Below are 72,089 nucleotides of genomic sequence, written 5' to 3' on the forward strand. Positions count from 1 at the left end.
AAAGCTTGTAAACTTTTGAAAAGATTGAAATAGTTAGTGCTACTACTCTGGCCAGGGTTGGGTGATCGTTTCTGACTGGACAGAGGTCTAAAGGGCCAGAGTGGATACTTTGGACAGTTACCTGGCCACCAGATCATTTTTTAAGGAAAGTTCCAAACTTTACAGGACGAATGACTGCCATGGACATCAATGGAGTTTGATTGACACTAAGGATGCAGGCAAAAGATGTGCAAAGGAAGCTCAGGTTGTGGTGTGGTTGACTGAGGTGCCATTGTAGTTGTACCTCATTCCATGGGTGAAGTGGGGTGACTTTGGCTGCAGTGATTGGGGTCACTTAAAGATCTCTACAATGCTCTAGCAGGGTAGATGATTCTGGACTACTGGTCTTCCTGCACTGCAGTTTGAGCAAAAACCTTAGGTGGGGGCTTGTGTCCCTTGGGTGTCAGAAATCCAGTCTTAGGCAGCAACCAGGGTTGGGCAGATTTGGGTGCAACATTTGGATATCTCGGATTTGTCCTCCTGAGTGCCCGGTGACAGGTAGTGGCAAAACTTCTGCAGCTCTTACCAAATTGTCAGCTTGTGCTCTTTCAACTCTTGGGTCCCTGGAGCTGATTCAAAGGGATCAGCCAAGTGATTCTAGGAGCCATTATTTTTATCTACAGCCGGGAATCAACTTTTCCTCGTGTCAGGAGTCACAGGCATAGTCCAAAGTGAATGAGGTGCAGTCCTTCCAATGGTGTAGCCTCTCTTTGTGCATTGCCAAGGGCAGGTTGGCAGTCCTTATGCAGTCCTCTGACCAAATCCAATGTGATCTGAGAGTCAGGGTGACAGGGATGCCATATATACACTAGGAAAGAGCCTCAAGAGAACCATGCAGTCACTAGCCAATGAACTACTGGGTCCCCTCTTTTCTAGTGATGTTTTTCCTGTGATGTGTGGCACCTGGTTATCCCAGAGTGCAACATTCCTGTCCCATCCAAGTTGGCACAACCCTCCTTTAGTCACCGGGAGCTTAGTAGTCCACCCTTTAGGTGTGGCTATCACACAACTACACACCCACAAAAAAACAGTTTGGGGACAGGTTTTCCCTCTCTGGCTCTGTCTCCACTTTGTCTACAGGAGCGAAAGGCATCCTGCTCAGGGGGGTTATCACTACTTCCCTCACAAAAGTGGCTTCCCCTTTGAAGGTCACCTTTTGGGCTTACACCCTGATTAGCCATCCTGGGAGAGGAGGTAACACCTCAGTCTGTGCTAACTGCTTTTGTTCCTAAACCTTGGAGTTTTTTGCACATCTCCCCAGGTGGGCAGAAAGCTGCTTGTGTGCCAGGGCCTATCTGAGGCCTCTGGGCTAGCTGAAGTACTTTCTAAAAGTTGCTGAACATTGATTGGTGACAGAAGATTTGACCTGGGCATCAGGTTGGGGTTAATGCCATGATTAATTTGATACTTTGCATGACCCAGTCAGGTAGTCCCTTTCAAGGTTTGCCATACTGGGTTCCACCTGGTCACCCTGTGTTAACCAATGGAGCTGCTAACTAATCCACAGCAAAATGACAATTTGGAAGTGTTGCTGATAATACATATGAAAAATATATGTCCTACTTTACAATACACAGATCCCTGCCAAAGGTCTCTATTGGCCTTCTTTAGGGGAGACTTGCATATGCTTTTAAGGGAAGGGGTGGCTTTGCCACTGGTTTGAATAGCAAAGTTGAGCTGTGCAGTGGCAGGCTGGGAGTCATTTTGCACTTTGTCACACACAGGGTGGCACAAACAGTGCTGCAGCACTGAGTAGACACTCTGCCGTACATGCTCTGGGTAGCAGGCCTCTATGCACTCTCAGAGTCGAAAACCAGCGGATTCAGTCAAAAAATGTGGGGATGAACCAGCAAAAAGAGGCATTTCTTTACAAACAAGGTTTTGAGAGAATATGTACACTCTCATGTCACAGTGTTCACACATGGCAGATTTATTTATCCTCAAACAGAAGAACATGTACAAGTGTGTATGCTAAAGTAGAAATGTGCTATTTTCATGTTACTTCTGTCACATTCTGAGGGCTTATCCTGACTCCTACTGGTTTGAACATGGATACAAAGAAGGCAGAAGCAATTTTAAATTGTTCAATACCCTAATGTGTGAAACACATCTGAATGTTTTTTGGAATTTGCAAACTTCTACAGAGGATTTGTCTAAAAATTTCAGATCTGGTTACACCAATATATGAGTTGTTCCGTAAAGGTGTGAGTTTTGAATGGTCAATTGAAGCATGTAAGGCATTTAGAAATCTAAAAGAATCTTTAATTCTGCTCCGGTTTTACAACATCCGAATAGAGAGTTTCCATAGTTAATTGAAGCTGATTTTTCCTTTAATGGCTTGAGGTAATTGTGTCTCAATGGATCCAAGGTCTGGACAATGTCATCATGTGGCCTTATTTTCAAAGAAATTACTTCCAGCAGGAATGAACTATGCAATAGGTGATCATACTTTGTTAGCTATCAAGACAGCTTTCCAAGAAATTAGACATTACCTACTAGAAGCCAAACATACTGTGATCATATTTCCTGATCATAAAAATTATCGATTTCTAAGATTTGTATGTACTCTGCCTCCTAGACAACTCCGTTTGATGACATTCTTTACTGAATATGATTTTGTTATTACATGTCAACTTGGGAAACAGAATGTCAAGGCAGACGCTGTATCTGGGCTTAAGGAACCTGATATTGAAATGATAGATTCATAACTCTTTTTGCAGGATATACAAGATGAAAGTGTAAAACAAGATTCTGAGGAATGGGTAAAAAGAGAGCCTGGATATTCCATTGAAATCCGTTTGTTGTACAAAGATAAGATATACTTACTTACTGAAGAAGTCTTGCAGCAAGTTCAACTTGGTGTCATGAATCAGCTTTAGGGGGACATCCCGGAGAAAGTAAGACTTTGTAGATTTTACAGTGCTGGTTTTGGTGGATACATATGTTGAAAAATATGCATCACTTTCTTCAAGACTCTGCAATTTGTGCCTAAAATAAAAATTCCACTAGCAGTTCACTGTTTCCTTCACCCTTCCCCAATTCCACCTAAACCATGGCACAGTATAACCATGGATTTCATTACAGATTAACCTAAAACTTAAAGCTCAACTACTATTATGGTAGTAGTTGATGTTTAAACAAAGTTGGCTCATTTTGTTCCCATGAAGAAATTTCTTACCATTGAACAAAATTCTTTTAAATCAGTGTGGTTCAAATACATGGTATTTCTTCTGAATTCATTTCAAATCTGGGACTAGGGTTTCCAAATTATGACAAAATGTTTGTACTACCCTGAATATTGATGTTAATCTATCTTCTGCCTTTCATCTACCAACAGATGGTAAAACAGAGGAAGCGAATCAAAAACTTGGACAATTCTTACATTGTTTACTCACCGCTTTACATTCTTATTGAGTGAAAACTTTAAAAATAGCTGACATCTCCTGCAATAATTCAGTACACTCATCTACTGGTAACTCCCATTTTTGTGTGTGACAAGAATTCATCCTTTTATTATATCAATTGACGTTGTAATTACTGATGAAAGAGTACCTTCAGTTCAAGAGCATTTTGCAAATCTAAGGAAAATTTGGCATAATGTTGGCGTACATGCAGAAAAGAAACAAGACAATTATAAACAAAATGGCGATTAGAAGCTGCCATGAGAATCTCCCTACCGGGAAGGTGATAAAGTATGGTTATTCCCTCTTAATTTAATCTTAGGAGGGCCACATAAACTATAACCACGGTTTTGGAACCATTTACTGCTACCAAAATGATTAATCCATGTAGATACGAAGCTTACTCTGACTCCAGAATTATAAATGCACCTGGTATTTCAAGTTTCACTGTTAAAAACAAAAAGTGTGCCAAATAGGAAAGAGCCACCACAATCACCACTGATTTTGGTCAATGAGCAATACAAGTACGAGGTCTAATGAATCTTAGATTTAAAATGTATTAAGAAAAATGTTCATTCTTGTTGACTGGAAAGGTTTTGGGCCCAATCAATGATCATAGTAGTCTGCCGAAAATATTCATGTACCACTACTCCTCAGACAATATGATGCTAGAAATCCCAGAAAACCTTACCACCTAAGAAAACCTTTGTGGAGGGCTACTTTTATGATTGGTTCGAAATTGAAAGAAGAAACATAGTAGTATCTCTCAGAATGTGTTTGTGTCAACCTATTTGAATGTCAGTCATATGAAGTGTGTTCAGTCATGACCTTTTTGCTTGAGATTGTGACTTTCTGTTTTGTGATTGTGTTGATGTGTAGCTCCTAGAAAACTACATACCTTTACCAGTGGGTGGCAAATGGCGTTTCGGCTGGGATCCATTCAGAAATCTGATTCTTGAGTGGTCAGAGATGCTGAGTTTAAAGCCAAAAGTCATTTCCCAAGATAGTTAATGGTTTAGATACATACACATATTTAAGCATTAAAGTAAGAACTTGGAAACTCACAGTTATCAAAGTTAACAAAAGTTTGAAAGGGCATGCACAGTGAGTTAAAGCCAGATTTAAAAAGGAAAACACACCAAACTAAGCAAAGGTTTGAAAGCAAATACAGAAAATGCTTATTATGTAACCTAATCACTCACATTTGGAGACCTGTATCACCTAAAGTAAATAAAGATTCGAAAGCACACAATAATTTCAAAAACAATATTTAAAGATACAATTCATATAATTTAATAAGGATATCAAAGTATGCTAATCACAGAGGAAACGTACTGCAAAAGCAAATCATGGCTTGTTTTGGTGCAAATCTCAAACCAATTCATGATAATCAATGATAATTGTATAAGGAGATAAATTAATGCCAGGAACTCAAAACCAAATACTATTGGGCGTGTAAATAATTCACATTCTTGGTAAACATGTTTATTAAGTTGAGGCAAAAATGCATGTTACTGTCATGTAGGTAAACAATTATTTTCGACATAAAATGATCCAATGGAAAATATTGAGATAGAACTTGCTATAGAGAAAGGCAGTAATAATGATTTTTTGTTGTTTATTTTGTGATAGGAAAAGGTCTCCAATGGAGAATGAAAACTAATGTCTTTAATTATTGTAAAGCAAGAGAAATCCCATTAAATTCATGGCAAGCATCATCTCCAAATGACAGAGAATTATTTAACATCTTCATCATAACATTAATCCATCACAAAAACATTCCACCTCCTTCTTGAGGTTTCAATCTGAATCAATACTCTAGTGAAAGCAGAATAGATACAGTGTACAAGTAGATGGAGCCTTCATCATTTTACAGGGTTACAAAAGTTACTGGTAAGTCCCCCTGGGGGAGTTTAATGTCACATGTTTCTACTGTGAATGAGTCAAGACATCTACCTGCCAAAAGACCTAAGCCATGGTTTCTGTTCTGTGAGCAATATTCAAACCTCATTCAGGGGACACACTGACATGGTCCATCTAATGACAGGCATATTGAAGGCTCATCCAGACATTGTTTGATTTTGGAAAGTCACTTTTCCTAAATATCTATTAAAATCCAATTTCACCTGTGAATTAGATTCTTAAAAATATTAACAACTGTGGTTGAATCGTCTGCGTGATTTGCCCCATAGATTTTCATAGTTTCTATACTTCCTGTATATACAATAGGTTCATAGGTGAAACACTTTTTGGCCCTATTTTTTCATTTTGTTTTCTGCTAGCTTGTTGCAAGGAAATGCATAATATTATAAAAACATTTCTCAAATATAGAACCTGGGCAATTGATGCATGAAGATATGTGTCAATAAAGTTTGCATATTTATTTATTGAGTTCTCCAAGATGTCTCCCGGATGTAAACATTTGTTCTTCTACCGTATATTGGTTTGGCTAGTGCCACGTGTTCAGGAGATGAAGGCAGATGAATGCATGGGCTTACAAATTTAATGCTGGTTCTGAAGCTTAACATGTTTGATGTTCAGTGTCTTTTATATAATTCATTACTGTATGTAAGGTTACTTCTATAATTGCTTAATAATGATTAATTAACACTTGTGCACTAGATAGATGCTAACTACTTTCCAATATATTGGCATCCATTCATTCATTTCTAGATTTGAACATCTGAAATAGCCTTTCTTACATACTTACTTATGTCTACCACGCCTCCTGAGGTATAGCCCATGAACCAGGACTCTCCAACCATCTCTGACTTGGGCTTTTCCATCAGTCTGGCTCTATTTGTAGCCCATTTCTGTGCAGTCAGCCTCAAGGCCTCAGCAACAGATGTTTCTTGGCCTTCCTCTTTTCCTTGAGGGTTTCATGTCAGGGCTTGCATGGTGGTGTCTGACGCAGGCTTACGGAGGGTGTGACCTATCCAGCCCTAGAGTCTTTTCATGAGTCCTACATGGGTAGTGAGTTGTGAAGCCTGCTGCCAGAGCTGATTACTGCTGATGGTATTTGGCCAGTGGTTTTGATGGATTTTGCTCAGACATGTGTTGATGAAAGTGCGGACAACTTTGTTGGTGGTGGTCACTGTTGTCCTCCAAGTTGCTGTGCCATACAGAAGGACTGAATTTACATTGGTGATAAAGAGCCTGATCTTGGTTTGCCACGTTAGGTCCTTGGAGCTTGAGATCTTATTTAGCTGAATGAAGGCTGCCATTGATTTGCCGATTCTTTCCTTGATGTCAGCGCTGGGCCACCCTGCATGTCTGTGAAACTGCCAACGTAGGTGAAGGTCACAGCCACTTCCAGTGCATAACCTGCAAGAGTGACTGCTATTGTGCTGGCAGTGGTAGCCTTATGCTCTTTTGGCTCTTGTATGGCAGCTTTCTTTTCCTTTCCCTCTTCGATTTTATGGAGAGTCTTTGTGGAGACCCACTATTTAAGCTACTGCTTCTTGAGACACTGTACCTCCTGCCAGGTTGATGTCACTTTTTCTTTGAACTTCTCCCACTGAAGTTTTACTGGCTCTCTGTCATTCTCTAGTTATTGAAGGACTTGAAACTGGTGGCTGAGGGTGACTGGGTATTTTCTCCATTTCTGTGCATCTTTGAGGAGGGTGGTGATATATTGCTAGTTTCAGTATGTCAGTTCCACCCATACTTTCTTCAGCTTTAACTTCAGCATGGCCATAAGGACATGATCTGATGCCATGTATGTTCTCATCACTCACATCCTGCAGGGATCTCTTGGCAGTGCAGTTACAATCTGATTCTCTGTTGAATGGTCTGGTGATACCCACCCGCATTCTTTTGTGTGGACATACACTATCACCTATCACCAGACAGTCCATAGTGCAGAGATCTGTGAGCCTTTCACCATTCTCATTCAAGTCACCAAGGCCATGGTGGCCCATGACTTAGTACCCAGTGTTGTTGACTCCTCTCTTGGAATTGAGTCTCTCTCAGGGCATTAATTCAGGATGGACTGGAGCCTATTGTAGAACAGATATTTTTCCTCTTCTTCGTTGTCATTTTAGGTCCATAGCCCTGGATAACATTGATATTGTTCAGAAGGATGCTGTGATGATTCTGGGACTGTGGGTCTCCAATGCAAATAGAACTCTGTTGGATGCTGGCTATATCATCAGTGTGACTCCCTGTGTGAAGTATTAATTTCCTCATGCCCTGAATACATTGGCATTCATCCTCCTGGAGCAAGTCTTTTCTTTCCTGACTGTGTCCATTTGGTTTTGAGGATGCCAATCAGGTCAAGGTTGTCATTTTTCAACTCTGCTGCCAATTGGGTTGTCTTGCCTCTTTCGTGCAAGAGCCTCACATTCTATGTCCCAATGGTGATGATGATGGTCTTGATCGAAAGCAGGTGGATCACTTTGTTGCTTCCTAGATCTCCAGCTTTCACCACACTGTCTCATAGATCTCCATGAAGGAGATTCTTCCATCCTCAAGCCCAGGGTGTCTTTTGATTGATATTTCTGTAATCTTGTTAGGATAAAACAAAAAGTGCAGACTCCCATGCCAGCCAGAAATAGGAATTCAAGTAATGGCCTGTGATACTGCAGCCTTGTGTTGGCTCCAAAGGGCATAAATTAGTGGGCTGTGATACTGCATCTTTACTGATTAGTACTGACGGACACACAGTAAAAGCCTATTTTGCTGATGACTGCAGTAACAAAGGCCAATATGCCTCTGAAGAATTCTAAAAATATGTATGCATTTAAAAAAGGATTATCCTGAAAACATATCCTTAGTGGGGCAAAAATCAATTACATTTTTATACTGGTTTTGGTTTTTAATGTTTGTATATTGATTATTGTATTGTTTTCATGATTGTTCTGTCATATGTGGTGAAATAATACATAAATAAAAAGTATGCTACATATACATGGGAAACAAAAATATTATTGTATGTGGTGCAACGTTAAGGGTTATTACACCACAAAATAACAATTTTATTTTACAGGACAAACTCTGAACTGAATCAATTCTAGGTGTTCTTAAGTTTGTCCATTAAACAAGTTCATGCCATGTGCAGTGGTGTAACCAAACTTCAGGCTGGGGCCTTGAAAAGTACATGGAGGGGTCCCCCTCTGAACTCTTCAGGAGCACTCAGGCCAGGGTGTTGAGCTTAGAAGGCCCCCTAAAATTCAGGGCCTTCCTGCACTGCGTGGGCAGTGGGGGCCTTTGTTATGCCACTGGCTATGTACCAACAGTTTGTTTTTCTTTATGAATTGCTGTACTGTTTGGCTTCTGGGGCCACAGCACAGGTTATGGGTCAGAATCTGAAGTCTTGGCAACTGAGTATGGACCACAGACAAGGCGACACCAGGAATCTGATGGACTTGAATTGCGGCCATGAACTGTGGGCCTGGATATAGGACCAATGAGTCCCCAGTGTGGCCATATTCGTCATATTTTACCCAGACATCACTGGGGAAGTCCACAACCTTTCTTTGCATTCCCTAATAAATATGAGCACAGGATGCAGGGTATGACTAAGGGCTAAATCATGTACCCAGAACCCAAAGGCTATGCATCCTGTGCTGTTGGGAGGAGTGGTGACAGAGCATGGCAATACAGAGAAACAAAACATTAATGGTCATTACACAGACTTCTCTGCATAAAGTCCCATAAGACTGAAAAACTAGTCAGAATAGATAAATAATTTTGACTTTAAGAAAAATAGAGTATTCACAGGTTCATTGTTCAGTCTGGTCAAGTTTAATCTAACACCTGGATTGGTGATGGTCAAATTAACACTCTATTTACTATATTGATTGATGAAAAAAAAACATGCAGACCCTAGAAGTGCTAGACATTTTAATGAAGTGTGGGTTATTTAAGAGCCTGAAATGTAATCAGTTTGGTCTTACATGAATATGCATGTACATTGAGAACAAAATAAATAAAAATGACGTAACCATATGTATGAATAATGGAATAGTCAGCGGAAGGACATTCTCAAGGGACATTATATGGCAAAACAAAATGTGTCATTAATAAATGTTTCAAACCTAAGATACAAATACATAGACCAGTTATGGTGCGATGCACAGCCATAGCTTCTCCAATGCATTGCTCATAAAATTACGCATGATGCCAGAGCTTGGCTGCCAAAGAAGGAACAAGCCTTTTAAATGCCTTAAGCTGATAGTTGAATATTGCTGTGCTCAGAGCTTACTCTCTCTGTGACCAATATCTATGCATTTGAAGGATATGATTGTCTTGCTGACTATAGGTGGTAAATGTAATTTTTTCATGGTTGTTTGTGACCACAATTTTGCTTCGATTTAAAAGTTTCAGGGGAGCTTATTTGCTGTTTAGAAGAAAAACACAAATGTTTTTGAGTAAAACAGACATATTTCTCTTAACCCCTTGGGTACCTGGGGCGAGCTGTTCTCGTCCTTGGTCGCCGTGTGCCGAGAACAAGACCAGCTCGTCGTGCACCCAGTTCATGGCATGGCATGAGCCTGCCACCCACCCCCCTAGGGCAGGAATGGAAGGGAAATAGCTTCCCCTTCCACCCCCACCCCCCAACCCCCTAAGTGACATCTGATGACGTCAGTGGGCAAATCGTGCACTGATGTCATCAGAGGTCACCCATGCTTGCAGCGCGATGCGGAAGAGAAATGCTAATCATTTCTCTTCCAGCCAGGAGGTGGGGGCAGGCAGAGGCATGAAAGGAAAGGAAAGGCCTTTACTTTCCTTTCATGCCTGAAATCATTTCTGCAGCCCCATCGCGATGCGATCGGGCTGGAGAAATGCCCACTAGACACCAGGGAATTTCTATTTTTTTACGCTTATGGATAAGGGGAGAGGCTCCTTGGGCAAGGTCGCTCCCTACTGGGGCAATTTGTTTTAAGGCCTCTTCTGGCCCCCCAGGGGGCAGATAGGCATACATTAATTAAACCATTAGACGCCAGGGATTTTTGTTTTGTTTATTTTTATAATGGGAGCGACTCCTTAGGCAAGGATCTCTCCCCTGAGGGGCAAATTATTTTTAGGCCATTTCTGCCCCTCTTGGGGGCAGATAAGCCTATTTTTATTAGGCCAATCCGCCCTCAAGGAGGACAGAAGCCACTAGACACCAGGGATTTTTTATCCCTCTCTACATATATATATATATACAGTATATATATATACATATATATATATATATATATATGATCAAAGGGAGCGGCCCCTTGGGCATGGGTCGTTCCCTAGGGGGCAATTTGTTTTAAGGCCTTTTCTGCCCCGTCCCCCCTCCCCCAGGGGCAGATCGTCCTACTGTAATTAGGCCGATCTACCCCTGGGAGGGGCAGAAACCATTAGACATCAGGGATTTTTTGTTTTGTTATCTTTATGAGGGGAGCGACCCCTTAGGCAAGGGTCGCACCCCTGGAGGGCAAATTATTTTTAGGCCATTTCTTCCCCCCTTGGGGGCAGATTGGCCTATTTTTATTAGGCCAATCTGCTCCCAAGGGAAGCAGAAACCACTAGACACCAGGGATTTTTTTGTTTTTGTCAAGTTCACGCATGGGGAGTGACACCTTAGGCAAGGGTTGCTCCCCTGGGGGGGTGAAATTTGTTTTAGGCCATTTCTGCCTGGGGGGGGCAGAAGCCTCTAGGCACCAGGGATATTTTTTTTGTTTGTTTTATTTTTTTAGACACTGGGAGTGACCCCTTAGGCAAGGGTCGCTCCAGTGGGGTGGGGGCAGGAAATCTTTTTATGCCATTTTGGCCTATTTTTATTAGGCCAATCTGCCCCCAAGGGGGGCAGTAACCACTAGACACCAGGGATTTTTATTTATTTGCTTCATTTCATACAAGGGGTTATTCCACTGGGGGGACACATTTATTTTAGACCATTTATGCCCCCCTTGGTGGCAGATCTGCTTATTGTTATCTGGCCAATCTGCCACGAAGGGGGGCAGAAACCACTAGGCACCAAATATTTTTTTGGGGGTCAATTTCACACAAGGGGAGTGACCCCTTAGGTAAGGGTGGCTCCCCTGGGGAGCAAATTTATTTTAGGCCAATTCTGCCCCCTTTGCGGGCAGATCGGCCTAAAAGAAATAGGCTGATCTGCCCCCGGGGGGGGCAGAAACCACTTAGGCACCAGGGATTGGTATGTGTGTGTTTTGTTTGGGGGTGCAGCTACATGGGCCAGGGTCGCTCCCCATGGGGGCAAATTACTGTTTGCCATATCTGCCCCCTTGGGGCAGACCGGCCTATTTTTGGAAGGCCCATCTTCCCCCAAGTGGGACAGAAAGCCCACCAGAGACCAGGGAAGATTTTTTTTTTTAAAAAGAGGGTGGAGGTATGGGCAGATCCCCACCCCAGATAAATGGGGCCACAATTGTTCCACCCACCTGTGGGCAAATGGGGCAATTACCCCTGATCAATCCCCCGGTGGGGGGGGGAGCCTACTAGATGTCAGGGAATTAAAAATAAAATAGTGAGCTAGTTGCTACCAGCCAGTATGGGCATAATTATGCCCCCACCCCAACTGAAGGGGGTAACAGTCTTTCAGCTCTCCCCCACATTCTAAAACATCTTATCCCACGGCAAGCAAGAGGACATTTGATTATTTTGGGTTTTGATTTCACATTTGGGTCATGAGAGCTTGTCTAACTCTCAAAATCGTCCCACTTGGAATGGTGAGTGCTCTACTTTTTGGACTTTGGGATGCTGTCATGTAGAAAAATCCACAAGACCAGGACACATCTGAAAACAAAACATCTGGGTGAGTCCAGGGTTGTGTGCTTCACATGCACCCCACACCATTTTCTTACCCACAATGCCCTGCTAACTTCCAACTTTGCTGGAAATCACTCATTTTTCCCACATTTTAGTGATGGAACCTTCCGGAATCTGCAGGAATCCACAAAATTCCTACCACCCAGCATTGTCGGATCTATACCGATAAACATTCTGCCCCACTTCTCAGCCTAAATTTTCTTTTTTTCAAACTGACCTTTTGGTCCCGCTTTGGTTCCCCCTCTATTTCAACATGCTTTTGGCTCTTCCCTGTCACAAGCACTTGGCCCACCTACACAAGTGAGGTTTAATTTTTACCAGGAGACTGAGGGGAACGTTGGGTGGTAGGAAATTTGGCCCGGTCGGTGATCCCACACAGAAATGTGGAAAAATTAGGTTTGCTGAGAATTCTGGGTAAGAAAACACTGGGGGAGCCACAGAAGTCACAACTCCATAGACTCCCTTGGGTGTCTAGTTTTCAGAAATGTTTGGGTTTGGTAGGTTTCCCTATATGGCTGCTGAGCCCAGGACCAAAAACGCAAGTGCCCCCATCCCTGCAAAAACAGGTAGTATTATATTTGATGATTTTATTCTTACAGTTTTGGGGCATTTCCTTCGCGAGCACTAGGCCTATCCACACAAGTGATCAGTAGACTTGGGGGAATACTGGGTGAAAAGAAATCTGTGGCTCTTCTCAGATTCCATAATTTTCTGTCACCGAAATTTGAGGAAAAAGTATTTTTTGGCCAAATTTTGAGGTTTGCAAAGGATTCTGGGTAACAGAACCTGATGGGAGCCCCACGAGTCACCCCATCCTGAATTTCCCTAGTGTCTAGTTTTCAAAAATGCACAGGTTTGGTAGGTTTCCCTATGTGCCAGCTGAGATAGAGGCCAAAATCCACAGCTAGACACTTAGCAAAAAAAATAAAAAAGGTCAGATTTAAATGTAAAAATGTGATGTGTCCATGTTGTGTTTCCTGTAACGGGCTTTAGGCCTACCCACGCAAGTGAGGTACCATTGTTATCGGGAGAATTGGCGGAACACAGAATAGCAGAACAAGTGCTATTGCCCCTTGTATTTCTCTAAATTTTTTGCTTCTAAATGCAACAGTGTGTAAAAAATATGTCTATTTGAGAAATGGCCTGCAATTCACATGCTAGTATGGGGTCCCCGGAACTCAGAGGTGTGCAAATAAACACTGCTTCTCAACACCTTATCTTGTGCCCATTGTGGAAATACAAAGGTTTCCTTGATACCTATTTTGCTGTCTTTATATTTCACCAAATGAATTGCTGTATACCCGGGATAGAATGAAAACCCACTGTAAGGTGCAGCTCATTTACTAGCTCTGTGTACCAGGGGTTCTTGATGAACCTGCAAGCTCTGAATATCCCTACAACCTGAAGAGTCCAGCAGACGTAATGGTATATTGCTTTCAAATATCTGACATTGCAGTCACAGAGTAAAACGTAGATAAAAATGTCTGTTTTCTTCAGCTCAATTTCAATTTTATTTTTTATTCAGCTGTTATTTTCTGTAGGAAAACATTGTAGGATCTACACAAATGACCCTTTGCTGAATTCAGAATTTTGTCTACTTTTCATAAGTGATTAGCTGTCCAGGATCAAGCATTGGTTTCACACCCATTTCTGTAACTAACTGGAAGGAGGCTTAAAGCACAAAAAATAGTAAAAATGGGGTATGTCCCAGTAAAATGCCAAAATTCTGTCAAAAAATGTGGTTTTCTGATTCAAGTCTGCCTGTTCGTGAAAGCTGGGAAGATGGTGATTTTAGTACTGCAAACCCTTTGTTGATGGTATTTTTAGGGAAAAAAACACAAGCCTTCTTCTGCAGACCTTTTTTTCCAATTGTTTTAAAAAAAACAAAAAACGTTTTGCTGTATTTTGGATAATTTCTTGGTCTCCTTCAGGGCAACCCACAAACTCTGGGTACCTGTAGAATCCCTAGGGTTTTGGAAACAAAGTGCACAAATTTGGTGTGGGTAGCTTGTGTGGACAAAAACATATGAGGGCCTAAACGCAAACTGCCCCAAATAGCCCAAAAAAGGCCTGGCACCTGAGAGGGAAAAGGCCTGGCAGGGAAGGGGTTAACAATGTTTTGTTCTTAGTATTTTTGCTTTTTAATAAAATTAGGCTCCAACCCAAAGCCAAAACCAGGGGCCCATTGGCTGAGCTATTTTTGCATTCAAGCATGACCCACATCCTGACTGTGTGGCTCAAAACATTATGGCCCGTATTTATACTTCGTTTGCGCCGAATTTGCGTCGTTTTTTTCGACGCAAATTCGGCGCAAAACTAACGCCATATTTATACTTTGGCGTTAGATGCGTCTAGCGCCAAAGTATGGGCAAATAGCGTCATTTTTTTGCGTGAATGCCTTCCTTGCGTTAATGAGATGCAAGGAAGGCGTTCCCGTCTAAAAAAATGACGGCGACGCAAATGCGTCGTATTTATACTCCCGGGCAAAAATCACGCCCGGGAGTGGTCGGGTCAAAAAACCCCGCATTTGCGCCACTTTTTAACGCCTGGGTCAGGATAGGCGTTAAGGGGCCTGTGGGCTCAAAATGAGCCCACAGGTGCCCTCCCCTGCCCCCAGGGACCCCCCCTGCCACCCTTGCCCACCCCAGGAGGACACCCAAGGATGGAGGGACCCATCCCAGGGACATTCAGGTAAGTTCAGGTAAGTATAAATTATTATTTTTTTTTTTTTTGGGTGGCATAGGGGGCCTTATTTGTTTCCCCCTACATGCCACTATGCCCAATGACCATGCCCAGGGGACATAAGTCCCCTGGCCATAGCCATTGGGCCAGGGGGCATGACTCCTGTCTTTACTAAGACAGGAGTCATTTAAATGGCGTCTGGGCGTCGAAAAAAATGGCGCAAATCGGGTTGAGGCGATTTTTTTGCCTCAACCTGACTTGCCCCATTTTAAGACGCCCTAACGCCATTTTCCCCCTACGCCGGCGCTGCCTGGTCTACGTGGTTTTTTTCCACGCACACCAGGCAGCGCCGGTCTGCTAGCGCCGGCTAACGCCATTCCATAAATACGGCGCCCGCATGGCGCTTCAGAATGGCGTTAGACGGCGCTAAATTTTTTGACGCTAAACTGCGTTAGCGCAGTTTAGCGTCAAAAAGTATAAATATGGGCCTATATGCACTGTATTTTTCATGTTTAATGGGACTTAGATGCCTTGCACGTCCCTTACGTCACACCTTTCACTCATCCCTGTACACCAGTATCCATTTGTACAGTTGTACCTAGGCACAGGGTATGGTGCCTGTACACACACTACACCCTGGTTTGTGGCCCACAAATTATGCTGTGTCCCACGTTTGGTTGTGTGATTTGATCTCTGGGCACAGAACATAAGCTCTTGCTACATCCCACGTTTAACTGATAAACCCACTAAACAAGGCCTTTTCCTATGTGCAATAGGATTTGGATGCATGGAATAGACTGTGGCTGTGGTGCTGCAAGTGTTCCTCCCAAGTGGAGCTGAACACAGCAATGTCATCCAGGTGGGCTGCACCTGAAATCATCCAATCCAGCCAACACCTAGTTAACCAGCCTCTGAAAGGTGGCAGACACATTTTTCATCCCAAATGGCATCACCCTAAACTGGCAGTGTGCTTCTGGAACTGAAAATGCAGACCTCTCATTATCCCCCTTAGTCAGAGCAATCTGCCAATATCCAGAGGCAAACTGTCCCACACCTGGCAAACCTCCACAGACCCATCCTTCTCCTTAGCAGACAGGCGGACAGGTAGAGGCTCACTCTCATCCTCCATCCCATCACCTGTTGCAAGGAGCACAGTCACCTCTGTCCTCTCAAAATGGGGCTTGAGGCGGTTCACATGTAGGACCCTCAGAGAGTTCCTAGGAGTCTGCACGTTCACCAGATACGTGACATCACTCTTGCACTCCACCACCTCAAAATGCCCAGTCCACTTATCCTGGAGAGCCCAAGGCTCAATTGGGGCCATCATCCACACTTTCTGGCCTGTCTGAAACTCAACCAGAGTGGTATTCTGGTCATACCAGTGTTTCATATTTTCATGGCTTGCTTCCAGGTTCTCTTGAGCAAGCTTCCTGAAGAGTGCTCTCTGGTTCCTAAATGCCAGCATACAACTGAGTACATTGTGGGGGGGGGGCTTACGGGAGGCTTTCTCCAAGCGTTTCCTAACCAGACTCATGGGGTGGCCATACAGTAACTCAAAAGGGGTACATCTAAGACCCTTTTGTGGCATCTCCCTGTAGGCGAACAGCAGGTATGACAAGAGGATGTCCCACTTATGCCTCAAGGGCTTTGACAGGCCCATGATCATGCCTTTCAAGGTGCGGTTGAATCTCTCAACCAGACCGTTTCCTTGGGGGTGGTAAGGAGTGGTAAACTTGTAGGTTACCCCACACTCCTTCCATCGAGACTTCATATATGTAGGTATGAAGTTGGTACCCCTATTGCAAACCACTTCCTCATGGAACCACATGCGAGTAAAAACCCCATCAGTGCATGTCCCGCCACAGAGGAGCTGATTGACGTCAAAGGAATGGCTTCTTTGTACCGTGTGGCATGGTCCACCAAAACCATGATAAACCTGTTGCCCATTGCTGTCTTGGGATCCAGAGGCCCTACAATGTCAATACCAACCATTCAAAGGGGGTGCTGACCTCAGGTAAAGGTTGTAGGGGAGCCTTATATTCCCCCTCACTATTGCCACCTGCCTGACAAGTTTGGCGAGACCTACAGTGTGCATCAGAGTGTATAGGAATTTGGGGCCAGTGAAAGTGGGTGTCAAGCCATTCAAAGGTCTGCCTCAAATGTCCAGTCGAAGGCACATCATGATCCAGACCCAGTAGGAAGGCTCTGAAGCACTGGGGTACCACCAGGGCACTGGCTAACCCAGGCTCAGAAACCTTAGGCTCACTATATAGGAGGCCATCCTCCCAGTAGATTAAGTGTGATCCTGATTCATTGCCAGGTGCCTGCTCTGCAGCCTGCCGCCCCAAACCCTCTAGAGTAAGGCATACATTCTGTGTCTCACAGAATGATTCCCTGGGGGGGGGTGGGACCTTCAGGCTGCCTCTGAATCAGCTTGGGTACCTCCCCCAGTTCAGCCACCTGTTCCCCTGTAGGCTCTGGGGTGTCCCCCTCCGGTTCATCCTCCTCCAGGACTGTGGTAACTTCTGGGGCAGGTTTCTCATGCCTCTTGCCCTTCCTCCTTCTGGCAGACACCTGGGCCACTCTTTCAGGCTCTAAGGTCTAATGGTCAGCCTGACGGGGTGCCATTGACCGGGTGGACACACACATCCACCCACGCAGACCCAACATTTCCAAGTGAGAACTGTGTTCCACCTCCTTCCAAGGGAAATCCTCCAGGTCATTGCCAAGCAGACAATCCACAGGCATGGTTGGACTCACAAATACTCTCAAGGCACCTGAGACCCCACCATTCAAAGAGAACCTGCGCCACTCTGCACATGTACTCTGAGTTGTCTACTACAACTACTTGATGAAGTTCATGGGGATCTATCTGCTCTTCAGACACCAGGTGACTTCTCGCATTAGTCACACTGGCTCCTGTGTCTCTCAGAGCCTTTACCCTCTGTCCATTGATGGTCACCCTCTGCCTGCACTTTTTAGTTTTTTCAGGCACAAGGGTCTGTGGACCATCTCACTGTCTCCTAGTGGGACAAGGGTAATCTCAGCTGGTTCCCACCCATGTGGAACCAACTCCTCCCCAAGCCCTACACTGGCAAAATTCTGTGACTAAGCACCAATGGGTGCCAGTGTCCAGTTGGGACATTTGGGATCCCCCTCACGTGACCCACCTGGTCACATACATAACACTTGCGAGGACCCCCCTCTGCAAGGTTCCCTTTAGAAAACCATGGCTTCTGTTCAACTGGGGCTAGGAATCTTTACTCTGGGAACTAGGGGGCATATTTATACTCTGTTTGCGCCGGATTTGCGTCGTTTTTTTTAACGCAAAACTAACTCCATATTTATACTTTGCCGTTAGACCCATCTAGCGCCAAAGATCTTGGAGTTTGCGTCATTTTTTAGCATGGACACCTTCCTTGCGTTAATGATATGCAAGGTAGGCGTTCCCTTCTAAAAAATGACTCCGAGGCATGTGCACCGTATTTAAAAATGACGCCCGGGAGTGGGCGGGTCAAAAAAAATGACATGGTCATCCTCCTTTCTTCCATCTCCCTCTCCATCTTAAGCTTCTCTAATTCAAACAGGAGCACCCTTTATGCCTGTCTGCCCTGCAACTCTTCAGGAGTCAGACCCTTAGAGGAAACACTGCTACCTGCAGTGGAGGCCCTCCCCCAGGCAGTACAGGTACCTCTACTGCGCCCTCATGGCTGTCTTGTACCTCCTCACCCTCATTCGCCTCCTCTGTGTGCCCCCCAACCACCTTGGCTGTCACCCAGGCTCTCAATGCCTTTTGCAGCTCCTCCTTCCTGGCGGAGCTCCAAATTAGAGAAGCATGATCCTTACTAAACTGTTTCAGTTAAGCAACTGTATAACTCTCCAGCTTCTCAACTCAAAAACAGCTCCAGCTGGTGCATCTCCAGATTGAGACATGATGGCAAGTCAAAAAGTGCAAAGCTCCAAGGCAGAACAAAGAGTTCCCAATAAGAAGTTAAAAAATCAAAAAATGGAAGCAGATGAAGTCCATAAAGAGAAAAAATCAAAATCGGAAAAACAAGTGGTATGGGGTTACGTAATGGTCTGCACTTAAAATAGTAGTGTACACTTAATCACCATATGTCAAGTACAAATACAATTCCAATTCTCACTGCAGATCACCAATTTTAGAAATGGGGTCTTTGTTTAGCAGTCAGGTTGCCCTCTGTACAAGCAAGGACCCTCACTCTAGTCAGGGTAAAGGAGAAACACACCCGGTTAACCCCTGATCCCCCCCTTGGTAGCTTGACACGAGTAGAAAGGGTGAACCCAGAGACAATGTGTAAAGTATTTATACCAACACACTCAATAATACAGTAAAAACACCAGAAAGTGACTCAAGACCAGGTTAGAAAAATAGCCAATATTTATCTGAGCAAAACAAGAACAAAATGACCCACCTCCAAAATACACAGGCAAAGTTATACATTTTTGAAGATTAAACTTCAATATAGCGCTTAGAAACACAAATGCTTCGATTTGGTGATATTGCGGCATCGTGATGGAGTCATTCTCAACAATCCGACACTAATGGCGCAGGTCACGGAGTCACATAGACCCCCAGGTATAGTATCTTGTGAACAATGAGGAAACAAGCCAGTGCACTGAGTCGGGTATCACGGCGTCACTGGATCTGAGGCTGCATTTGTTCCGGTGCTGTGGAGCGAAGCTGTCATGAAGAGACGTCAGGACCTTGCTGTGGAGTGGTGGAGGTGAGGTGGCATCAGTGTAAAGCATTGGATTTGCGTACTTCCGTTGGAGTCGATGTATGGAGGTCACGACGTGGTACAGCAACTTCCACGGAGTCGCAGACTTCAGCGGGATGCTGTGGCATCGGACCTACGGAGTCGTCACACTCCAGCAAGGACCAAAGCTTCCGCTGCAGGAGGCATCACTGAATTCAGCAGCGGGGCGGTCCAGAGTCGTCTGAAGTTGGTTCACTTGTTTTTTCTTGGTGTTCCTACCAGCTTCTCCTTTCAAAGTTCCAGGGACTGGATTAGGCACCACTTGGCAGGGCAGGAGTCTCAGCAGAGAAACCAGGTGCTAGCAGAGGAAGTCTTTGATGGCCCTGACACTTCAGAACGGGGGCAAGCTCAGTCCAAGCCCTTGAAGATTCTTCTCAAGCAAGAATATACCACAAAGTCCAGTCTTTGTACCCTTTCACAGGTAGAAGCAACAACTACAGGATAGCCAAACAAATCACATTCACAGGCAGGCACTTCTCCTCTGCCCTTCAGCTCTTCTCCTTGGCCGAGGTTCCTCTTGGTTCCAGAAGAAAATCTTGAAGAAATCTACAGTCTGGGGTTTTGGGTCCACTACTTATACTCCTTTCTGTCTTTGAAGTTGTCCATCTTCAAAGAAAAGTCTCTGATGTTTACAGGATCCTGCCTTGCCCAGGCCAGGCCCGAGACACACACCAGGAGGTTGGAGGTTGCATGGTGTGAGGGAAGGCACATCCCATTCAGGTGTAAATGACCACTCCTCCCTCCACTCTGGACCTGATGGCTCATAAGGACATGCAGACTACACCACACCTCCCTTTGTGCCACTGTCTAGAGGAGATTCACAAACAGCCCAACTGTCAGTCTGAGCCAGACAGGGAATCCACAAACAGGCAGAGTCATGAAATGATTTAAGCAAGAAAAGGCCTACTTTCTAAAAGTGACATTTTCAAACTTACAATCTAAAAAACAACTTCACTAAAAGATGTATTTTTAAATTGTGAGGTCAAATACAGCAAACTCTTTATTTCTATCTGCTCTCAAAGGGAAACTGTACTTTAAGTATATTGAAAGGCAGCCCCCATGTTAACCTAAGAGAGAGATAGCCTCATTTTGCCGTTTTTCATTGTTAGGACATGTAAAACACATCAGTGCATGTCCCACCTTTAGCATACCACGCACCCTACGCATGGAGCTACCTATGGCCTACCTTAGGGGTGCCTTACATGTATAAAAAGGGAAGGTTTGGGCCTGGCAGGGGGTACACTTGCCAGGTCAAATTGGCAGTTTAAAACTGCACACACAAACACTGCAGTGGCAGGTCTGAGCCATGTTTACAGGGCTACTCGTGTGGGTGGCACAATTAGTGCTGCAGGCCCACTACCAGTATTCAGTTTATAGGCCCTAGGTACCTCAAATGCACTTTACTAGGGACTTACTAGTAAATCAAATATGGATTATTATGGAAAAGCCAATTGCACATACAGTTTCACATAGGGAGGACTTGAACCTTAGCACTGGTCAGCAGTGGTAAAGTTCAGAAAGTAACGAAAACAGCAACAACAGAGTCCAGCACACAGCAATAACATGGGAAGTAGAGCCAAAAACTTTGAATATCTTCTAATGCGATATTTAAGAAAATATTTTTAGCACTCTTCCGTCTACCTCATAACTATTCACTGGCCCAGATAAGCCTTGAGTTTGGCCTACTAAATCAAATAATTTCAAAGAAAGGAGGCTATACTGAAGTATGGGACAGAAAGAAATCATCCAGAGGAAACTAACTTTGCCAAGCCCTTTGTCAAGAAGTCCAAACAAATATAAATGTACCTTCCAGGAAGTATCTACACTTGGCAATAGACAGCCTGGTCGTTTGAGTAATATGGGAAAGGCCCTTGTCCCTAGAACCATTTTAAAAAGCTATTAATGGAGTGATTATAAAAACCTCTGGGTTAAAAGATAAAGAGATCCCATGCTGGATGATTTTAAAGGAATATAAAACTCTCAAATTCCAGCCCTACCTAGAGTTTGGGTGGTCCAGGAATCTAAAAGAGTTATTTAAGAAGTACCACTTTGGCATCCTCCCAGGTCTAGCACCCATGGTTCCCTGACACTGGGACACTAAAAGTGATGGTCGCAGACTATGTAAATCTCGGACGGAAAACATTATCCACACAACCTGTTTCTGCCCCGGTCTGCTGAATGAGAGGAAGAGACTGTTAGGAGCACTTTTTAACCACTATGGAATTCATTTCTTCACGCAAGCTCTGATCGCATGGCTCAAGGCAACAGACACACCTTTGAATTGTAATTTTACTACATTTTTAAAGCTTGTGGATAAAAAAACTGGAAATCTGTGTGATCATGCTGCTTTGAATCTTCCGATGTTTTTACTAATTTCTCATTCTAAATCATAAAAAAAAATACTATTACTGTAATGTCTTCAAATTTTTAACAATGTTTTAGTATCTTTTATGGAATTTTGCTGTAGCAGGTTTTTAAAATGTGCTGATGTATGCTATGGCTTTTAATAACTATACATACACATAAAATCAGTTGAGTCAGTTGAATCAACTTAAATAATATTAAAATTTCCTACACTGGCGTTCATTTGTGTGATTCACTACTTCGGTTTTTGCAGTGCCACTGAGTGATTTGTGTGAAACCAAAAATGCCTGAAGATAATCTGACATTAAAATCAATTTATGATTTTGTTTTTAATTTTCCTTTATGTGTAAATAAATGATCTTCCAAAATGTTCCTAAATTCCATTCCTCTCACATTTTTGTAATGTGATATTTGGCAAGCATAGTGATCGACTTCAGTAGCCTTCAACATGTTAGAGCTGAGGAAACTACATAAAGGGGTTGACTCTGAAGATGGGGTCCAGAAATGTAGGCCCTCATTACAACCCTGGTGGTAAATGCATTCTACCGCCGTGCTGACGGCCGCCAACATACCATGACCGCAGCGGTAATCCACCACGGGTATCATGACCCACACATAGAATACCGCCACAATACAGACACACACACAAATCCGCCAGACCAAAGGTCAGTGATAAACTGGCGATAGCAAAACCCACACCGTTACGCCAACAGGAATACGCCTACAGTATCACAACCCACGAATCAACGCAGTGGTCTTTCAACCGCGGTAAACCATTGGCGGTACACACCACTGTGCTCAAAATACACACACACTTACAAAACTGCACCACATTGGACAATTCAAACTACAGACACCTGACACACATACACACACCACACCCACACACCAAATCCAATATAAAACACACACCCACATTACCCACAACCCCTCACAATGAAAAAAAAGATAGCATACTGAGAGTGACAAGCCAGTAGCACCCACTCAATCAGAGGCACAGAACACCATCACCCAATACACCATTCACGCACATCAAAGCATACACAACAACACATCACCCCACACATCACCCCACAAATCCTCACACATATCACTCACACCACATCCATGGCACCCCAAAGACACCCCAGGTTTGCAGATGAGGAGCTAAGGGTCATGGTGTAGGAAATCATCCGGATAGAGCCACAGCTATTCAGATCACAGGTGCAGCAGACCTCCATTGCAAGGAAGATGGAGCTATGGCAGAGAATCGTGGACAGGGTCAACGCTGTGGGACAGCACCCAAGAACCAGGGATGACATCAGGAAGAGGTAGAACAACCTACGGGGAAGGTGCGTTCTGTGGTATCAAGACACCAGATTGCTGTACAGAGGACTGGCGGTGGACCCCCACCTCCTCCCCCAAAACTAACAACATGGGAGGAGCAAGTCTTGGCGATCATGCATCCTGAGGGCCTCGCAGGAGTAGCAGGAGGACTGGATTCTGGTAAGACAAATCTTAACTACTTTATACCCCCACCCTACCTGCATGCCATCACATACTCCTACCCTAACCCCCATCAATCCACCAACTCACATATACCCCACTAGCACAACCCACCCATCCCAATACCAAGCCCTGCATGCAACACCAATGCATGGACATCCATCACAGACCTGCCTGGACACCCATCACCCCAGCTTGCCCAATAGAGAGACTCACACAGCCCACAAAATCACCAGTCATACAAGGCCAAGCCAACAGAGAAATCACAATCATAGGGTGAAACACACCCATGCACAAGATGGCACATGCGGATACATTAACAATGCATTTGCATCCCAACAGGACCCCTACCCAATGTCACAGGAGAGGAGGTGCCAGCTACATCCACCCCCCCCACCCCCCAGAAGAGGCCCAGTGATGACAGCAGCTCTGCAGTCCTGGATCACGATGACCAACCTGGTCCATCAGGGACCTCTGGACAGTTGGTTTCCCTGCCACAGTCCCAAACCACCACAGAGCCTCCCCCCTTAGGAAACATCAGCACAGCACCCACCCAGCAGGCCCAGGCCACTGTCCCTAGGACACATCAATCAGCAGTGTGTCCACCACTACAGGGACCCCAGGCAACCCCACAAACAGAGGACGATCAGGGACCTGGGGTCAGTGGCAGTGGGCACACGGTTCAGGGGACGGAGGCACAGGACACAAGGGAAGCTGGGAGGACTGCTGTGCGACAGGGGGAGGACAGGCCCAGGGAACCGACCCTCCACGAGGCACTCTCAAACATCATGGGAGCATACCACCATTCCCAGGAGACCATGGGCCAGGTACTGGCCAAGTTAGAGGAGACCCAGAAGCTGTAGGAGGGACAGTACCTGGGGATCAGGGAGGACTTAACAAAAATATACACCATCCTGGTCACCATTGCAGGGGTGCTGGCTGACATGGGCACGACCATGAGGGAGGCAGTGGTACAACAAAGGTTGTCTGACACTAGCCAAACCGAGGAACAGCCTTCCACCTCCGCCGGCGCTAGTGGACAGGAGGCCCCCCCACAGGACCAACAGGCCACCAGCACGCCACCCCCTGCAGAAGGAGAACCACCCCACAAATGGTCCCTGCGATCCAGGCAGAAGACAGAGAACAATGCCAAGACCCTGCCAGGAAATAGGACTCTCCTGATTGTCGCCCTTCTGTCCCACTGTGTTACCCTGTCCACCTTGAACTGCCATTGCTCCCCTTCCTATGCCACATTGGACAATGCACCTGCTCCACCACTGCCACAAGACCATCTTTAGGCTCATACTCCAGCAGAAAAGGCACCTGACATCTCAAGGCCAGGTTGTGCAACATGATCTGGCACACCTTCTTGGGTGAGTAGTTCAAGGATCCACCTGTCAGATGGAGGCACCTGAACCTGGCCTTCAGAAGGCCAAAGGTTCTCTCAATAATCCTCCTTGTACACCCATGTGCCTCATTGTAACGTTGTTCTGCCCTTGTCCTGGCATTTCTCACTGGGGTCAGTAGCAATGAGAGGTTGGGGTAACCAGAGTCATCTGTAAATATCGAGGGACAGCTGTCAGACACACACTAACCGTTAGGGACAACCCCATGCCCAGGCACCTACTTATACTGTGTGCGGACTTTGGACTTATCTATCAGCCACAACTGGTGCCTCTGGAGTTGGCCCATCACATATGGGATGCTGCTATTCCTCAAGATATAGGTGCCATGCAAAGGAGCCAGGACATTTGGCATTCACATGGGAGATGTACTGGTCCGCCATACTCACCATCTGCGCATTCATCGAGTGATAGCTTTTTCTATTCCTGTAAACCTGTTCATTTCTCCGGGGGTAGGTGACAAATGCCACATGTGTACCATAAATTGCACCAATGATGTTGGGGATATGTCCCAGGGCATAAAAGTCAGCTTTCACTGTGGCCAAATCATCCACCTGGGGGAACACGATGTAGCTGTGAATGTGTTTCAGCAGAGCAGACAGCACTCTGGAAAATACATTGGAGAACATTGGCTGAGACATCCCTGATGCAATGGCTACTGTAGTTTGAAAGGAACCACTTGCCAGGAAATGGAGCACTGACAGGACCTGCATTAGAGGGGGGATTCCTGTGGGCTGGTGGATAGCTGACATCAGGTCGTGCTCCTATTGGCAACACAGTTCTTGGATTGTGGCACGATTAATTCTGTATGTGGTGATAGTGTGTCTGTCCTCCATTGTCGACAGGTCCACCAAGGGTCTCTATGCCAGAGGATGCTGCCATCTCATCATCTGCCTCAGCGGCTGTAGCCTATGGAGGAGAACGGTGAGCAGAAGGTCATATTTCCATAAAGATTGCACTACTGTTGCTGAATTTACGTCACAGAAGCAGTATGTAAAGTCGAGAGTCAGTTGATGTGCCAATGTCTGCTGTGACGTAGTTAGGTGCCATGCCATGTGCCCCCCTGAAATGGCAGCTGTCAGACCTGTAAGTAGGGACAAGTGGAAATGAGGTAAGTGCGCTGGCGTTGTGCGCCGTCGCAGTAAGCGGTCAATGACCGCTGTGCAACTTCACATTGGTTATCATTGGGCCCTTTGGGTTCCAGTAGCCAATGGTGATGTACGCCGGCGGTGACGGTACGCACCGGCGTGGACATTACCGCCACTTTCTAACTATTCACTCACTTGCTACCTGACCGTCAACAGGAGAGGACCTACACTGCAAGTGCTGCTGTGACCTGAGTCTGGAAGCGACAATGGCTAGAGTGTCTGGGGAGAGGGCCCCTGCCTTCACAGCGGAAGAGCTGAAGAAACTGGTGGATGGGGTCCCACCCAGTACACATTACTCTACGGTCCTCCAGACAAACAGGTTAATACACTGTGAGCATAATGTGTGGGCAATGCATGTTTGGAGTGGTGTGCATGTAGGCCACATGTTGGGGGGTGCTGAGGCATCCTGGCCTCAGTGCTGCATGAGAGGTGGTCAGTGTATGTGCGTAAGGGCATGGGTGAGAAATGGTGGGCAATGAGTATGCCATTCTGGACGGGTGAGTAATTTCTGTTTCTGCTGGTTTTTCCCTCCAGGTCAGCACCCACCAGAAAAAGGGTATTTGGCGTGCCATCGCCAAGGATATGCGGACCATGGGGGTCTATCACAGGCGGATCACCCACTGCCGCAAGAGATGGAAGGACCTGTGCCGCTGGACTAAGAAAATGGCGGAGGCCCAGCTGGGACTGGCCTCCCAACATGGAAGGGGTACTCGTCACACCATGACCCCCCTGATGTTCCGCATCCTGGCGGTGGCCTATCCGGAGTTGGATGGGCGCTTGAGGGCATCACAGCAGCCACAAGGGGGTGAGTACAGATTCAGAGAGCTGACTTTGTGCGCTTTAGGAGCAAGCTGGGTGGGGGATGTGGGCTATGGGTGCCCCTAGGCCAGGGCGATCATGGCAAGTAGGTCCCTTGTGTGCAGGCTCTGAAGCACTCCTACCCCAAAGGTACAGGTGGCCAACTACTACTGGGAAGGGTCCTGTGGGTGTCAGGTGTGCAGATGCTGGTGTTAGGCATTGTACCTCATGGGATGGTGACTACCTTAGTGACTGGTTGGGCATGGCCTAGTGCATAGGGCAGCTCACTGTGTGTTGTGTATACCAATGGTAGTGTTGTTGCTGGCATTGGCCAAGTGTATCCTCTGTCTCTGCCCCCCCTTTTTGTTTTGTCACCCTGTCCTTGTGTGCATTAGCATCATCTGGCAGAGGAGCAGAGGCAACGGCGACGGAGGGAGCTGCATTCCACATGGGACTGGAGGCCGAATCCACCGAGGGTGAAGGCACCAGTGGGATGGAGGGCGAGAGGAGCTCCACGACGGGGACAGGAGGGGAGACCACTGACAGCGACTCCTCCGAAGGAAGGAAGCTTCCTGGTGGTGGCGGACACATCTGTGCCCACCCCAACAACAGGTACAGCCTCCACCCCCGTACCAACACCACCCTCCCAGCAGCCCCTTAGCGTGTTTCCCGTGCCCCCTCACCCAGGAGGGTGGGCATCTCCTTCGCTCCAGGCACCTCAGGCCCTGCCCCAGTCAGCCCTGCTGCCCTCAGTGAGGAGGATATTGAAATCCTGAGATCCCTCTCTGTTGGGCAGTCAACCATTCTGAATGCCATCCAGGATCTAGCAGGGCATTTGCAGCAAACAAATGCATACCTGGAGGGCATTCAGTCTGGCGTGGCGGCCCAACAGGATAATTTCAGGCTCTGGCCTCAGCACTGATGGCAGCCATTGTCCCTGTGTCCAGCCTCCCCCCTCCAATTTTCACTACCCAGACCCAATCCCCTTTACCTCACCCTATCCCAAGCACACCTTCAGACCAGCATGCACCCAAATCAACACACAAAAGTGGCTCAGGCAAACACAAGCACCACACTTCATCTCACTGGCACTCACACAAGCACAATACCCATGCAAACACAGCAACATCTACTGCCTCCACTGTGTCCCCCTCCTCCTCGTCATCCACCTCCCTCCCAGTTGCGTCTCCACTCAAACCTGCATGCACTTCATCTTCATCCACTACCTCCATTACCAGCATGCCCATCACTACACGCCCCTCACTGGCAGTCACCACCCCCACATCCATGCACACATCCCCTGTGTCCTCTCCCAGTGTGTCTGTGACCCCTCCTCCCAAAGAACACAAACGCAAGGAACCCACCCACCCAACAGCCATCCACCTCACAACAGCATCCAGCCCATGCACCTTCACCCAAACTCAGCAGACGTACACCTCCTACAACCACTCCCTCTTCCTCCACTCCCAAACCATCTCCATCTTCCCATCCCAGTGTGTCTAATAACAGTTCCTAGAAAACATTGACCTCTTCCCTACGCCTCCCCCCTGTCCTTCCCCTCAGGCCAGGGTGTCAAGATCCCAGGCCAGCACCTCAGCCGCAATGTCGGCGTCTGCTGTGGTACCCCCAAGTCCCAGAGGATCAAAGGGGGCACCCGTCAAGGCAGCCAGTGTGCCACCGACACCTGCAAAGGACCAACCCATTCCACCACTTGCCAAGGTGAAGAAGGGGCCACCATGCAGCAGGGCCAAGAAGCACGACCCACCCAGCGAGGCCTCCTCCAAAACTCAAGCTGTCAGTGCCAAGGTCCCAGCAGCATCTGCCAAGGTGGGGAAAGGGAAGAAAACCCATGGCAAGGCACTTCAGGCCTTGGAGGCTCCAGGTGAGGGACTGGTGCCCACCATCAGTACCAACAGCCACGCAACCTGTACCACGGAGAGCACTGCTGCAGGCACCGCCACCTGCACAGCCATCTGCCCCGCCACCTGCTCCACCCCCTGCACTGCCACCTGCACTGCCGCTGGCACAACAACTGTCAGCAGCATCATCCCCAGTGGTAGCTGTCTGAAGCTGCAGGAGACAGCCTGGTGTCTCCCTTCACTACTACCAGCACCTGCACTATGGCCTGCACCGGCATCATCCCCGCCGCTGACACTGCTGCAAGCACCGCCACCTGCACTGCCACATGCACAGCCGGGGCCACTCCAATTGTCAGCAGCAGCATCCCCAGTGGGCAGATGTCCGGGGCTGTAGGATGCGGCCTGGACCCTCCCCCACCACTTGAAGCACCCCCACCAGCACCGGCACTACCAGCAGTTTGCAGCCTTAGTCGCCGCAGGATGGAGTCTGCCTCCATGGAGTATCATGCTACCTGTTCCCTGCACATCTTGTGCGTCACACACCCAGGTGAGGGAATGGGAACTACCACACCCCAGGTGCAGCATCACTGGGCGCAAGGCCCCCTCCAGAACCAGTGGTGAAATGCATCCACTATCACTTTCCTTGGCAAGATGAAGCAGACTGGGCACAAGGCCCCCTCCAGAACCAGTGGAGAAATGCATCTACTATCACTTTCCTTGGCAGGATGAAGCAGACTGGGCACAAGGCCCCCTCCAGAACCAGTGGAAGAAGCCACCCACTTGACAGACTGTGGCTTTCAATTCCCCAGGACCAAGCAGTGGGCAAACCACCCACTTGAGAGACTGTGGCATTGCACTCCCCAGGACCAAGCAGTGGGCAAACCACCCACTTGAGAGACTGTAGCTTTCAACTCCCCAGGACCAAGAAATGGGCAAACCACCCACTTGAGAGAGTGGCTTTGCACTCCACAGGACATCGCTGTGGGCATGTTGTCCCCCTCCAGGAGCAGTGGCTTCGTACCATTTTCCGGCTGAGGTGCCCCCCCCCCTTCGCCCTGAGGTGCTTGTTTGTTTTCGACCTGATGCCTCTGTAGTGTTCTCTCTGTTTTGAGGCAGGAGACCTTGAATTTTTTGCCCACTGGGCCATAAACATTTGCAAAGGATAGTGTACGGCCTTCTGTACATATTGTAAATAGTTGTATATACTGTTTTTTCCAATTGTTACCTTTATCTGCATATTTCTAATATATCACTGATTTCACTCTATTCCTTCGGTCCTTGAGTTCTTCCAGGGGGTTGCGGGGTGTAAATGTAATGTTGCTGCATGTGTTTGTGTGTATGGTGTTGTGGGTGAGGGTGGGAGTGGGGGTGTTGCATGTTGTGTGTGTGTTACTCTCTTTTTCCTTCCCCCCTTGCCTGTGCGCTAGGTGCAGTACTCACTGTGGTCATCGCCGCCGCCATCTTTGGTGTTCCTAGTGTATTAGCAGATAGACCAGCATCGGAAGGACCTGCAGTTCGGGCTCCATGGCATCCTGGTTCTTCGTTGAGTGTTTAGAGGTGAGTGGTTTCCTTTCAAAGTCCTGTTTCTGACGAGCTTTTTATGGCGTTAGTACCGCCCCGGAAAAGCTGGCGGATTGCGATAAGGTGGGCGGTACATTGTCTTCCGCCCGTCAGTTTGAGGACATAAAGGCTGAAAGGTCCCTGAAAGTGCAGCTAGCCAAGCTAAGCCTAACTGCAGAAGAAAAGGGGGCTGCAGCTGAGAGAGACTTAGGGGAGTGGAGGGAGAGAAGAAAATACTGCTGGCACATGAGATAAGCTAGAAAGACCTGGCTCTGATGGGATGAGTGCTCCCAGAGTCTCATGATGATGGTGGTAGTGACACAGATGTGCAAAGTAGTGGTAAAATGGTCCACACCCCTAAAGATCTGCTGCATAGCTTTATGGTGGGGACTATGTCAACAAGTAGCTTGAGGCCTATGTGGTACCTTTGTGCTTGCATAGAGTCCCAGAAGAGAATCAGGGGCTAGGTTCTGGAAGCATATGCCAGACACCCTACAGGCCCTAGATAAAATTGACAGAATGTGGTATGCCCCAGTTAAATAAACCCTTGTTGTCAAGCAAGGTCTTACAATAGAGAAATACTGCTTAAAGTTCAGGGATAGCCAAAAACCGTCTCACTAGTCCAGGGTGGATTCTGATTTTTACTCCACCACAACACTAGATAATTGGGTGAAGAGTAGCAAAGTGATTTTATAACAATGTGCTGAACAATGTGTTTAAGAGAGAGCCTATTGTCAGTTACTGCTTTGCAGAGATGAGCCAACACCTTATTCACTCCAAGCTCATTGTTGCCAAAGAGAGTGTGAAGGAGTCTGATCTCTGTATCAGTACAAAGTATCAAAGAAGGTGCCAGGAGGGAGTGCAAGAAGAGTGCACCTGGTCCTCACCAACAGAAAGAGAGAGAGAACAGGGAAAACCAAAAGGAGTTATCTAAAGGCTTTCAAAAGAGTTTTCAAGTGAGGGAATCCCAAGCTAACCCTGACTGCAAGAAAGGGAGTTTAATAGGAAGAAACCCATGGGTTTTTCCTAGCCCAAGTGATGTGAGTGTTAACAGCACAGGAAGGGATATGCCACCTACGAAACAGCAACAGACCCTCTCTACTGGTGGGCCTACCCTAGGTATTACCAGTGTTGTGCTGGGGAAGGAGATTGCTCCAGTTATTTGTGGGTAGAGTGCAATGTTTTTCCAGTGCCCATGTGTGACAAAAAGAATGGTATCAAAAGCTAACATGCCCGATAGTGCTAAAACGTAGAGATGGTGATTCACCATCCATGGGTAGAGGGTTGAGACTCTGAGAGACACAGGAAGCTATATGATAACTGTGAGGTATTATCTGATTTCTCAAGAGAAGGTGGTTATCAATGTAGTCTTCTAGGTTTTGACATCTGACACCAGATAGGTTACTATCTAGTGGCTATGGTTTCCTGTGAGCAGGGGATCAATTAGGTTACTTAAAGGTAGCTTTGAGTCAACCATGCTCAGTGACTGTCTGTATTAGAGCACACCATCTGGAAAGAGGTGGAGCTCAGGTTCCACTTGGAGATGTGCCTGTGGAGGAGTGCTTGACCACACAGGCCGTGGCAGCCTGTCAATGGAGTCAAAAGGACCTGGAGCCTGAAACAGTGACCTAGGTCCCTGCAAGGAAGAGGAAGGGCAAGGAGGTGGGAAATCTGCCCTGGAAACCCACTCAAGAAATTCCCACGGTCTAGGAGGAGAATGATCATGAAGTCATGTAATCTACAGGGGAAGGCATTGCTGTCTAGGATATGTGCCTGACATAGCCGGGTGGCAAGATGAAGATGTATCATTCCAGGAAGCAAGATGGGAAAGGAGCACACTACTCTTTAGTGTCTATGATGACAGGCTGAGACCTAGGCAGCTGGTAACACCTCTGGTGACTACCTCATTTATTCAGGTTTCCTGTATACTCGGCCTAAGGTCCCTGAGCCTGGTTCAATCTGTGTGTTGATGGTTCTGCCGTTCTACTGACCCTTCCTACTGAGCTGGTTCATCATGCTTTCCTGGGTAGGCCATTTGAGGCATGTCAAAACCTTTTCTTGACAAGTCACCCACTTCTATTGGCCCCAGAGGAGGATGTACTTGGATAAATTCTGCGTAACCTACTAGTGTAGTAGTAACACAGGAATGCAGCATTGGGCTCCCCTGCTTCCATACCATGTGGCGGTAATATCCTGTAAAAGGGTGGGCAACAATATTGTTGGGCCCCTGGGCCCCAACAGATTAATCCTGATCTTGGTGGACCATGCCACGTGGTACCCAGTGGCCATACCCTTGAGGTCAGCCTGTAGTCCAGGGCACTGATGGTGTTGTTAACCTTTGTAGGTTTCTCCAAGAAGATTGGGTCTGACAGGGGCACCAACTTGATTTCTAAGTTCATGAAATTCATTTGGGATGAATGTGGGGTAATCTACAAGTTACACGTTCTTTACTGCATACCACCCCAGACCAATGGGATTGTCGAGAGATACAATGAAAGCCAGAAATGCATGATTATGGGTCTATCAAAACCTTTAAAGCATAAGAGAGACATCCTTTTACCATGCTTGCTGTTTGCACACAAGGAGGTGCTTTAGAAAGGAGTGGGATTCAGTCCCTTTGTACTAGTTATTAGCCGTTCTATGTGTGCACCTCTCAGTCTGGTTAAGGAAGGGTATTGGTAGATTGCCCCAACTGACGGGATCAATGAGAGATCGACCTTCTTCAACCTGGAAGGCCACTTTCATTCTAGAGTGATGTCCTTTGACCTAAAGAATGAATGCCCCTGCCACCTTTTAGAGGTTGTTCAACTGGATCCTGGCTGGGCTAGCAAAATTCAGTGCTGCCTACTTAGATGACAGTTTTTTAGTTACAGATCTTTTTAGCTCCAGAAAGGTTTTCAGGCCCTCCAATAGGCAGGCCTGATTACAAAGGTCACAAATTGCCAGAAAGGCCAGGATTCTGTGGTGTACCTGGGGCATGAGGTTCGTGGAGACATGGTTCAGCCTCTTTAACATAAGAAACAAACCACTGTCATCTGGGAGAATCGATGACCCAGACATAGGTGAGAGCTCTTGTATGGCTTACTGGGCACTACAGGAACTTTTTTAAGGGCTACACTCATCCAAGTCCCAGACGCTCTATTTTTTGGACCATCTGGGCATGGACATCATCGGCCATCAGGAGTCTTTGTGTGAGATACTTTGAGTATGATAAATATTATGTAATTAGTGTTGTCTGCTAAAAAAATACAGAAAAGGTCACACTAGCAGAGGGACTGCAACTCCCCTTAGTATGATGTACACTTGGTCATACAATTATGTCTGCCATATTTCAAATTTACTGCTATGTATCCTTTTCAATTGGAAGGATATCAGGAGTTTGACGATAGAACAGTATCTCTTAGCTAATTTGTATATTTCCCTAGGTTTGGCATTTGATTCTCTTATTAGCCCCTATTTTATTTTATCCATTAAATAGTACAAAGTGAGAATATCTAACTATGCCATTAATTTGTTCTCTGAAAGGGTGGGGAAACTGCTCTAAATATCCCAAGACCCATCATCCCATCATCATGTACTGTAGATTAGAGAGGTAAACTTCTCCTAGCAGCATGTAGGGATAACCGCTACCTAATTGTAAATGGAAGGCTGGCAAAATACGTTCTTGCCTGTTATACTTATAAGAGTAGAAAGAGGAAATTGTTAACTGATTAAATCCTTTACCTATGTTTAATTTTTTGTTTGATCTCAAGATACAAGATGCTCCTTGGAGTGATCCACGTGGAACTTTCAAGGGGAAATAGTGGACCTTAATGCTGTGAATGGGAATGTACAGTGGAAGGCCTTGAATTAAGAAAATCTAAAAGGTGTCTTAAAAATACTTTACAATACAGTTTAGAAAGCAAATTCAATTTCATGAGCAACTTTGAATATGATATACAGTCTTTGATGGCAAAGACGTCTACCTAGAAAGTACAATTTTGGGTAGATAATACATCCCTGGCAGACCCTCATAAAGAATCCAGTTAATAATTTGATTAGTAGACTACAAAGGTCAATAATTACTATTTTTTTCACTGCAAAGAAGGCAAATTATAAAGTAATTAAAAAGAAGGAGTTAGCGGTGGATAGCATCTTTAAGAAAACAGCAAGCAGATAAGGTCTGGATAGATTTGCTGGAAGCTTCCCTTCATAAAGACACTAGAAGGTTCTGATGGATAGTCCTGTTGGAGTAGCATTAAACCTAAAGTTAACCCTGTTTCAATTCTGGCTTGGTCTTCTACATTTCCAGTTTATATACCATTAACCCTCCCAAGGGTAGAGAATCCATGTCAAAATAAGCTACTAGGGGTGGGGATGTGGAGGACCCTAGGAAGGTATAAATTAAGGATATGATTCACGAAGACTCTGGATCAAATCCCCATCACAATTATAATGATGCTCTGAAGTCAGGTCATTGAAAAATAGTCACAGTCATCTATGCAGATTACATCATGATTTTTTTTATCAACCCCTTAATAGTTTGCAGAAATGATTGAATTACCTGAATAAGGATGCAGACAGTAAATATTTGAAAATGAATCTTAATAAGAGTACAGTGATGCATTTTTTAAACCAAGGGATGCAGAAAGTCGATAAACTATAAATGTTTTTTAGAAAGCGACATCCTTGAAAGTGTTAATACATATTCATATTTAGAAGAGGTGTTTTCTAGTAATCTCTCCACAGAGGAACACATTTCTCATTTCTCTGGTAAAGTGTTGCCACATGGAAATCCACTCTTAGCATTTTAAAAGGTTTTAGGTCAAAGCCATTTTGTCTATTTAATTTCCATATATAGTACAAAGATCTCCCCAATATTATTTCATGCCATTTAAGTTATTGATGTGAAATATAAGCCTTTTTTAAATACAATTGAGGTGAAAATATTGAGTAAAATGTAAATACACTTGCTACAGTTGAGGTACTCTGCCTTGAAATGGGACTCAAGTGCATATCTTAGAAGGCTGGCTGCTACCATTCATTGGGGTTACAGGCAACTGATTACTAAAGAACATTCCTTTAGAAGCCTAGTCTGTTCAGAAGCATTAGGCCAATGCAGGAAGGACTGTGCTTTTTTTTTATAACTGCAGTCAAGAACTATTTCAGGTGGATACTTCCAAGCATGGCATTGGGTTGTCTTGTCAAAGCAGAACAATGAGGGCTTGGACCAACATGTAGCATTCCTTAGCAAGAGGATACTTCCCAAGGAGCAGAGGTGGAGTGCAATTAAGAAGAAAGGATTTGCAGTGATTTGGGCAGTGACAAAGTTGAGACCATATTTGTTTGGGACTCATTTCTGGGTTCAAACAGATCACAGACCCACTGGATGGTTGATGCACGTGTGGTCTGAGGATCCAAGACTGTTGAGGTGAACCACCTCTCTACAAATAATAGCTTTTATTGTGCCACTTCACCCTGGAACTGACCACATCAATGCTGATGGTGTTTCCAGGTTTTTCCTACTTAACGATGAAACACCCATAAGGATGTAAAGTTATCCCCACCCTTTGCTGGGGGGATACAAGTTGGAAATTACCATCTTTTGTGTGGTATTCCTCAAGATCATTTCCTTCTGTTGCTGAACCCATTTTTTTGGGTCATACACTTCTGTGCACTTTACCGCTGCCAACCAGTGGTAAAATGATTATGGTATCCATTTTAAACATGGGAAAGTTGGCATTCAACCTTTTTGGCACATTTAATTTCCGTGTAAATCCTTGGTATATGTTACTACCTTTACCCAGGGCCAGTAAATCAAATGTTATAGTGGACCCGGCTGTAGTAACCCTGTAAAGCATGTCTCCAACCCTGCTACTGCAGCATCAGTGTTCACTTTTAAATTGCCATTCTGACCTGCAACATAACCCTTTGACAAACCAAAAACTTCCTTTTTAATATCTATAAGGCAGGGTGCATAGCATTTATAAGCTGGACATGCAGAAATTCATCATTTGTATGTCCTGTCAGTAAAACCCCCCCCAAAAAGAATTCCACTGCAGCAAGGCTGCCTCACCCATAGGAAAGCACTGTTGTACTTTATAACAGCTTATGATGCTTAATTTCAGTTTGGAAGCAACTAAAAAAATATTCAAGGACTCGTTTTAATAGTAATTTAAAATCCAACTTAATTGTTATGTCAGATTTTATACTATTAATAAGGAAAATGCTTTTTTAGAAAGTTGTCTCTTCGATGCCTAAAACCAACAGTCCTTTCTCCTAGTGTTCAGCTGTCCACTAACTACTGATGGCTTCCCCATGGTGCGATGTGTATTTCTCCCAGTCAGTGGAAAAAGGGTCTTGGTTGTGGGGAGGGAGTCTACCTCCTTGAAAGTATCGCCTTGAGCCCAGATCCCTCCTGAATTTCAAAGGATGCCTACCCTTTCACTGGCAGATGAAGCTCACACCTAGGCCTGCTCCTCTTTTTGTCTTTCTAGTTTGGCTGGCCCCAAACCTAAGGGGAGGGGGACTGCCCAGGACTGGTTTTGAGGGCTGACAAAGGATTGTCCCCAACCCACAATCATAAATGTAGCATCACCAGAAATCTCCTCAGACTATTTCTTTTCTTGAGAAAAATGAGATTAAGGACTGTCTTGCAAGTTGTCTGAATAACTCAAGAAGTCTGGCCCTACTTGCCTTGTATCCAGGACCAAGAAGTGACTCCAACGGTCAGTCAGCTGACCTCCTGTTTGAAATACAGGGAAAACGGATTCTTGAGGCCTTTCCTTCCTTTCCAGATAACTAGTCCCAACTGAACCTTACCTGGTCCCCTCAACTGGTCTCTGTTGGTGTGAGTACTGCCACAAGGTGCTGAGAGCTTAGTTGTGGTCAATGTGTATTCTCTTTGCCTAACTGTAAGCTTCACCAGATTTGACAGGTATTAATGCTGCCAACCTTTGTTGTTGGCTTCACCAAATTTGATCCTTAGCAGCTCAAGAACTTTACTGGACTTGACACTGTGCAGCACCCAGTTGATGCTGGCAAATTTAATTGGCGACTTCACAGGGCCCTATGCCAAGCACTGACCAGTTAACTCTGAAACCTTTCACAGAAACTATTTGGCATCAGCGAGTCATTATTCACAGTCAGCTGGCAGTTTGACCCGCTAAGGACTTGTTGACAACTACTTTTTCTCCAGAAATGATAAGAGGTTCGAAAAAAGTTTCCACTGGGGTGAACCTAGTTCAAGTATCTGACCAGTGATCCATTTGGGTTTACCTTAACGTTTGACTATAACCCGGTCTAATGTGACCAGATGCCCATAGTTGGCACTCTGTGTTTTTTGGTGCTATTTTTAACACAAGTATTTCTACTTCTTGTATTTTTGTTGTATTGGTGTAATTTAATTTGCTAAACTATTCCCTATTTTTCTAAATTGGTTTACAGTTATGTTTGTGCTGTCTTGTGTTGTGTTATCACTTTATTACTGCCTGATCCTAACTGTGGGTCCTGACCCATTGGTGGGTCAGGAGCTGATTTTTGTGCCTTTAAATTATGTATTAATCTTTTCACAGTTCCTGCTCTTCAAAGACAGAGGTCAAATGTCAGGCTAAATATTCCACATCACTGTTGCTTTAAAAAAAAATAGAATCTTGCAGTCAGAGAAAGAAATGTAAAGTGAATTATGTGACAATCTTGCTGGCATACAGAGTGTGTGAAAGGGACGTCTGTATAATCTATTTTATTGGTAACACACAAGAGAATGTGAATGCCTGTAATGGATTGTACACATTCAGCAGTTTGAAAATCAAAAATCAAGCACATTTATTTTGTAGTTCTGAAGTAGTTTGGAAACAAAGAGTTTAATATGGTCAAAATACCCAAGAAATTGTACTTGGTGATGCACAAATAATAAATATCCACTGATTCCTGATGAGAAAATGTGGTCTCTGTAAATGAGAGTGCGCTACCATACCATGATAAGTTACAATAAATAATCACCCACTTCATGTAAGTTAGAGCCAGGTGGGTTGCAGAAGTTTGTCAGTCTAATAACAGGTTGTGGTTCTAAAACGTTTGGAAAGCACTGCTTTACACAATGTCTCTAATTTAAGCCTGACTGCTCGGGGCCAAGCTACCACAGGATTGAACCTAGGTGTCTTTTAGTGATTTTAGTGGCTTATCATGACAAGAATTGTAATTATTATTTGAGTTGGGTTTTCACCCCTCTCAACCAATACTTCAGTTTATTACAACCACCTGTTCCCTTAGAAACTGAAGTGCATTACTTTCAGTCATGTGCAACTGGATGTCGGTGCAATGCATGGCATGAACCCATGCTCTGTGACCAGCCTTCGTGCTCCCCAAATTCAATCTGTATGTCCTTTGGCCATTTGCAGCATGTCATGACATAGCACAACCCAAAAAAACAATACAACAAAAGCATAACAGAGCAGAACATGAAAACGACAGTACAACATAATAATCAATTATTAGTTAATTAAAACATTTCAATTTTTACATTATAATCAATCTGCTAAAATATCATTCAGCGAAACACAATTTTGTGTTAATTTGGAATTTCTCTTCAGTTAGCACCAATATCATTTGTTTGATAACTAAATGTTAGAAAATGAATTATGGTCAGTGGGCAGCTTCCTTCTCTGAGTGGCCCTACTTGGTAACCTCGGGAGAGACCATATTTAGCCAGAAGAACACTAAGGCCCATATTTATTCTTTTTGGCGCACAACTGCGCCAACGCAGTTGTGCGTCAAAAATGTTACTGACGGCTAACGCCATTCCAACGCGCCATGCGGGCGCCTTATTAATGGAATGACGTTAGCCGGCGCTGCGGACTGGTGTGCGTTAAAAATAATGACTGACACCAGGCAGCACCGGAGTATGGGAAAATGGGGGTTGTGCGTCAAAAAATGGTGCAAGTCAGGCCTGAGGCAAAATTCAGGCCTCAAACCGGATTTGCGCCATTTTTTTTTACACCCAACCTCCATTGACATGACTCCTGTCTTAGCAAAGACAGGAGTCATGCCCCCTTGCCCAATGGCCATGCCCAGGGGACTTATGTCCCCTGGGCATGGTCATTGGGCATAGAGGCATGTAGGGGGGCCCAAATCACAAAAAAAATCGGAAAAAAATACTTACCCGAACTTACCTTTACTTCCCTGGGATGGGTCCCTCCATCCTTGGGTGTCCTCCTGGGGTGGGCAAGGGTGGCAGGGGGTGTCCCTGGGGGCAGGGGAGGGCAGGGGAGGGCACATCAGGCTGTGCGCCGTTTTTTAAGACCCACCCACTCTTGTGCGTCAAAATGACGCCAGAGTATAAATAAGGGGCACAGGCCTTAAAGTCATTTTTTGGAAGGGAACGCCTACCTTGCATATAATTAACGCAAGGCTGGTTCCCCCTTCCAAAAAATGACGCACATGGTGGAATTTTGACGCCCGCGGGGTCGAGCGTCAAAGTATAAATATAGGGCAGGGTTTGCGTCGATTGTGCGTCAAAATTTTTGACGCACATTCGGCGCAAACAGAGTATAAATATGCCCCTAAGTTACCTGCTTACAGCCTCAATTTAGCATCTGCAGATGCTCCAAACGTGCCATCCCCTCTGGGTTACCAACATTTCTGGAATTCAAACTTGTAGAAAAAAAACAAATACGTTTTATCATGTTTATCATTCATTGTGTTTCCATAGTAGAGACTTGTGCCTCAGTCCTCACACAAACTCTGCTAACCAGACTATTTTTTTCAGGAAGTAAATGCTCCTTACAGTGCTATACTACAGTACATACTACAAGATGACCTTCAAGACATCACTCCTGCTCTCCTTTTACATTACTTCACAAATAAATATATTGAATTGTTACAGTATATATCAGTGGTTGAAAAGGTTATAAGTGCATGTGCTTTACTATAACTTCCACTAATATATTTTGAGTTATTCTTTATTTTATTGTCAAAGCTGGCAGATAGAGATAATAAAGGAGGTAAAGGAAAATATTCATGGCCCTTTTGATATTTTTTATTTCAGTTTCATACACACACATATATATATATAAATATATATATATTTATATGGACAACACTCTGGAGACGGCCATCTTTCTTCCATCTGACTGGCCAAAGTTCTTGAACATCATGCCCTATCATGTTTACCGCAACTACTGATGTTACCACTCTGGCCCCTAATCCAACATCTTATTAAATTCAAGATTCTGTGTGTTGTCCACAAGGATCTTCCTCCTCACATTAAAACTGATGATGGCACTGTGACCACTCAGATGATTATTATAGGACAAACATGTGTTTTGCACTATAGAATATTTTTTGGGGCACAAGATGATGCCTACAAGACAAAACACTATGGAACGCAGTCGATCATCACTGTTGTATTTGCACCGACTTACTGAGATACAGGAAGCAAAAAGGCACTTTATATATAATTGTTTTAGTCTTCTCTACAGTTGACTAACCTACAACAAAATAACTGGGCACAGATAACTGTGTATATCAGATTTGTGTTACCTTTGTAATACAAAGTGTTAAGGTTGGATTTACTATGTAAATCTGAATTTTCATTGGATAGCATCCCAAAGTAGCACAAAGTTGTACAATGCACTACCTTATGTCACTTTCAGTCAAGGGAGCATTTAATGGGTGGTGCATGGGCGTTAAAAGACTCTTTGATTGCTGTCAAACATTGTGGCCTTAGTGTGGTCTTCCCAGAAACATTTAGCTTTAGTCCCTCCATTTTTGCTGAAAATTTATTTTTGTTGGTCCTAGGACTCTGTGCACTTTACCACTGCTAACCATTCTTAAAGCGCTTGTGCGCCCTCCCATAAAAATTTCAAAATTGGCTCACACCTAAATGTCATATTTAATTTTTTCTAAGTCCCATGTAGAATGGTTTACCGTATACCTAGGGCCTGTAAATTAAATGCTACTAGTATGCATGCATTACTTATGGTGCAACACCCTTAAGCAGCACCTTAAAACATTCCAGGCCTGTCACTGCAGACTGAATGCATATTTTTAAACTGCCAATTCGACTTGGCAATATAACCCACTTGGCAATCCTTAAATTCAATTTTTATTGCATATATGTCACCCCAAAGGCAGGCTCAGAGGGCTGGGTGCATTGTAATGAAAAAGTTGGACATCTACTTTTCGGTCTGTCTTGGTGGGGAAAAACTCTTAAATTATTTTTTCACTACTGTGAGGCCTACCTGTCCCATATGATAACATTGCTCTGCTTTAATATGTTTAATAAGTGCTAACATTTGATTGTGATCAGGTAAACATTTTATGTTTGATATCTATAAATTTGTAATAAAAAACATCTTTAATTATTAAGTTATATTTTAAATTACTATTTTAAAAATCCCACTTTCAAGAAGTTGGCATTTTCCTGCTCTTTGCTATGTCATGCTTCCAGCCTGTCTAAGGTCACATGACTGGGTGTAGTTGGACATTGTAACTTTCTCCCAGACACTAACACAGTAGAGGGATTGGGTGTGCCTGAATGGGCCATCTGCTGGCAGGATAAAGGGGTGTGTGCTGGACACAGACCCATTTTCAACTGTATAATCTGTTGTAGGAAGTTGGCTCTGTATATACTATTTCAAAGTAAGAAATAGTGTGCACAGAGTCCAAGGGTTCCCCTTAGAGGTAAGATAGTGGCAAAAGAGATAATTCTAATGCTCTATTTTGTGGTAGTGTGGTCGAGCAGTAGGCTTTTCAGAGGGTAGTGTTAAGCATTTGTTGTACACACATAGGCAATAAATGAGGAACCCACACTCAAAGACTTACTCCAGGCCAATAGATTTTTATATAGAAAAATATATTTTCTTAGTTTATTTTAAGAACCACAGGTTCAAGATTTACAAGTAATATTTTAAATGAAAGTTATTTCACTCAGGTATTCTAGGAACGTTGAATAATCACTATAGCATGTACAGTTTTGACAAAAATGGCAATAAGCTATTTTAAAAGGGGACACTGCAAAAATCAACAGTTCCTGGGGGACGTGAGTATATGTTAAGTTGACAGGTAAGTAAAACACTTACAGTGTTCAATGTTTGGTCTGAGGTGGCCCACCGTTGGGGGTTCAAGGCAACCCCAAATTTACCACACCAGGAGCTCAGGGCCGGTCAGGTGCAGAGGTCAAAGAGGTGCTCAAAACACATAGGCTTCAATGGAGAACAGGGATGCCCTGGTTCCAGTCTGCCAGCAGGTAAGTACCCGCGTCCTCGGAGGGCAGACGAGGGGGGTTTTGTAGGGCACCGGGGAGGACATAAGCAGGCACAGAAAGTACACCCTCAGCGGCACAGGGGCAGCCGGGTGCAGAGTGCAAACAGCCGTCGGGTTTTGTAATGGAATCAATGGGGAGACCCGGGGGTCTCTTTAACGATGCAGGCAGGCACAGGAGGGGTTCCTTGGGGTAGCCACCACCTTGGCTAGGCAGAGGGTCACCTGGGGGTCGCTCCTGCACTAGAGTACGGTTCCTTGAGGTCCTGGGGGCTGTGGGTGCAATGTTGGTTCCAGGCGTCGGGTCCCTTGTTACAGGCAGTCACGGTCAGGGGGAGCCTCTCGACTTCCTCTGCAGGCGTCACTGTGGGGGCTCAGGGGGGTCGTCTCTGGTTACTCACGGGCTCGCAGTCGCCGGGGTGTCCTCCCTGAGGTGTTTGTTTTCTGCAGGTCGGGCCAGGGGTGTCGGGTGCAGAGTGGAAAGTCTCACACTGCTGGCGGGAAACGTGGAGTTTTTAAAGTTGCTTCTTTGTTGCAGAAAGTTGCAGATGGTTGAACAGAGCTGCTGTTCACTGGAGCTTCTTGGTCCTTTGGGTGCAGGGCAGTCCTCTGAGGCTTCAGAGGTCGCTGGTCCCTGTTGGATGCGTCGCTGTTGCAGTTTTCATTGAAGTAGGGAGACATGCCGGTGGGGCTGGGGCCAAATCAGTTGTTGTCTCCGTCTTCACTGCAGGGCTTCAGGTCAGCAGTCCTTCTTCTTCTTTAGTTTGCAGGAATCTAGTTTCCTAGGTTCTGGGGGCCCCTAAATACTGAATTGTGGGTGTGTTTAGGTCTGGGAGGGCAGTAGCCAATGGCTACTGTTCTTGAGGGTGGCTACACCCTCTTGGTGCCTCCTCCCTGTGGGGAGGTGGGCACATCCCTAATCCTATTGGGGGAATCCTCCTTCTACAAGATGGAGGGTTTCTAAAAGTAAGAGTCACCTCAGCTCAGGACACCTTAGGGGCTGTCCTGACTGGGGGGTGACTCCTCCTTGTTTTTCTCATTATTTCTTCCAGCCTTGCTACCAAAAATGGTGGCAGTGGCCAGAGGGGCGGGCATCTCCACTAGCTAGGATGCCCTGTGACGCTGTAACAAAGGGGGTGAGCCTTTGAGGCTCACCGCCAGGTGTTACAGTTCCTGCAGGGGGAGGTGAGAAGCACCTCCACCCAGTACAGGCTTTGTTCCTGGCCACAGAGTGAGAAAGGCACTCTCCCCATGTGGCCAGCAACATGTCTGGTGTGTGGCAGGCTGGCAAAAACTAGTCAACCTACACTGGAAGTCGAGTATGTTTTCAGGGGGCATCTCTAAGATGCCCTCTGAGTGTATTTTACAATAAATTGCCCACTAGCATTAGTGTGCATTTATTGTGCTGAGAAGTTTGATACCAAACTTCCCAGTTTTCAGTGTAGCCATTATGGTGCTGTGGAGTTTGTGTCTGACAGACTCCCAGACCATATACTCTTATGGCTACCCTGCACTTACAATGTCTAAGGTTTGGTTTAGACACTGTAGGGGCATAGTGCTCATGGTATAGTGCACCCTGCCTTAGGGCTGTAGAGGGGTGACTTACCTATGCCACAGGCAGTGTGAGGTTGGCATGGCACTCTGAGGGGAGTGCCATGTCGACTTAGTCATTTTCTACACACCAACACACACAAGCTGTGAAGCAGTGTGCATGTGCTGAGTGAGGGGTCCCTAGGGTGGCATAGGGCATGCTGCAGCCCTTAGAGACATTCCCTGGCATCAGGGCCCTTGGTACCACGGGTACCAGTTATAAGGGACTTACCTGAGTGCCAGGCTTGTGCCAATTGTGGAGACAAAGGTACAGTTTAGGGAAAGAACACTGGTGCTGGGGCCTGGTTACCAGGGTCCCAGCACACTTTCAAATCATAACTTAGCATCAGCAAAGGCAAAAAGTCAGGGGGTAACCATGCCAAGGAGGCATTTCCTTACATCTGTGCTCTGCCTTCACACAAAGTACTTGTCATCACTGCAGTGATCCTACAGCCAGCTTTCAGTCAGGGCTAGCGCAGTTGTGCATCATTTTATCTAATGGACTCCATTCCCTAACACCATCCATGCACCATATTTAAGAAATGATGGACGATGGTGCTAAAGAATGGCTAGCGTGACAAAAAAATAAGCTAGCCAGTGATGGATGGCGTTAGAGGAAATGGCGCTAGTGAGTCAAAAATGACAGTAGGACGATTAGCTGCAAAATAGCTGCTGCAAGTAAGCCAAGTGTCATTTTTTTATGCATAAGCAGCCAGAATATGACTCCTGTCTAATAGACAGGAGCCATCACCACTACCCAATGCCCACCACAGGGGACCAGTGTCCCCAGGGCAAGCCCAACATGCTCAGTGCCAGGCAGGGGGGCCCCTGCAAGGGTCCCCCAATGGCACACCACAAGCATAAAGATACACTTACCTGTGATGGGCTACACCCTCCAGTAGTGTCTTGTGGTGTGGGAGGTGGTGATGCTGGGGGTTGGGGTTGGAACCTATGTGCCCATCCTATGGTGTTTCCCCGTGGAAATGGGCCTACCAGCACTTTAACACCTGACCAGCAGTTAAATAATGACATTAATCAGGCTGAGACCATTATTATCTGCCTTCTAGTTGTGCGTTGTTTCAGCGACGGAAGGTAAATATGGTGCTGGGGGGGCTAGTGTCATTTTTAGGAAGGGAACACGTACCTTGCATCTCGCAAGGTGGGTTGGCACTTCCTAAAAATGACGCTAACTCCAATGTTTTGATGCTAGATGGGTCTAGCATCAAAATATAAATATGGAGTTAAATATGGGCCAGAGTTGTGTAACTTCTTCATAAATCTGGCCAAAAGTGCTTTAGCATGTGGGCTATGCATTGCTCAATGGTCCATCCTGCTGGTGCTTTGGTGCAATCCAAAAGTCCTGTAAAACAGCAAATGACTAGTATAAAATACAAAAAAAATCTATGACAAATAAAATACTCTTATTTTTTAGGGTGTGATTGCGTGTGACTTTATGCATTAGAATAATTTTCATCATGGACCCTTAAACTGAAAAAGCGCACTTGAGGGATACAGTATCTGGCACATAGCACGTGGCACACATCACATTTTGAAAACATTCACTAATCCTAGTAATGTACTTCCTCGTACGTCCGTGATAAATAGTGGCCTATTTTAACCACAGCTGGCGATTTGAAACCACATACAGTTATGGATTAAGCAATAGCCTGTAAAAGCATCCCATTGTGAATAATGAGATAGAGAAAAAAAATTCTGGACAAAAGTATTAAATTCGGTGTCAAAGTTCAGGCAAGAAACTTTTTAATGCAGTTCCATTAATATAGCTTTCTTTTAATCACACTATCAAAAAGAGAAAATCCTATCATCACTGCTAAATCCTCTTTTAAAGTTTCATTGATCTTCGCCTCAGAACAAGATTATCAAAAATAGTCCTACATTGAGATAATGTCAAGGGGATTTGCGCTAATCTCAACAATTCATTTTAGATTACATCTAGTGGCCTCCGGTTTTATATCAGAGGCTTCAGATAACATCGTACTTACCTTTGTTACATCCTAATTAAAAGTCATAATTACTTTTATTTTTCATTGTGAAAGGTTTATTTTCCCATGTCCAAACACACGGGGCAATTCAATACTCGGTGAATGGACAACGATGGAGACTTTCTCTGTTTAGTAATTTGCAAACCCATTCCTTGATGGTGAACTATAAATAGCCGTTCAACAATTTATACGCAAGCCTTTCTCGCCACTCACACAGAGCCGCACATAAAGTGCAATGCTAACGTACAGCTCAGAGAAATAAAGTACCCCTACAAAGGTATGGTAAGATGGTCCCCCTTCCAAACACAATATAAAACTTTATTTTATTGCTTTACGTGCGTGTAGCTTTCTTGTCCGTAGCCTCACAGTGATTTTAGGTTTTACAGCATATCTGTTTCTGATTAACATTTTAGTGTTATGAACCTTTATAGAACAGCCCATGGCTTCGTAAAAGCAGTCAAGGAACCATAAAGGCTACTACTCACCCAGCTATTAACACATTATCATCGAAGTCTGTCAATGCAAGCCAGCAACTAAATGTTAGATAAACTTTCAGCAAAGCATTTCCATTCCCTTTCCCATAATCCCCCAACAGCAAGTAGGAGGCGGTTGAGGGGGCTAATGGAGGTGTGAGAAGTCAAACCTGTGTTGTCATCGGGGACCAAGATCGTCTTGTGTCACTTCCCACATCACTGGCATTTTGGTGAATTGACAGTCATGACGCAAAACTAAAGTACATTTGTAGAAGTGTTTTGCTTTAAAAATGCAAATAACTCATCAAGAGTATACAATGATCAAATGCATTCTGCATCATAACAAATTATATAACGTTTTACAAGTATTTAAGAAAAACATGGCGTTTAAATTGCACAGCTGTTCTGTCAAATGTGGCTAACCGTGTGCTAGGGAGAGACGGTATATGGTTTCCGATTTCTTAATTAATTCAGTTTGGGGATGCCTAAGCCAACATAATGGCTTTGGTTTTTGATCATTTCAAAACGCCGAATGCAGTCTCCAAAAAGTGCTGCCGTTGTGGTCAATGAATTACAATTTTAAAGAACATGCTTAATTCATCTCTCAGATGTATCTCAACTTCACCCAAAAAGATGTAACGCCACAAGATGTACACAAGCTGCGCACATGCCTGCACAGGAGTGTTACAAAGGCCACTGCAGGCCCCGCGGTGTGGAGGGGCCCCACAGGCTCCAGGGGCCCCCCACAGCACAGTGCACTGTGCGGGTGCGGTACGCCCCTGACTGGGATCAGGGGGAAGGGGCCCTCCCTATAGGTACTTTGGAGGAGAACCACTTTTTGTTACGCCACTGTGCCTGCCCAAAATTAGGAGAAGCTATTCATCAAATTTCCAAAAAATTGGGAGCTGTAATTCAAGACCAGTGTAAACTAATGTAATGGAATAAGATAATTGTAAAACTGCGGAGATCCTGCAGTCTGGGGGAAAAACACATAAGATAGTACAGGCCTATCATTTTAAGTGTGGATTTCTCCGCCCTGATTGCGCAGTCTCCGCAGTCATAAATTTACTCTTAAACCAGAGTTTGTTAATTGCTAAAAAAATGAGCTTTCACAAAAATGTAAGTTTTCCATAGTGAATCAGGCCCTTTGTGTTCAAACTCATTTGTATGGGCATTAGGCTCCAGGAAGCAATAACATCAAAGTTGTCCAACTGTAGGACTTCCAGTTAGATGTTTGCCAATGCATGATTTAGTAAGTGATTGTACCGTAAAGAAATACTAATGTGTGTTTTGCCTTATTCATTAGAAAGGGGTCATCTGACACCTTTATATTTTTCTTCAAACAGCTTAGGTGGTCTACACATGCTGCCTAAATTCACATTTGTCATTAGAAATAACACTAACAACTTTATTGTAGATTGGTTCCTACTGGAATTGGATTTGAATTCTCAGAAGCTGTAATTAAAAAAAACAAAAAAAACGTTTTATTTTTGTGAAACTACTGGATAGCACATAATGTTTTGACAGTATCTGGCGAACTGCAATAACCATGCTGGCACATTGGGGTGGGAACCTATATGCAGGTTTACAGTTAACAAGACCATAATCTAGGTGTCCATTCTATACTATGAGATACATGCAGTAATAAAAATGGCGAGCAAAATTACATAAATGCAAGTGTCTACATGAAACTTCATACACGGCTAGGTAAACAACATTTATGTTCACCTTCCCACAGGTTGACACAGTCTGCGGTTGTCACCACGCATAAGAACCGACCCACACTCATCTACAGCCATCGTATCTCACTCTCAAAAGCCATACAGGTATCCACACCAGATTGTGTGTTGCAGTACGTCATATTGGTGTGCCAGTCTTGTATCGTGGGGAGGGGACCTTTCATCCAGCCCATGGCTATTCTTCATGGTGCCAGCATTCCTCCACAGGTTCCCAAGTCAGACTCCCAACGTATGTCCATCGGAGTGACAAGATGCATAGAGTAATGTTTAGCCCAGTCAACCATGGAAATCCACAGTGGGTACAGCATTAAGGGTCAGCTGTACAAAGCCCTTTTTGCATTTCTTAACAGTCCGTTAAGAAATGCAAAACAGCCTTTTCTTATGCACAAAGGCCCTTATTGAATCACAAATTGCAATTTCTACCTTGCGATTCCCAGAATAGGAAATCGCAAATAGGGATTCCATATTTACAATTCCTATTCTTATGTAAAAAAAAATTCCTGAATTCGACTTGGGCATTTAGGAGATGCAACTACCACCGACTGGAAGTCGGTGGTAACTAGGTGCAATTAAAAAAACACCCCAAGGTGCTTTTTCTAATTGCAATAGAGCATTCGCTTGCCCCTTAGGCATATGTGTGCTCTACTGGTCACCAAGGGGGCCTTTTCCCCTTTGCCATCCCTGGTTTTGCATTTCCTAAATAGCAAATTCTTAATAAGAAATCGCTATTTAGGAAATGCAAAACTGGCCCATTGACTAAAATGCAATAGGATTTCTTAATACCAATTTCATAATAGCTGTTAGGTATCATGACCACACAAGCTTGCCAAGTCAAATCAAAGAAGTGCATGAGAAAAGCAAAGAGATATCCTCAGTGGAGACAGCAAAGCCCAAACTGGAAGAAGGTTTGCAGAGTAATCTTGCGCTTATTTCAAAGGAAGAATCAAAAAGAGAAGATCTAAGATGGCCGCTGTGAGCCTTGAAGGTTAGTTACAGTTCTAGTCTTGCAATCGGTTGGTTGCTAGGTTACGAGCTCTCCAGCTGGAAGCCTTGCACTTCAACTGTGGTCTGACAGGAATCAGCTGTGTGGAGAGAGAGCGCGCTTCAGAACAGAAACTCCTGTGAGGTAAAATTACATTTGAAGATTATATTACAGAAAACGGATCAATATTGTCAAGGTTTTTTCGAAGAGTTTGATAGTAGACCGTTCCCGTGGAAATCAGCAAGGCTACAGAGTTAATGTATGAATTAACCTTATGTTTACAAGGTTCTTGTTTAAGATATTAAAGTCAAAGAAAAAACAAACTTTAAAAGAGCAAGTATCTACAAATGTCAAGGTTAAACAAAGGCCAAGTTTAAAGGAGAAACGAACTGTTAACAAATAAGCATTTACAAATTCAATGGTAATAAACCAAAACAGAGTTTAAAAGAGAAACAAACTTAAATAAACAAGCATTTACAACTACAAGTTATCGACAGATGTCGAAGTAAGGAAGGAGAAACTAACTGTAATAAACAAGCATTTACAAATACAAGTTATCAGCAAATGTCGAAGTAAGAAAGGAGAAACAAACTTTAATAAACAAGCATTTACAAATACAAGTATTGACAGAAGTCTCAATAAGACAGGAGAAATTAAATAACATCAGCTGATTTGAAGAACGCATTATCACCAACTATATATATATATATCAACATAAAACCAATCTCTAACAAATCAGTAATAAGCTTTTTTTTAAGAAGAGCTATCATTTATAGAGAGAAGCAAGGCTACAGAGAACTCAGGGTGAGGGAAGAAATAATAGAATTAAAGAGAATTAAGTGTTGAGAGTAGAAAGTGAAAAACTGATGTTGTATGTCCCTAGTAATTGCGACTGTGACTCTTGCAGGTGCTGTATCCAATCTTAGATGTGAAGAGGCAGACTGGGTACTGGCGTTCATCATCTCTGTGGCAGTCTCTCTACCATCCCATTCCCCTTTCCCCCTCCGGGGTACTCAGCACGAAGTATTAATATTCGTTGTGAGTAGCTCGGGTCGGGACTGAGGAGTTATCTTCTGCTTCTGAGGAAATCGAATTGAAGTATCCTGACAGATTGAAGTGCCATCACCCTAATTTTAGGGAAAAAACAGATTTCCTCCTAAGCAGAATGGCAGAAGGAATTGATATAAAAGCATTAGCCACCGTTTTGGAAGGGTTACAGAAACAATTAAATAACACCATAGAAGAAACAGTCCAAATAAAACAGCGAATAAATGAGTTGGGGAACACGCTAAATCAAATGAATCTGTGTTTTCACAATTCCCCTAGCCCTTCACAGTCTGCAGGTATATCCACTCAAGTAATTCATGCGATTTCCCCTATTATTTCTTTGGCTCAACCCGAGCGCTTCGGTGGGGATCCAAATAAGGCGCAGATTTTTCTGACCCAATGCTCATTGCATTTTTTATGTAGACCAGTCATTTTTTCCGAAGACCAGTCCAAAGTGGCATTTAAATTGTCTTATCTGACAGGAGATGCGGCCGCATGGTCCATGCCAATAATTTCCAGAAATGATCCTGTTTTATATAATTTCCAAAATTTCAAGGAAGAGTTCTTAAGAATATTTGATCGGCGAACTGCAGCTCAAGCCACTGACAATGAACTACTGGAAATCAGGCAAGGTAATAAAGATCTAGTAGCCTATCTGGCTCATTTCAATAAACTCATTGTAGAGACTGCCTGGCCGGAGTCAAAAAGAGCCGCCATATTTTATTGTGGACTGAGAGATGAATTGAAAGATGCCTTAGCACAAGTTCCAAATAGACCCACCGAAATTTCGGAGTTAATTGATCTTGTGTTACAGATTGACCACCGGTTAACTGAACGAAGAGTAGAAAAGAGAAGAGAGTATCGACCATTTCCCCTGAGAATTGATCGTGTAAGAAATGATCATACGAGAGCCGGAGAAGGGATAACGATAGAAGAACCAATGCAAATTGGTTCCATCCGAGGTCCTTTATCTAAGGAAGAAAAAGAGAAAAGAAGAGTGAATCAACTATGTTTATATTGCGGTGCATCTGGGCATTTTGTTAAAAACTGTCCCAAGAAACCCAAAGCTCTTCAGTCGGGAAAAGGCCAGCTTCATCAGTAGAGGGAGTTGCCCTGATGAAAGCAGAACCCAAGACAACTCCTTTAGATCAACGAGTGGCGAATACCTTACAAACCGCAGCGCCACATTTGGTACAAACAGTATCAGTTAAGACCCTTGAGAAGGAAATTCCAGGGATCTCAGTTATGATAGACTCTTTAATTTGATAGATGCTCCACAATTTCAACTCATTTTGGGTCTGCCCTGGTTTACAGAACATAATCCACAAATTGATTGGAGAAAACGAACAATCAAGATGAATTCCTCTTACTTCAAAGAGAATTGCTTTCATGATGGAGTGGAAGTGTCCACCAAGTCCCAAGCGGCCTGTTTATCATCACACTCTTCAATGATCTGTGCACTAAAGACAGCAGAAATCCCAAAAGAATATGAGGATTTAGTCGCCGTTTTTGATGAAAAGGAGGCTGAGAAATTGCCACCACATCGACCCTACGACTGCAAAATTGAACTGGAGCCAGGTGCGATATTGCCATGTAGCAGAATATACGCATTGACCGAAGCAGAGAATCAACATTTAAAGGAGTATTTGGATCAATATCTTGCTAATGGTTTTATTCGTCCTTCTGAATCTCCAGTGTCATCCCCACTATTTTTCATACCAAAGAAGGTTGGGAGTCTTCGAACTTGCATTGATTATCGAGCCCTCAATCAGGTCACCATCAAGAATCGATATCCACTGCCTTTAGTGTCAGTTTTATTAGATCAAGTAAAGAATACTAGAATCTACACCAAATTGGACCTTCAAGGAGCATATCATTTGATTTGAGTGGCTTCAGGGGATGAATGGAAAACCGCTTTTCGGACTCGATACGGATTATTTGAATACCAAGTGATGCCTTATGAGTTATGCAATGCTCCCGCTGCCTTCCAGCATTTTGTTAATGATATATTACGAGAATTCCTCGACCGGATTGCCGTGGTTTATATAGATGACATTTTAATCTTTTCCCACAATCTACAGGAGCACATTTCCCATGTTCGATCCATCCTCACAAGGTTGCAAGAAAACCATCTCTATGTAAAATTGGAGAAGTGTGCATTTCATGTGGAACGGGTTGAGTTCTTAGGATTCATTTTGTCACCAGAAGGAGTTAGTATGGATCCTGCCAAGATAAAGACAGTGCAACATTGGCCTTCTCCTTGCAATGTCAAAGAGATCCAGAGTTTCTTGGGGTTCGCTAATTTTTATCGAAGATTCATATCCAATTTTTCTCAAACAGCTACACCCATTACTCGATTGTTGAAGAAAGGAGTGAAGTTTGAGAGGACAAAATAAGCTGAAAATGCTTTTAATTTTTTGAAGACTTCCTTCGTCTCAGCTCCAATCTTGCTCCACCCCAATCCAGATGAGCCATATTATGTGGAGGCAGATGCTTCAGATGTTGTCATAGGAGGTATCCTTTCCCAGCGTCATAAAGATACAGGTCAATTACATCCAGTGGCCTATTTCAATTGAAAATTAACACCACCAGAGATAAATTATTCAATTGCGGATAAGGAGCTATTGGCAGTCAAAGAAACTTTTCGTGAGTGGAGGCATTACATTTTGGGAGCTAAGCATAAAGTGACCATTTACACGGACCACCAAAATTTACAGTTTTTAAAATCAGCTCGAACTCTAACAGCTAGACAACTGCGTTGGTCCCTATATTTTGCAGACTTTGATTTTGTTATCACTTTCAGACCAGGAAAAGTAAATGGGAAGGCAGATGCTCTATCTCGAATTGATACCGGTGCAGTTAAAGAGCCTCCAGAAAAAGAATTGATTATTCCACAAGAGAAGTTCATATCTGCCATATTGTATGAAAATGTAACCAAAGAAATTCAAGAAAACTTAACATTCGAAGGAATGCTGAAGTGGTCCAAAGAAGGCCAAGGAAGAGAAATCAAAAAAGGTTTGCCATACTTTAAAGATGCACTGTATGTTCTGACTGTGGAGCTGCAAGAAAAAATTCTTCAGGCTTATTATGACGATCAATTGGCTGGACACAAAGGAATTCAAAAGACTCAAAATCTAATACAACGAGAATTTTGGTGGCCAAAAATGAAAACTCAGATAAGACAATATGTGTCAACTTGTGACAAATGTCAAAGAGGGAAATCAAATAGAACAGCTTCACAAGGTCTGTTAAGACCTTTGCCCACTGCACCCCATGCCTGGCATACTGTTACTATGGATCTTATAGTGGACCTCCCTAGTAGCCAAGGTTTTAACACTATCCTAGTTTTTGTAGACACTTTCACTAAAATGGCGCATTTCATTCCTTTGAAAGAAATCCCTCGAGCCCCACAGGTTGCACAGTTGTTTACACAACACATAGTACGCGCCCATGGTATCCCAAAAATTCTAGTTTCAGACAGGGGGTCCCAATTTGTTTCTCGCTTTTGGAAGGCCTTTAGTAAAAGATTAGGAATTGATTATCGTTACTCTACCAGTTACCATCCTGAAACCGATGGGCAAACAGAGAGAGTGAATCAAGAGTTAGAACAGTATTTAAGACTCAATTTATTCGATAAAGAGAAGGAATGGCCCGAGTTGATGCGGGCAGCTGAATTTGCTTACAATAATGCTGTTCATTCCACCATTGGGTTCACCCCCTTTTATCTGAACCATGGTAGACATCCTAATGTAATGTTGGGTAAAGAAGATGATTCAGTGCCTGCAGTAGAAGAGATGGTGAGGGATTTGCAGACCACGTTAGTTAGGGCTAGAAAAAACATAATTCAAGCAAAAGACTCATATAAGACTCAGGCTGATAGAAAAAGAAGAGAGAGCCCCATTTATTCGAAAGGAGACAAAGTTTGGTTATCCACTCGTCATTTACGTCTCAAAGGAAATTGCAAATTTCAGCCACGATTTATAGGCCCATTCAAAGTTGACAAGATGATCAATCCAGTGGCAGTTAAATTGCAGTTGCCAGCTCATCTAAAGATACATCCTGTTTTCCATGTCTCCTTGTTAAAGAACAGTCCTCCAAATTTACGTCAAAACTCCCCTCCAATTCCTATCCAGATTAGCTCTGCAGAAGAGTATGAGGTCAATCAAATCTTAGATTCCAAAATCCGTAATGGCCAGCTTTATTATCTAATTGATTGGAAAGGTTATGGTCCAGAGGAACGATCCTGGGAGCCGCACGAGTATGTACATGCTTCAAGATTAGTGAGAAACTTTCATAGAACCTACCCAAGCAAACCTAAATTGGAGAACTGTTCCTTGAGGGGGAGTACTGTCATGACCACACTAACTTGCCAAGTCAAATCAAAGAAGTGCATGAGAAAAGCAAAGAGATATCCTCAGTGGAGACAGCAAAGCCCAAACTGGAAGAAGGTTTGCAGAGTAATCTTGCGCTTATTTCAAAGGAAGAATCAAGAAGAGAAGATCCAAGATGGCCGCTGTGAGTCCTGAAGGTTAGTTACAGTTCTAGTCTTGCAATCGGTTGGTTACTAGGTTACGAGCTCTCCAGCTGGAAGCCTTGCACTTCAACTGAGGTCTGACAGGAATCAGCTGTGTGGCGAGAGAGCGCGCTTCAGAACAGAAACTCCTGTGAGGTAAAATTACATTTGAAGATTATATTACAGAAAACTGATAAATATTGTCAAGGTTTATTCGAAGAGTTTGATAGTAGACCGTTCCCGTGGAAGTCGGCAAGGCTACAGAGTTAATGTATGAATTAACCTTATGTTTACAAGGTTCTTGTTTAAGATATTAAAGTCAAAGAAAAAACGAACTTTAAAAGAGCAAGTATCTACAAATGTCAAGGTTAAACAAAGGCCAAGTTTAAAGGAGAAACGAACTGTTAACAAATAAGCATTTACAAATTCAATGGTAATAAACCAAAATAGAGTACAAAAGAGAAACAAACTTAAATAAACAAGCATTTACAACTACAAGTTATCGACAGATGTCGAAGTAAGGAAGGAGAAACTAACTGTAATAAACAAGCATTTACAAATACAAGTATTGACAGAAGTCACAATAAGACAGGAGAAATTAAATAACATCAGCTAATTTGAAGAACGCATTATCACCAACAATATATATACTGTATATATAGCAACATAAAACCAATCTCTAACAAAGGTTGAGAAGTTCTTCCAGAATCAGTAATAAGCATTTTTTTAAGAAGAGCTATCATTTATAGAGAGAAGCAAGGCTACAGAGAACTCAGGGTGAGTGAAGAAATAATAGAATTAAAGAGAATTAAGTGATGAGAGTAGAAAGTGAAAAACTGATGCTGTATGTCCCTAGTAATTGCGACTGTGACTCTTGCAGGTGCTGTATCCAATCTTAGATGTGAAGAGGCAGACTGAGTACTGGCGTTCATCATCTCTGTGGCAGTCTCTCTACCATCCCATTCCCCTTTCCCCCTCCGGGGTACTCAGCACGAAGGATTAATATTCGTTGTGAGTAGCTCGGGTCGGGACTGAGGCGTTATCTTCTGCTTCTGAGGAAATCGAATTGAAGTATCCTGACATTAGGAAATTGGCATCTCTGACTTTGCTTTTTTCATTTCTTAAATCATGAAATCGATGAAGTCGCTATTTAAGAAATGCAAAATTGTATTTTTGTACATCTGGCCTTTAGACACAGGTCCCAAGGGCATCAAATGTGGGTGAGTCACCTGCTGATGGAAAAGTATCCAGTCTACAATGAGTCAGGAGGGGGCGGGGATGGTCTCTGGGACTCCTTCTAGGCCTTGTGCCCCAAGTCTCCCTCCAGCACAGAGGCAACACCCAGCGGGCACCGCAATCAGGTGCTCAGACAGCTTTCCCTCTCAGTGGGTCACTCCCAGGGTTGGGCCTGCAGCTTTGCTGGCTCTGCCACCTCTGTCACCACAAGGCCATGGAATACATTGCAGCATTTCAGAAAAGGGTCATGGCCTCACAAATCCAGTACTTTTGGGGCCCCAGCATCTACGTGGCCCCCCACACACCACTCACCACACAACTCCATGAAGGTGAGGGGGTGCATATCCAACCATAACCACTGATCTGTTCTGTGCTTCAGGCATGCATTATGGTCACTATAGTCTCCAGGCAGCCGCGTTTCTCACGCCCCTTCCACTGCTGTCCCTCAGCAGGGTCCGGCAACCGAGCCAGACATGTCTCCACCTGGACACCAGCACAGGCACCTTGGGATGCAATGTCTTCCTCCCAGGCATGGATGGCAGTGAAGTTACGCAGATGGGCCAGCACACCAGACTGCAGGTCCCACTTTAGGCCTCCCAGCCCATGCTCAATCTCATCCATGAGGCAAGTGGCCCAAGGTGGATACAGGGTCACAGGTGCCACCATGTAGAAACGTTTTGCAGCACCAATAGCGTAGTTGGGCACAGGATTATTTAGGAAAGTGTATGTGGCAGATGGAGCTTGCAAGAATGTGGCCATCTTCAGGCCAGGCAAGCCCCTTGCTCCCCTCAGAAGCTGCAAATTGACACAGACATTAAGGAGTGCAGATATTCCATTGTGTTCCAATACTGTATGTCACCCATACCTGAAGGAGCATCACTTGCATTACGTCACATACACCAGAGCTGTCATCATTGGTTATATGTAGGAATATCCTCTTTAGGTGGATCCAGTCCTAAAAAAATAAGGCAACATCACAGTATGTCTTCTACTGCTGTGTTTTCACCTGTGAAGAACACTGGCACCTGAAAGTAACAGATCATTTCCAAACCAATTCGGCTTGCCTTCAAACCCATCTAAAGGCTGAATTACTGAACATAATGGCATTCTGATTAAATTCTCCTTCACCTCCATACTTTGTTGAGGTAGGCATTCTACTTCTACCAAACAGAATTAGTATGTTGAGATTCTCTTAATGCTTATCAATTTCAATGCTGGCTATAACAGGGACACATTAATTTGGGCCCGGATTAACTAGCATTTTGCTCAGGATATGCAATACATTTGTAATGCAAACTCGAGGTAAAGTGTTATGTTTGGATTTACTATCAAACACAAATAAGCATTTGCTTTGGATAGTTTTTCAAAGTAGTGTAAAGTTGCTCCATGCGCTGCATTGCACTGGTTTGTGTCATGGGAGTATTCGTTGGGTAGTGTGTGGATGTTCCCATACAGCCATCTTTGAGCTTCAGTGCAAATCCCTATCCACAAATATTTGTAGACAAGCATTTGCACTAAAATCATACTTCTACTCAAAGAAGGCACAATGAGGAAAAATGTGTGCCTCATGTTTCCTACTTTGGATCTGTGTTGCATTGTAGAGAACACATACAAAACAATAAATGTGTTGAAGGATAGTTTTTGTACTGAACGAGTCCATTTGCAGTACAAAAACTATTCCTTACAAAACATGCACCTTTGCCCTATGACATAAGGGTGTGTGCGTTGGAGTGTGGAAACCTAAAATGTGCGAGTTCAGTGACAGAGGAAAACATCCTAATCTTTTGAAAGATATAAACACTGTTCTTTTAACTCCCTTTCACGCAACATAGCACAGCAACTTTAGCTACTGTAGTGCATTGTGAGAAATATTCATAAATCTGTCCCCTTGTGTCACAGTGCCCTTTCCTCGGGATCTGCACGCTGCTGAACAAAAGGCCCACTTCCTGGTGTCACCAACTCAGAAAGCTATCAGAGCACAGAGTTATGATGGAGCCAGGCAGGGGGAAGGGAATTACGGTAGGGAACTGCAGGGAGGGAGATCTGAAATGAAACGGTTAGAACAAATATGCATATACTCATTCTTAACAGTATAACTCACCAATAGACTCTTGAATAAAGGCCTCTCCAAGATATCAGATTGAGACCCTTTGTGAATTCGGCGCAGCCCCTTCTTTGAATCATGGAACAAGAACAAACTGCAACCTCTGAACCAAGAGATGGCAAGAACTTTGGACTATGGTCATACTCTGAATATCAATCATGTAACAACTATACATTCATAACATAAACATTTGATCTCAGCCTAGAAATTCTCAAAGACTTAAATATGTATCTCACATATTATGCTTCCCAAAAAACAATGTAACTATAATTTGCTTGTCTCCAAAACATTTTCACATTTACTACTAAGGCCTGAAAGTTTTACCCATTGAACTTGAAGCGGCTTGTTCGTTGGGCAGAAGCACCTTGTTTGTTGTTCATGAAGCACTTTGATCATCATACATGAAGCGCTTTGTTCATTATGCTCAACCGACAAGACGGAAGTCCTCATCCTCGGGCGCACCCCTTCGGCCTGGAACGACTCCTGGTGGCCCACCGACTTCGGTCCCCCACCCACCCCAGCCAGCCATGCAAGAAACCTCGGCTTCATCCTGGACTCCGCCCTCACCATGTCCAAACAGGTCAGCGCCGTCTCCTCTTCCTGCTTCAACACCCTTCGAATGCTCCGCAGAATTTTCAAGTGGATCCCAACAGGAACCAGAAAGACGGTGACCCAAGCCCTCGTCAGTAGCAGACTTGACTACGGCAACGCACTCTACACAGGCACCCCAACAAAAGACATCAAACGACTCCAGCGTATCCAAAATGCATCCGCCCGCCTGATCCTCGACATACCCCGCCGATGTCACATCTCCCCTCACCTGAAGGACCTCCACTGGCTCCCCGTGGACAAGAGGATCACCTTTAAACTCCTCACCCACGCTCACAAGGCTCTACACAACACCGGACCTACCTACCTCAACTCCAGACTCAACTTTTACGCCCCCACTCGTCAACTCCGCTCTGCCAACCTCGCCCTCGCCATCGTCCCCAGGATCCAGCGCAAGACCTCCGGCGGCAGATCCTTCTCCTTCCTTGCCGCCAAGACCTGGAACTCTCTCCCCACCTCACTACGCCAGACCCAGGACCTCCTCACCTTCAGGAGACTCCTCAAGACCTGGCTTTTCGACCGCTAACAGCTCACCCCCCCCCCCCCCAGCGCCTCGAAACCCTGACGGGTACATAGTGCACTTTATAAATGTAATGATTGATTGATTGATTGATTGATGCCAGAGAGCGCTTTTACTTGCTTTGTCTGAAGCGCTACGCTCGTTATGCTAAGGGGCGCTTTACTCATGTGGCCTGAAGCGTTTTGATCCTTGTGCCAAGGGTGCTTTAATCTTGTGGCTTGAAGCGCTTTTCTCGTTGTGCTAAGGGGGCGCTTTACTCATATGGCCTGAATCGCTTTGACCGTCATGCCAAGGTCGCTTTACTCGTGTGGCTTGAAACACTTTTGATTGTCGTGCTAAGGGCGCCTTACTCGTGTGGCCTGAAGCACTTTGATTATCCTGCCAAGGGTGTTTATACGTGTGGCCTGAAGCGCTTTGCTCGTTGTGCTAAGGGGCGCTTTACTCATGTGGTCCGAATCGCTTTGATCGTCGCACCAAGGCCACTTTACTCGATGGCCTGAAGACCTTTATCGTCGTGCCAGGAGCGCTTTACTCTTTGGACTGAAAGCGCTTTGCTCGTTGTGCTAAGGGGCGCTTTACTTTTGGAAGTAACAACTCCCTTCAAAATTTGGCTCATCAAGACCTTACCGCTACGAGTACGACCTACTCATATCTGAATTCACCATGGAAACAAAGATACACCAATTTGCTGTCAATCTGCCATGCAGGAAATCTGCTCTTCTTTAGAGGAACCCCCACGAGGTCTGACTGCATCGAAGTCTTCAAAATAGTGAGCAATGTGCTTGGGTGTGGCTGGGCTTAATAGGCCTGCCACACCGCAAAATGGCAGCTGCCTCTAAAAACTTGGGAATTGTAGTCCATTCAATGAATAGAACTGATACGTGCATCTTGTCCACCAATGTCCTGACCCTGCAGCTACATGAACTTTACCCCAGGGCAGGTGACGCTGATGACCACTTCTAGAACAAGAGGGGATGACAACTGGTGTGCATGAAGCGCTGCAAATATGCGCAGCGGAGTTTCGGGCGGGACCTGGAGCATGCACAGCCTTATTCCTGACACCTTGTATAATTCTTTAGGCCAATAGGTATCATGAAGCTAAATTATTACAGCCCCTTACGATGGAATCTAAAAGGACAGTCCCCTAATCAAGTGGTAGTGGATGGCTTAATGGCCATGGCTTTAGACTTTGACACTGGATCCCTACAGCCCAATATGGTTCAGTTAACACAGGTGCCAATACCCAAATGTCCTCTATCAAATCTTGTTTTCTCTTTCTTGTTGTTAAATGTTCAATCAGACATGGCAAAGGTAAAATGGGGCAACACTCTCCTGTCCTGGATTGTGGTTGAAGGTTTCCTGAAATGAGGACATGTGAAGCTGAGACAGCTACCCTGAGCACAAACAATATGCTGAAATTTGCCTATAAAATCAAAGATGTCTCATGGCCATTCATATAGTTCCTCCTGTCTCAAGTAAATGCTTTTCCAGCATGTAAGAAGAGTTGTTACCATGACGTATAGAAAGTGACTAAGGTTTGACATGAATGCAAGCCCTATATTACAATTGTGTGGATTTGTAGAATACTCAGAGAATATATTTCATATCTCATTGCCAAATGTAGGCCAAAAAGATCAGCCTAAATGAGCCATTATGGTATCTCCCCTCTTTAGAAACAGGAGCAATAGTGTCATAATAAATCAGATGAAGCAGGGTTTCAAAGATCACGTCTTCTTTAAGAACGCACAGCAACAGATTGAAATTCAAGACACATGACAAAGTCAAGCAAGGGGAAATTGATTATTTGGGTGGATTAGAGGACTGTAAATCTATGTGTCTATTTAATAGCAAACTTGTTGCATAACAGCTCACAGATACAGAAGATTGAACAACAGATACTTGTCTTGTACAGATTAACAACAAGGATACCAATAGACTAAGGTCATCAGATATTCATTACTGCTGCTTTCCACCCCATTTTATTAATCAGCTCTGTGGAAGCTGTAAGAAGCCCTTATGAAATTAAGAAGACTATTTAGTATTTGGGGCAATATCTGCTTTTAATCTAGGTCAGTGGAGGGATGCACTCTGCTGCCCTGGTGAACTACAGACTCTGATTGTTTCCTGTTCTTGACGTTCAGCTAAAACCTGTAGGTGACAAAGATTAACTAGCATTAATGAACACCTACCCTCTGGGAAAAACTCCCACAACATCAGGAACATTCATTTCTTGTTTTTTCAAAAATAAACTTATGTTTTGGGAGTTTGTTTTTGAAAAACAAAAACACTTTGCTGTGCAGGTCCATTGAACATGTCAGCACAGCAAAGCTTTGATGCATTTAGAGAAGCAACTATAGTAGCACCTCCTTTGAAGGTGCAGGGATCTCCAGCTGCCTGACAGATAGTTCTAAATACTGCACACCATGGTCTGCAAGTTACAAAAATGTATCTTCCTGCTGGCTTGGCAGCCCACCAAAAAAACAAATAATCCCTAAGTATTTTTTTTCAAAGCTATTGAGGAGTCCAGATGACAATTCCACAGCATGATTCTGTCATACCCGCTTCTTCTTCTAGATCAATAGTTTTTACGGATGCTGTAAACTTGAAGGGCTAGCAGAATGTGCTATTAAACTAGTTAGTGTTTCGTTGGCTCCTAAAGAGAAACAAAACTGCTTTGAAACTCTAGGTCTGGTTTCAGATTTCTACAGTCCAAATAGTTAATTGGCTGCATGTATATACTCCGTATACTTACAGGTCTGCTATTATGGCATGCCATTTTCTTGTAAATAAAAATGTGAGGAGCTCTCTGGAGTGCCTACTAAAACTGGTATAAGAAGTACAATTTCCTTAATGGTGTAAGTAGTCTTCTTTGTGGGACATATATAGAGTTCTGATTCTATATCTAAACTGGCCTGACAAAATCAGCCTAACCTTTGAGAAGTTAACACTTGTATCTTTGCTCCCAGAGTGACCAAACGTTTTAATTTGTTCAAGGAGACAAAAAGTGGCACCACATCTCTGAAATAGGTTAATACAGTGTTGTTACCCAAATCTGGGCACCCATTTGAGGCCTGTGCTTGAAAGAGATAAATATCATTAAAGATTGACTCCAAATATTCCGAAGCATACTGTCCAGTTACTTAGAGCATATCTTGGCATTTTTTTGTCCATTGACACCAATTAGGTTTTGTTAGGTGGAGGCAGATATTTGATTTGTCCCGAGAAAATTGCACTGAATGGAGTAAGCAAACATAGGCACCTTTCCAGTGCTTATCCTATCCCTTGATGATAAAAATGTGCTTGATAAGGTGGATTGGCGTTTCTTACACTTTGTCTTGGGTAGGATACAGTTGTGCCCAATGATGCATACATTCATAAGGGCAAATTATATGTTGCTGGTGGCCAAGACGGTAGTGAATGGGGAAAGTTCAGAAGCCATTCTGCTAGTCAGGGGCAGGAGGCAATGTTGTGGTGGAACGGTAGGCAGAAATGGGGGAAGGATTTAGGTGGGCACAATTACTGATGTTTCATGCAAAGCAGTGAAACAAGGGAACTTGCTGCATTGCGTATTTTTGCTAAATGAAACAAAGCCATGCAAAGTGACTTTGCATGGCTTAGTAAATGCCAACAATGATTTTATGTTGGGGCTGTGCCACAAAAGTGATGAAACTTTGATGTCAAATCACACTAAGGGCCTGATTCTTACCTTGGCGGTCGGCGGAGAGGCGGCGGTTGGACCGCGAACAGACCGGCGGTCCAAAAAATGGCATTCTGACCGCGGCGGTCACCGCCGCGATCGACCGCCACTTCCCCACTCCGACAGCCACGGCGGTCATGACCGACGGGCTGGAGTTCGCACACTCCGGCCCGGCGGTCGACCCAAGACCGCCAACCGTATCATGACCCTGCTTACCGCCGCGGTTTTTGGCGGTCGGGAACCGCCATGCGAACCATGGCGGTAGGCACTATCGGGGCCAGGGAATTCCTTCCCTGGCACTGATAGGGGTCTCCCCCACCCCCCACTGCCCCCCACGAGTCCTCCCCCCACACCCTCCACCCCCCTGCCACCCCCCAGAGGTGGTACGAACCCCCTGCCCCCCCCACCCCGACATGCACATACACGCACCCCGACATGCACGCACCCCCAACATGCACATATGCACACCCCCTACACACACACATACACAACGGGGGCACATACCCGCACACATACATGCCGACATGCGCACCCGCCGAACTACACACATTGCCCAAAGGCACAGCAGCACCCCCCGCCCGCATGCACGCACTCACACACCCCCTCTACACACCCCCATGCACGCACACATCACACAACACCCCCCCACCCCCTCCCCTCACGGACGATCAACTTACCTTGTGCGTTGGTCCTCCGGGAGGCGACGGGAGCCATAGGGACGTGACCACCAACAGAAGACCGCCAACAGAAGACCGCCACACAGAAATGTGGGTCGTAATTCTGGGGGCGGTGTTCTGCTGGCGTGGCGGTGGAGGTTGACCAGTCTCCACTTTCCCGCCGACCGCCAGTGTGGCTGCTGGCGGTATTCCGGCGGAACGCTCCCAGCGGTCGGAATACGCGCAGCGGCATACCGCTGCGGTCGGCGGTCTTTGCCGCGGCGGTAACTCAGCGGTCTTGCGAAAAGACCGCCAAGGTCAGAATCAGGCCCTAAATCTGTGTCAGGGTGTATGACATTGAAACAGAACAACACAAAATTCATCTTTACATCTCTTTGCACATGATATATTATTGACTCCCAGAAACCCGATAATACTGATACCAAATGTTTTATCGATTCTCAAACCTTTTGAAGAATTCTCTGGATTTGAGCTAAACCTGGATATCCTGGATGAGAGGCAAAAATGGAAGGTAAAAGAGCTGGTGACGAAATTATCCCCAATCTGATAGGCCAAGGAACACATTTAGTAACATTGCATTTACAAGTTTATGAGCTGTGCCCAGGAACTTAATTGACTTCAAAGGATGCCAACCCTGTCACAGGCTGATGTAGCTCACACCTACGTCTGCCCCCTCTATTTTCCTGATAGGCAACCAAACACCAATCCCAGTGAGAGAGAAGCTGCTTCCAAGACTAGTTTTGAGTGACCACAAAGGAGGGTTTGCACAATACAATAGCCACATCTCTGGACAGGCACAATGAGCTCTTCATAGGGTAAGGAAGCCATCTTGGCTTTAGGTAGAGAAGGGCACTATGAAATAGTTTACAGTAAAACCCACAAGATGTGTTGAAAAAGTGGGAAGAATCACTCCCACTTTTACTTGATTGGTTACGGAGTGGCCTGGTGTTTCACCATCCACAGGAGGCTGGTACTGGCCATAAATGTGTCACTAATAACACACACCTAAGGGGTGAGAGTATAAACACCCTTGCCCAACCTCCCTATCAATAACCCCTTACACACAAAGGACAAGGATAAGGAGTGGAGACCGCCAACGCGGTCCCACCGGCTCTCACCCACTAATAGTGGCATACTTCATCAGAGGTCGATACCAATACATTCCCACGCGAGCCAACGTGAGGAATGGAGCAAAAGGAAGGGGAAGCATATAACAAAGACCAACAAATGGAGATCTAACACACACAAAGCCCTCATTTACGTATTTAAACCTATCTCAGGTGGTACCATACTCAATCTTTATTTCAAGGTCTACCGGAAAGGATTAAAAGAGGGGCATTTAACTCCATGTGACATTTGCATACTCATCTGAATAGATTTAAACAAATTCCCTGCTTGGAGTACACAATCCTCCATCTGCCAGTATGGAATATCACTGCAAAAACGCCAGCTCTGGCCTCATAACAAGGTGTATGTAAATCCACAAGCTGTCCTCATACATCCAGGGACACATTTACTATTATTTCAGACAACGCATCACTGCCCCTCAAGGGAACTGACTGTGCTGTGTTGCATGAAAGGGATAGAGTGGAAATATCTACAAATATTTGAACCTTTCAGCTTTCTTCTTGTGTTTGGCACATTGTGAGATGCCTAGCGCCAAGGCAGGTAAACTTGCTCCAAAGTGCAAGGGTGTTGGCGTTGCTGAGAGGACTTGTTTGAGCAGAAAGCAACAACTCCCTGCACAAAAGCAATCTTTAAAGGCACATTGCTGCAACTTTCTGCAACACACATAGGAAAAGGAAAATATCTCTAAGGATTGCTTTTGTGCAGGAAGGTGTTACTTCCTGCACAAAAACAATCAAATTTGTAGCACAGACACCCTTGCACTATGGTGCAAGGGTGCCTCCATTGGTGCTAGGGAGCACCCAGTCTGCCAACACGAGACGAGCAAAAAGGCTCCATGTCTTTGTGAATATGAAGCATTTCTTCCCTCTCCTTTCCATGGAATGAAGTGCAGCACGTTGCATTGTGCTGTGAGCAAGAATGGAAAATCAGCCCCTAGATCTCTATTATTACTCTCTGGCTGGGCTACTGATGCACTCTCTGACATCATGTCAGGCCTTTACCTAAGTTCTTCACTCCACTTTTTCCTCTATTGGTGCGTTGGTGTGACTCCTCATCCTGAACTGTTTTATCGATACACATTGAATCTCGATCAGACTCACTGTTTAGAAAGCTTCTGTCAGTGCACCCTTGATACACGAGGTTTACCCTCTTCTCACGTTCAAGATGTGAATGTTTTCATAGTTTTCTGCAACTGGCTTTACTTCTACAAACGTCTAAGCTCGTAACCATGTTCCCATTCCTTCACCCTGACGAGCTCCCACAAAGCTAAGCTGTACTATCACAGCTACCTGAGGCCGTCACGGACCACTAGCAGCATCATAACCTACAAGTGCTCTTCCAAACCCAGAAAATTCAGCTTAAGTCAGAACAAGATCTGTACTGGGATGCAGTATAGCTTTGCCCATAGAAGGGACGAGCGCAGTTGCGCTTTCCTTAAGGAAAAAGGCTGGTTAACACACCATCCTAAATATTCACGGTTGTATTTGTGATACATACCAGATATCTTATCAATGAATGCATGGTTGTAGCCTTGCTTCTTTTCTACTGTATAAGTAGTTACCATGGTTCAACCCAGCTTGCAGCAGAACTTGGAAAACAGGAAATCTCTTTGACATCTAACACTGCATGATGCAATTTCAGATAACAGTGACATTCATCACTAAAACACCATACTGGTTCAACAGGCAACATCAAACAGCGCATCTGACATACATGAACACATTTCCGATATGTTTACAATCATTCTTTCATTAAATCGATAGAACACTCACAATTGAAAGTGCCATCGTAGTTCAGTCCTTTCCAGATACATAAGTTCTCCAACCTACGTCAGCACCTTTGTATTTATATACAAGTATATTTATCCTGTGTTCTACAATATACTAGAGATCACCCTTACAATCGTTGTGATTAATTTATGCTCAGATTCCCCAGCTTGAATTAAATATTATATTTGACCATGTATCGGTTTGTTCTGCATTTAACCTCTTTGTGCTCATTTACATGGTAATTTCTATTTTCACGGATTTAAACTGCCAAAACGAGTTTCAATCATAATATTATAGCAGCATTTACACTATTTTAGATAACATTGCACCAAAGCTGAACCACACCACCTTTTGCAACGTCCATGGGACCTCCACTTCAAAAAAGGCATTTCAACACCATAGCTCACCAACTTTCCAGCTCATCATATTTTTCATCGGACCTATGAGTCAACCCTATGTAACCCCCTAGGGGATGCATCATACCATACCATTTGGAGCTATCATCAATTGACCAACACCAAGCATATCCAATACACAATTCATTCAACCATCAACTCTCCACACAATGATATCAATACCTAATACATCACATTGCAACTATATATCTATATGCTAATCCAAATCACACCTCCTAACAGTCCCAAGGTATTGCACCCCCCTCCCCAGTGCATTATCAGCCTCTTCACACAGACTAGCTCTGCCACCTAGTAGTTGTTCACTCACACCACAACTGAATCAACCTACACATCCCAAACACACGATTCTCACATCCTGGACATAACATAACCTCCTTTGAATCAACCAAATCTGAATCTCACCCACCCACAATATTGCCCACCGCCTCTCCTCTCATATTCCTTCATGGCACAAAGGAGACAGTCCACCTACAATCCCTTTCAGGTCCAGGGTGAATTGTATGACTAAAGGTGGTAACAAAAAGATAACACCTCTCTTTGATCTGGAGCGAATATTGAAATTTGCTCAAAGACAGGTAACAAAAGGTCATGAGAATCCAGTGGCAAGCTCCCAAGTTCTCACAGTAACTACCAGCAAAACTGCAGACTAGGTTATCATGGATTCATTGTGTACTGCGAAAGGTCCCGAAGCATAAACTGCCAAATACATAGAGTAGTGCCCCCTCTCTGCCGCTGGAAAGGGGATCATCAAGACCGATAGAAATGTCAATCAACAGTTCATAGCTGACGTTGTGTATGGAAGGGTTTGCAAAACCAGAACATCCCACTTCAAACCACCACAAAAAGAAAACTATAACATGTATAACTTTCACACAAGTTAGGGTGAAAGATTGCAAGATCTAGCTATGATGGCCACCATCATATATAAATCCCACACCCACCAAAACAACAAAATATACACCAAATGTGACCTTTTCCTTGCTTTAGGTACGACCACTGACAACTGCAGACTGAATCTTGCATGGCTAGACACCAAGAGTACACATAATTGGTGATTGCTGTGCTATTCAAATACCTGTAATTGTAGCAGTGTCTATGTAACAAAATGTGGTGGTCAAATATTTAATGAATGATAAAAACCAATGACTAAAAGCATTTTTTATAATAGGTTAGTACCCTCCATACCTCTTCGGTGTTCATAAAAGTGTATTCAGGTGAAAAAACTGTGTGGCCTGCGCCAAACTCTTTACTACGGAATTCAAATGTTGTGTGGATTCCATATCCAACACATCGAGAGAAGGCTGCTCTAAAAACAAGCTATTTTTATTATTATTATTATTGTTGTTGTTGTTGTTGTTGTACAACTATTACTACTACTAATACCCCTACTACTACTATTAATAATAATAATAATAATAATAATAATAATAATAATAATAACAACAACAATAATAATAATAATTATTATCATTATTATTATTGTTATTATTATTAATGCTATGATTATTATCATACGTTTAAGTGCCCAATGCAAACAATTACATTTGAGTTCAAGTCAGAGAACAAAGTAGTAATTATTTTTTTCTTGAATTACATCAGTTATTTTTTGTGTAATGGATTGTATTAGTTTGTTCCACCAATGGGTCCCAGTCTTTGACCTCCTATCATAATCAGTTTAAATTTGATTCTTCTTTTTGAGTTGAAATTGCATCATCATAAAACTCTATTTTGACCAGGAAGGATCATAAAAGTACAATACCAAACATGCTAAAAAGGCAACCTATCAATAGCCATTAATATCATACTGGTTAGAAATCACAAATGTGCAAATATTATATACTTGGGGCCAAATCTATTAGCGATAATTGTCTGTGAATTCCCATTCCACTCCCCACATCACAGCTGCACCAATATAATCTTACAATGTTTGCGCTTAAAACACATAAAGCCACTTTGGCACCAATGTGGGAACTTTGCAGGCCACCTATCAAAGTGGCCTGTGTGCTACATTCTTAAGTGCATACAAAGTGTCATACTAATTCCTGGGACGGCTGGACACAAGCCAGACAAAATGAAGCAATCGAGAGCAAATTCTTCAAACACCCACATGTGGATCCAAAACGGTGGGATCTTTTAAATCCCATTGAGTGTGCATGGTAGCACAGGGCCACAGAGCATTATCGTGCAGCCTATCCGTATATGGCCAATCCAGGCAGTAAGAAGAAAATGCAGTAAAAAATGTATACAACATTTTAAAAAAATGGTAAAAGCGCAGTCCATTAAGCATGGATTTGGTACATCAGAATATAGCTCACCCATTCCTTCCCATATGGCTATCCTGACAAGTCCTTTTCTTATTCTCAGATACGTTAAGGACACCAGGAGCAGAAATATTCCTCTTAAAACCACACGTGGTTCCATAGCTTTTTTAGACCCCAATGGGCGTGCACTATGACATAAAACCACTATGCAATAAACTGCAGTTTGTCAGTGTAGACCCATTGCCAAGAACAACGTGCAGTGCATTAAGATAAAAGGAAGAAAACACAGAAAAAACAATATATACAGGAATTAAGACCAATGATAAAAGTACAGATCCTCAGACCTGGATTAGTTATATGAAAACAAATATGCCCTCCACATGAATATCCTGACAGGTCTTTTTCATATGTTCTGATACACTTAAAACACCAGATTCAGGCAGCCAATAAGTATCTCACTACAGCAAATACCACCAGCCTTGGGCTGTCAGTCCTTAAAATCTTAAGTGACTCCAGATAATTCTGATTGCCTAGAATCCTGCACAGGGACATTAGCCATTTGTTTCTCTCTAGACCACATGCTGGACAAAAAATGGAATCTTCTGTGCCAATAAAGCAGGGTCCTGACCTCAACTTTCCAGGAAATGTTTCTAAATGCCAGATTGACATACAATGGGGTCAAAGCCTGGCTCTTTGGGTGGGCAAAAAGGGACCTGATGAATCATTTTTCTGCTGATAATAGAATGTTGCAATTAGCATGGCTGCACATCTCGGAACCGTACAAGACAGATCTCAATGTCTTCACATTGTAGACGTCAATCACTGGAGCGGCTCTACTTGAACAGGTTTTGCTGAAAATCTTTAACACTCTTGATAAAGAATGTATTAGAAAGCAATCTGACTTTTGTACCTGTACGCACCAGTCTGGGGCACAAATTGAAGAAAAGTGGAGCTGCATCCAATGCAGCACCACTTTTCTTGCGCCCCTTAGCACCCCCACCGTCACCATTTGTGACTGTATTTAATATACGATGCACCATAGCACAAGGTAGGAGCAATAGCATCAACATTTTTGATGGTATTGCTTTACGGTTCAGGATTAATGCCAAAATGTTGGAGCTAATATTGCAGAGAACATAGGGACCATTGAAAACAATGTTATGCCCCCTTTTGATGCATGCTCTGTGCGGGCCTTAAAAATAGCCGCTAAAAATGTTTGTGGTCCCCCTAATAGGGGAACGCCCCCCTTCCATACATTATACCTGGTGCAAAGATAATGTGGTGCAAGGGATTACAAAGTGGCACAATGCATGCATTGCTCCACTTTGTAAATAAGGTGCGGAGAATTTGGCCTTGTTGGGTCACATTAGTGTTATTAAAAATTATGCTAATGTGGCACAAGGAGACGCTAGGTCCTCTTAAATCAGGGCCTAGATTTGTTGTCAATCTTTTCCCTAGATAATCAAAATTGAAAACCTGCTCTATTGGTTGTGAATTAACGTCCAGCTTACATTTATACTTTTTGCTTCATGCTCTTTGCAAAAGATGTTTAAATAATTCAGGAGCTGTTGAAGGAGTTTGAGTGATTTATTGATTAGGAGAGTATCAGCCTCAAAGAGCAAATTGGGCACTCTTGTTTGTTTCCCACTTTAGGTGAATTGCTTCCAGCCCTATTCAGCCATTTCACTACATTATTTATGTAAAGTGGGAACACAATGAGGGCTAGGACACATCCCTAACTAACTCCCCACCGGTTACCTATAGTGGGTAGTGAGCTGCCCCTGCTCCCCCAACCTGACCCTTGTGTAATTAGCTTTGTGCAGCAGTACCAGAATCACCAATAAGTTGAGCGGAATACTTATCTTGTCTAATGTTGACCAGAGAGTGGCGCTGGGGACTTAGTCAAAAACTGCACGCAACTCAACAAAGGCAAAAAAAGGTCATCCATGTTGACTGCTTCAGCCTTCCAAATGATACAATTAAAATGAAAAATGTGGTCGACCATGCTGGTACCACTTCCCAACCCCGTTTGGAATTCAGATAATACATTATTCTCCCCAATCCAATCTATGATGTGTGCTAAGACTTGCTTACAAAATATTTTCTGGGAGGCGACAATTAAGCTGATCAGATGATAACTGCTCAGTACACTGTGCTAACCCTTCTTATAGATTGGGATGATCTCTGCAATGAGCCAGGAGGTGGGGATATGCATGCCCTGGTGCTTTTGCTAACAGACTAGCCCAAGTTGCCTATCCCATCTTCCTGTTCTCAAGCACCAGTACATTTTGATTCTTTAATTTGGATGCTAGTAGGGGGGTCAATGCCCACACATGTTCTATCATAAATACAATAATTCAAATTACTAAACTGGGATACCCATTCATGGGGTTGCTCAAAATAATCTAATGTCTGCTTACCACCATTTTCTCCCAGTGACAGTGGCCCAAAAATGACATTGACCTTTGCCGTCATATCATAGTACAACTCATCCAAGGTGCATTTTCCCAGTCTCTCTTGGCAATTTCCAAATCTTTTTTCTAAATTGCCCGATGCAGAGCCAGCTGTGGCATTTTCTTAGATTTGGCTCTATCAATAGTTTTGTTTTGGCTAACCTACATACTTTTGTGTACCAAGGAGCTTACTTCTGGCTCTTATGGACATGCTTTGTGTCTTGTGCCAAAAAACCCTTATATTAATGAAAAGTGCCTCAGGAATCTTTGCCAAAAACAAGCCTCTCATCTCAGTGGCCAGGGTATATAAGAGCTCTACCTGCTCCTTGCCTTTTGTAACCACTGG

The sequence above is a fragment of the Pleurodeles waltl genome, chromosome 12, assembly GCF_031143425.1.
Source record: "Pleurodeles waltl isolate 20211129_DDA chromosome 12, aPleWal1.hap1.20221129, whole genome shotgun sequence".
NCBI classification, from domain to species: domain Eukaryota; kingdom Metazoa; phylum Chordata; class Amphibia; order Caudata; family Salamandridae; genus Pleurodeles; species Pleurodeles waltl.